Genomic DNA, 72,089 nt, shown 5'->3' on the forward strand with positions numbered 1-72,089 from the left:
TGTTATGTATAACTAATTAAAACAAATTTTAAAAATTGGGCTGGGGATGTGGCTCAAGTGGTAACGCGCTCGCCTGGCATGCGGGGGGCACTGGGTTCGATCCTCAGCACCACCACATTAAAAAAAAAATGTTGTGTCCACCAAAAACTGAAAAATAAATATTAAAAATTCTCTCTCTCTCTCTCTCTCTCTCTCTCTCTCTCTCTCTCTCTCTTAAAAAAAAAAAAGAAAAAGAAAAAAGAAAGATACTGCCCACCCCAAACAACAGCAAAAACAAACCCAAAAACCCTCCTTGGTGAACAAACAAGACAGACTGATCTGAAAATCAAGAGAGCCATGGTGAGATACAGAAAAACGTGCTATTTGCACGTTGAGTCTGGGGATGATGGGCATAGCTAGATCAAGCTCCAGAGGGGAGTGAAATATGGCCTGTGTGCTCAGAGGTCTCATTCTGTTCAATATGATCTTCCTGGAGTCCTCTGCCTGGTTACTGCCTCTCCCTCCTGCCCCGCCTCTACAACGTTGTCTGGCCCTCTGGTGGGCTAAGGCTGTGTGCTGGAAATGCTTCTGATGCTGCAGTCATTCCACTGTGTGACAACTTGTTAGCTGTGTGTTTCCCCTCTGCACCCAGAATCCCACTGGCTTGAGACCAGTATTGTGACAGCTCAGCCCCCACCCACTCAGCCCAAAGGCTGAAGCCTGCAAACTGAATGAAAGAGGAAATGCATGACACTGGAAGTGGGTCCCTAAACCCCCACAGAGGCCTCCCTCTCCCACCCTGCTGGCTTACATCTGCATGTGGGGGTGGACATGAGCAGCTCAGCAAGGCAGGCAGGACCAGGAGTCCTTCCTAAAGGGGGTCTTGGAGGAGAGGCTGAGCTCAGGTGCCTGATGGATTTTCAGAGGATTCACATGTCCTCCTCCCAGGCTGTGGAGGGTCAGCAGCTACATCCCCCACATGAAGGCTCAGCAGGTGGAATATCCTCTCCTGATTCTCCAAACCACAGAGCAGAGCAGTAGCAGAGGTTGGCTGTTGGAGGGGAAGCTCTGAGTGTGGCCAGGATTGATCTCCAGACCCAGGTCTTCTGAGTCCATCTTGTAAGAAGAGACAAGACCATCCAGGAGGCAGCCAAGCACACTGGTTCTGAGATTGTCCATGGCTGTGACCTGGCAAAGCTGTTGTCCAGTCTCACCTCACACATCTTAATGTGACATTTCCCATCATTAAGTCGGCCTCTTCATATGTAACACTTCCTTTATAGGTGGCCAGGCTGAAATGATGTACAAACATGGCCAGCACAGTGCCTGGCACACTGAAAGGTCCTCAGGTTTTATGGTCTTTGCTCTGTCACTGTTATCCCAGCTCCCTGATGGGACCAATGGCCCTCACATGCAGGAGAGCAGAGCAAGGCAGCATCCTTTTTTTTTTTTTTTTTTTTTTTAATTTTTTTTAGAGAGAGTGAGAGAGGAGAGAGAGAGAGAGAGAGAGAGAGAGAGAGAGAGAGAGAATTTTTTTTTAATATTTATTTTTTAGTTCTCGGCGGACACAACATCTTTGTTGGTATGTGGTGCTGAGGATCGAACCCGGGTCGCACGCATGCCAGGCAAGCGCGCTACCGCTTGAGCCACATCCCCTGCCCAAGGCAGCATCCTTAAGCCTAACGAGAGTTCTTACCATGACTTGCATTTTTTTTTTTATAATTCTGTTTTTCTCTTGACCCAATTAAAAAAAGAAAAAAGAAGGTTCCCATCCTTTTTCTCTCAGTGCAAAGGTTGTGCTAGTTTACCTGCCTGTGGGTATAGTATATTAACCAAAGTGTGCAGTGGGGACCCCCGTGCATCTGCAGAAAGCAGAACTATGCCAAGGTGGGGCAAAGTCAGCCCTCTTGGGCTTTGTTTGGCATTGGGGGGCTGGAGTGAAGGGGGAGGGAGAAGATCAACACAGACAAGTCCCTGACAGGTGGCTGGCTTGGAACCACCTAAGACATTTTTAGAAAATGTTCATGCCCAGACCCAGCTTCCAATAGTATTCTCACTCCCTTGGTCTGGGAGGAGGCTGAGTCGTAGGTCTTTTTATAAAGATCCCTTCAGGATCATTATGGATAGCCAGGTTGGGATGCTCTGGCCAAACATGACTGCCAAATTAACTAAAGTACTCTTTGGACAAAGCACTCTGCACATGAGAGGCTTGCATGCTCATGGGAACTCGGGTTGCTCCTGGCTTTGCCACTCCAAGCTGTGTGTGACCTCAGGCAGGCTGTCTCACATTTACAAAATGGAAACTATAAGGGCATTTCCTCTCTTATAGCATCATGAGGACTAGATGAAGTCAGGCAGAATGGATAGATGATAGATAGATAGATAGATAGATAGATAGATAGATAGATAGATAGATACATACATACATACATACATAGATAACAAACAGATCAACAGACACATAGACAGAAAGCTTTCAGGAATTGTCTCATATTATCATGGAAGCTGTTAAGACCCATGTGGCTGGCAGGCTGGAGACCCAGGACTGCTGAAGGGGTAATTCCAGTCTCAGTCTGAAGGCCCAAGACCCAGGAGTCTGGATGTTGAAGTTCTGGTCCAAAGGCTAGAAATGATGATGTCGCAGCTCAAAGTAGTGAAGCAGAAAGAGTTTCTGTTTTCTCGAAGCACAGTCTTCTTGGAGAAGGGTAAGGCTTTTGGTCTGTGTAAGACTCCGGTTAATGGATGAGGTCCCTCCCCCTCAGGGAGCACAATTTCCTGTGGTCCATCTACCAATTTGAATGTCAATCTCTTCCAGAAACATTCTTACCAACACACCTAGAATATTCCACCAAATGTCGAATGTTAAACATAAAATGAACTATTACAGGAATGTAAAGATGGTGAGCACAATACTTGACATGTAATTACCATTAATTGCAATTATTAGTTATTGTGATTATCAGTTGTTGAAAAATGTTCTTACTTCCTGTTTAACCTTCCAAGTAAAGAAAGCTTTGGAGTTTTTCCAGGCACTTGTCTAGAGGGTTCTGCAAATTACCACATGCACAGCGTCACTCTAGATGGTTCCTTTTCTTCATGGTCTACCCAGAAGTCTCAAGAAAATCCCCTGAGACAGGCTTTTTTTGTCCTGGTGGTGATAGAATTATCCCCTTAATACAGTTTCCCAAGCATTTTCAGGGGCTCTCTCATTTAACACTGGCTCCTGCCTTCACGAAAATTCCATGGCCCTTCTTGAGCTGAGTGACAAATTGAGCCCTGTCTCTGGGGCTTGGGCACCAGTTCCCACTTGCATGGTGCATATCTCAGACTCATGTGACATGCTGCCCATTCACTCATGGACACCTGCCTGTGTAGTCATTGGGCCTGAAAAAGACATGTCTCCGTTTCCTGTCTGGAGAAGGATGGAGTGCCTGCCTCCCCACTGATGGGCTAAAAACATCCTGTGTCTTAGGACTGATGCTTCTAGCTCTCTTTCTCCCAATGCTACTGCAAAAGCAGGGACAGGGCCAAGAAACCTGGACTCTAAGAGAGAATAGCAGCCTGGGGTGCACTGTACTTCCAGGCACAGGCAGGAAAGAGGAAGCCCTGGAGCAACAGGAGCACACAGAGCCCAGGCCTAATTCCTTGGCAAGGCCTCACTTCTTCCCCAGAAGTCTCTTGCTGTCTTTCTCTGATGAGCAGACAGATCCTAAGAGTTGGGTGCTGCCAGGATAGCTCTCCCACTCCCCTGGATTCTAGAAAGATAGAGTCAGGAGGAACATCTATGGATGTAGCACCAGAAAAGGTCAAATGTTACTTCCTGAGAAAGTGAACTATGACCTATTATGCAAAGACAAGCTAGGCATTGACTAGGTGAAAGGAAGTGGAGAAAGGGGAGCAGAACATGCAAAGGCCCTGAGACAGGAAGAGGCCCTGTTGAGGAAGGAAAGTAAGCTGTGTGACTTTCTCCAGAATGCTCAGCCTGCAGAGCAGGCAAGGAGACTCTTACAAAGGGACTGATGGGTGGGTCCACTGAGTTGGCACAATGAGAATTTGCTGAGAGAAATGGTAAGTGGCTCAGGTGATCAGCCCCGAGGCCTGGGTAATGGACAAGGCATTGACACTCTCAAGGCCTCAGTTTGATCATCTGTAAAATGAAGCTAACCATGCTGTCTTCTCTGTCTACCTCATGGGATGGGTGTGAGGTTCAGTGACAGAATTTATTAGAGGGGCTTTGTAAACTTGACTTACCAACCTGCCCCCTCCCGCCCTGATAAATGCTAGTTATTATTATTAGGTGTCTGTCACCTCCAATGTCCTTCTTCACTCATGTGGGCTTAGGATGGAGGATTTCTGTCCTGGTGTAACAGATGGGCAAGCAGAAGTACCCCAGGACACACAGCAAGCCCACAGATCCTCTGTGACATCAAGTCGCCTCTGCTAAGGAATTGTCCTGCTGTCACATCCTCACCCTGGCCAGGCCTCTTTCTGTCTATCCTGTTCTTTGAATCCGTCATATGACCTTTCAACAAGGCTTACAGGGGAGAGAATGTCTTCATTGCCACATGCTGCAAAATCCAATTACAGCCACTAATGCCAACCAGGACCATGGAAGGAGAGAGAGAAAAGAGTGAGAAAAAGGGGCGGAGAAGCAAAGAGAAGCCCAAGATCCAAGTTGGCAAAGAATTAGATGTAGAAAAAATGAGGGAATGGGTTGACCATAAGGACCCTCCATGTCTGACTTGACAGCCCTCATGAGAAATGGTAGAAACCCAGGCCAGTGCTGGAAACCAAAGCCCAACCAGTGTCACAATGGCAGAAAGGAGAGATGGGGACCACCAGGAGACCCTGGGAGAAGGGTGGGGCTAACCTTGGGGGATTATGAGCAGAGTGCCCAGGAGACCAGAAACGGTCACCAGGGCAGATCAGAGAAGCAATCATCACTGACTCATTTGTGGTTCTAATTTGTGTCATAACAACAACAGCCACTACTGGTTGGCCATTGCCTCAGTCAGACACATAACCTGCCATGTTCATTTCATCCTAAGCCATCAGGCGGGTATCTGCAACTTATTGCCAGATGAGGGACTCGCCCCAGGCCCCACAGCCAGTAAGAGATGCAGGTATCTTGAACCCAGCTCAGAAATGTCCATACCTGCACTCCAGTCCCCTCGCAGAACATGTGACTTCTTATTTTTCTCCCCTCATATACTGGTACCAGCTCTTCCAGGAGCCTAGGCCTCACCTAGAAATTCCAGTAGGCTACAGGACAGGGTCAATTATTGCCATCACTCCAATTTCTTAGGGACAATTTTCAAAGACAGTGATATATTAAAAACCCAAAGGATGTACTTCAATAGCACACTCAGTGCCTAGAAAACCAATAATGGAGGAAATAACTTTGAACAGAGGGCTTTCATGTCATGGCTGCCACAAAACTATTAACTGCTTCACTCATTCACTCACTTCGTTCATTCATCTATCCGTCCATTATTTATTTATTCACTATAGTGCAATGGTAAGAAACTGGATTCCAGAGCCTGACTGCCTGAATTCAAATTCTGATGTCTCCACTTAAGAGCTTTATGGACCTAATCTTTCTGTGAGTCAGTTTCCTCTTCTGAAAAATGGGCATAACACCCTTGGAGGTGGAGTGAGGACAAAGTGAAGACATTTCTTAAAACATCCAGAACTTTGCTTGGCACAGTAAAGGCCACCATGTGCCAGGAGATACCAAGTCCAGTGAGGCCTGGTTTCTACCCTTGAGATGCTTGCAGGCCCGTGAGAAGGTCAAAGCTATTCTGTCTATCTCACTGACCAGCCAGATTTATTTTGGCCTCTCCAAGGTGTTTTCTTTCAAAAGCAGATGCTACAACACAGGGCTGAGAGCCCAGAGGTGCCAAATGCTGCCGTTTGCTTTTGCACTGGGAAATTGGCTTCAACCCCAGGTGTGAAGGCCTCTTTGAGGCCAGGTAGCGGTATGCATTCCTCTGATTAGGTTTTTTTTCCTGATCCAAGAAACATCTGCCTGGTGGAGGCAGGAGAGGCTTTTCAGATGCCAGGGGCTGCCTCTAACAAGGGCTCATCTTCCCAGGAGGCTGGCTGACTGGTGAAGATCAAGTCCTAGTACCGGTAATGCTGACCCCAGGCACCTCACAGCAGAAAGCAGAGCCCAATAAGAAAAACCACAGCCCTAAGTAGGGCACTGGCTTGGGCTTTGTTACCTGCTAAAGACACATCCGCTGCCCCCGGCGCTTTGTGCTTTGGCTCCTGGCGGCTGCTCCAACAAGGCGACAGCCTGTGATCTCTGCTTTTTTGCAGAGCTTGGGCAGAACAAGACTGGAGTCTCATTTGTCTGTCTGAGAAGGAGACTTTCAGAGCTAGGCAGCTTGGAAAAATGAAGTGACAAAAGAAGCTGGCCATCAATTAGGTAATGCCAGCCTGCCTGCTGGGCAGCCCTGCTCAGCTTGTTCCAGAGTGCACCAGGGTGCCCAGGGGAGGAGGAAAACCTGGATTCCGGGGTTGGAGGTGCATTGCCATGTACTAGGAGAATAGTCGGGCTATGTGTGGGTGAAGAGACCCTGAGAAGTGGCCAGTGAGCCCCCCTCTCCCAGCCTCACCTGTACAATTCTTCCTGGAAGGTTTAAGATCCTTCTTAAACACAGGTAACAAGACAAGTTATCCGTGGTGCCAGGTTCCTTCTCTTATGTCCCTCTGGGGCAGCAGCCTGCACAAGGAAGAGCTAGCACCAGGCTAGTGGCCCCTGGGCCCAGAGCTTGGCTCTGTGAACCTCCTAATTCCTCTGCAGCATGTCCCCAGGCTGTGATCTGGGAAGCCAGGCACAGTTCTCTGATTAGCAGAAAGACACCCCCTCCGCCCCAGGTTGCAAGGTCCTCTAGAAATGATAAAGGCAACCCTCCTAGCTCTGCATCTTCAGAGGTCAGATTCCCTGTCATGGAAAAACAAAATGTCTCTGAATTTTTTCTCAGGCTTGCCTTTATCAAAAACATTTACCAAAGACCTAGCTCTCCCCAGCTGCAAAATCAGCTCAACAGAGGACCCCTAAGGTGGGTGCAAGGGAACTGACAAAGCCCCAAGGTCTGTTCTCCAGATGTCTGCATCCCCTCCTCTACAACCAGGCATTTATTTGAATTTTGTTTTGTTTGATTGTTGTTGTTGTTGTTGTTTAGAACGAGGACATATGCTTCTTTTAGGGAATCAGAAAGATCGGAAGTTCTCTGGTACTGAATTTAAGTTCTGGCTTAGTAAATGGTTCTGACTATTTACTCGTTGCGTTACTGTAAGCAAATCACTTAACCTCTCTGAATCTCCATTCCCTCATCAGATAATCGTTTCTTGAAATGTTTCCTCCATGATTTGTCTCAGCTGCTCTTCAGAATTACTTTACAACATAGGAACTGTTGAAAAATTCAGTTTTACAAATTGAGAAACAAAGGCTTTGAGAAGTTAAGTTCCTTCTCTGGGCCCTGCAGCCAAGGACAAAATCTTGGAATTCCAAATTCCAACTCTTTCTTTAGGATCAGGGGAGATGATAATCTTTTTGTTGTGAAGATCATAGGATATCACCCATTCATTTATTTGGCAAACAGCTGTTGGGGACCTCAGAGCACCAGCCTCAGTCTCATGGAGTGAGGGGGCCCATAGTGTCTCTGAGCAGCCAGGAGCTGGGCAGACATGAGCTGAGGTTAGGCACCATCCTCTGGCCTGTGTGTCATCCTTGCAGAGTGAGCCAGTCCCTAGCTGGTGGCTGGTATATGGCCATGGGCCATCTCTTCACTCTCTCCAGGCCCCTCTTCCTAAGCCTTTCATAGGTACCCTTTTGGGAAGCATCGCTGATCCCATTTCACAATAAAAGGGAACGTGGACCCCTATGGGCAGGAGAGCTCCGTGTTGGCTATGTGTTAGAATCAACTGGGAAACTTAAATAGCCAAACAAATGCCAGGTTGAGTCCCAGGCATGCATGAGGAACTCCAGGAGTTGGGGGGAAGGTGGTCAGGGAGGAGAGGGTGGTCTTAGTGCCTGGGTATCTGGCAGACAAGGCAGGGATGCTAGGTACATAAACAGATGTGTCAGTTTGGGAGCCAGACAAACTGCTTCCTCTTTCTTGAATAGAGAATGCTATATGGCAGGAATGTGCATTTGGGGCAACTTGCTTGGCTTCTCCCAGCCTGTTTGCACAGGGGTGTTTGGGTGGTTCCTTCTGGTATTTGGGTAACGTAATTAGTCCTTTTGGAGGCTTCAGAAATATAGGTTATCTCCCTTTCTCTTCCCACTTCTACTACCGAAGTTTGGGTCACTTTTCTGTTTATTCCCATCTTCCCAAAGGAAATAAAATTCAGACCAGTTCTCTCTCTCTGATAGTTCTGGCCAGGATCCAGATGGACATGAAAATGGGTAGGGAGAAGATTTGAGATGCAGGTGGAATCCTACTATTTATAGCCTATAGGCCTGTCAGGGTCTTGTCCATGCAGGGTCCAGGCCTGAGTATAGAAAGTTCTGTGAAGGGGACCCCATCTGCTGTGGGCTACATGCATATTCCCAGTTGTTGGTGCTGAGGTGGGGGCAGTGGTTGCGCTTCACCATCTTTGCAGGTAGGTTTGAGAAACGAGGTTTGAGGGCTGCCTGGAGGGCAAGTTGGCCAACAGTACCCAGAACTAGCTTCCACAGGTATTTGTGGGACCAGAGGCCTGGTTACCCCAGGGCAAAGCTTATTGCAGTGCCTGGAACACAGTGGAGATTCAGCCCATACCTGCCTTGAAACAGTGTTCTTTGCTTTCTTTCCTTCCTACCCCATCCCCCAGCTCTCTGGGTAGACTCCTCCCTAAGCTAGACACCTAGAGGTAACCTTATTGCCTCAGAAAGCTCAGCGTTTTAAAACATACAAAATAGGAGAATTATCTTAGTCTAAAACAAAATGCAATTGACTGGTGACTCAAACAACAGAACTTTATTTTTTCACAGATCTGGTGGCTGGAAAGTCTGAGATCAAGATTTTGACAAGACTCTCCCCTAGGGGTACAGATGCCTGCTCTCTCTCCATGTCCTCTCTCCACGGGGGAGACAGTGAGAGTGAGAGTACCAACACGCATGCGCTAGCTCTGATCTCTTCTTACCAGGGATCTGCTCCCATCATGGTGTTGCCACCCTCATAACCTCATCTAATCCCACCTCCCAAAGACCTCAGCTCCAAAGACCTGAATGCTATCACTTTAGGGGTCGGGTCTTTGTCTTAGTCTATTTGGGGTGGTTATAACAGTGTACTACAGATTGAGTAATTTATAAGGAACAGAGATTTCTTTCTTAGTGCTGGACATTGGGAAATCCAAGACCCAGCCGCTGCAAGTGGCAAGGGCCTTCTTGCTGCATTATACCATGATGTAAGGAGGAGGGGCAGACACAAGAGAGAGCAAAAGCTCAAATACACAGACTCAAGCCCTCCTGTGACCAGCATTAATTCACCCAGGAAGGCAGAGCCCTGGTGGCCTAATCACCCTCGGAGTCCTCACTACTTTAACACCATTGCTGTGAGGATTATGCTTTTGACACACGACAGACTTCAACATATGAAATTGGGGGGAGAGGAAGATACAATTCAGTCCATAGCAAGAATCCAAAGGGATGACTTGACAGATGTTACTGTGTAGAGTTTTAAAAATCACAACAATAAACTGGAAAGAGAAGAGACAAGAGCGAGACTTCTCCACTGCCTGCCGCCACAAATACAAGAATAGTGCCCTGGAGGATGGGGGTGCAGAGGACAGTCTGGGGTTTGACCCTGGATGAGGGTGAGGGACCGAAGACAAGAGACTCGAGTGGACGGTGTGGAGGAAGAAAGTGAGAAAGACAGTTGCCATGTGTGGCACTGGTGCCAGGCTGCCCTGCAGAGATGAGGTGGATGGCAGCTAAGTTGAATCCTGTGAGCTACTCCCCTGCACCCAGGAGATACTGCTCAGGCCCTGGGCAGTTCAGCCTTTGCTGAAGGCTCCCAGCATGCCTCCTGTAGATCAGATGTTTGCTGTATGCAAGGCTTTCCAAAGCCCCTCTAAATTGCCCCATATAACCACCAAGTTTTAAAGGCTAGAAGAGCCATAAATCTCCCCACACACACACAAAAGAGGGGGGGGGAGCTTTGTATACAGACAGGGAGGTAAGGTAAGCAAAAACCCCAGCCTCCCAGCCCTGCTGCTCTGATGGGCCAGGAGATTGGTGAGCCCGCTCCCTCCCTTATACAATCCACGTGATTATATCAAAGCAGCAACGCAGTGCATCAGTTGGGTACCCTTGGTCAGACTTTGCTCCTTCCTTACAGTATGGTCTTAGGTAAGTTTCTCAATACCTCTGTGCTTCTGTTTCCTCCCTTGAAAGATGAAGATGAAAACAATAATTCCTATTTCTTAGGGTGAGAGTAAGAATTAGATGAATTAATTCAAGTGAAGTGTTTACATAGTTCACGGCACTCAAAATCTGTTAGTCATTATGATCATTGATGAGAATACTCAGGGCTAGTGTCTGACAGCCAGTCAGGAGAGATGAGAAATGGTCAAAGACAGGGGCTGGGGACAACAGGCCTGGCCTGAGATATGGCAACCTTTGTACCTAGCCTCCAGTCTCCATTTCCTCCTTTGTAAAATGTGGATTACATAAATGAACACTTGCAATCTCTCCGTGTAGTCAGTGTTAGATATTTATGCCTACTTTTTTCAGATAGGGAAACTGAGGCACTCATGCTACAAACTTCCCTGAAACAGCTTGGAAGTAGAAATGCTAAGATGTGAGTCAAAGTCATCTGCCTCCAGACACATGTGTCCACACTTCAAATTGTTGAAAATGTAGTTTATTTTTACTCATTTTTTTTTTCATTATGGGTTGTTAACAGGATAAGATGACATTTGCCAAGCAAAGGGATAAATTTGTCTTAAGACTAATTTTTCAGTGAATTTTTGTCTCTATCCTCTTTTGGTAGATTAACAGCCCTTAAACTAGAGATTATATAAAAAATCCATTTTAGCTGACATCTACCTAGAAATAATAGACTCTTCTGGGTTTTCATGTCTATTAGCAACTGATAGGCTTAAGGGAGAATATCCCCAAATCCACATACCATATCAACATCCCCATAAAAACTGAACAGCATACAAGTGCCGGAGGAATGCTTATTTCAGGTGGCATCCAATACTATAAAAGTACAAGGGAAGTTTTAAAAAGCTTCCTGGGAATTGCTTAGAGATTTGGCCTGTGCTTATAAACATAAATGTGGGAGACTGATAACCTGCTTTGATTCCCATCTCTACCAATTGCTCCTTTTATCTCCTCAACTTATTATTATTATGGGGCATCCATATGTAGCTAAAGGTCTCTGTTCATGGGACCTTCTACAACATCAGTGATTCTCAAACTGCACAGTACCATTGACCTATTTAAAAAGCACCTGGGTGATTGCTAACATGGTTTTCACCCCAGTTTTATGGAATCTCATCCACTGGGAACAGAGCCAGGGAATCTGCATTTCTGACAAGTTCTCCAGATGGCCTCAGGACAGCCACTCCTGCCTGTACTCCACACTTCAAGCAGGTGCAGGGACCTGGAGCAGCCCAAGGACCTTCCTGTACCTCGCTGCTCCTGGTCTGTGGTGGGGCTTTGCCTCAAGCCCCTCACAGGTGTCTCAAAAGCATGCTTCCCTCAGCGTGGCATCTTTAGGGACTACGGTTTCCGCTTTACTTTCTAATTTGCTCAGGGCTGAGGGCTGGGGTGACCTTGATTATAGATTCACACCGTCTGACGATGGCCTGACTCCCTATCTCCCTAAAGAGTTTTGTAGAATAGAAGACACCTTTCCCTGGCTCTGTCCCTTCTAGCTCATCAGGCCAGCTTCAGGAAAGGAACGTATCCTTAAGGGTGGGGCCCTCTGGCCACTCGCCCAGTCGTGACTCAGCTTTGGCAGGCTGGCGCACAGGTCAGGGGCCCCGGGCTGTGCGGGACCGAAACAAAGCCGCGCTCGAACGCGCCCTCCCTGGGCCGCGCCGCACCTGCAGCGCCGCCTCGGCTCCCTCCCCTCCCGGGGGCGGCACTGGCTGTTGCCAGGCAGGCCCGGCCCGCGGCGGCTGCAGTTGGCTCCCGGCCTCCCGCCGCCCGTCGCCTCCGCGCCGCCTCCGCCCGGTGAGTCACCCCGCCCAGCAGCCGCCGCCGCCCTGCCGCTCTCACGCCTCTGCGCCTGCGCGCGCTGCACGCAGCGCCCTCTTGGCTCAGCACCCGGCCCTGGGCGCAGCAGGCACCCGGAGGTCGCCGGGATCCGCCTCCCTGGCGTCCCACCCTGCGTGTTCTTCCTCCGCTGCTGGTGTCTCTCCAACTGCGCACCGGAGGGAAGAACACCCTTTCGCCGTCCTGTCACTGTGTCTCCCCAGCCTCCTGATGCGGGTCACATATCTCTGCGCTGACTGGGCTTCTGGTGCCACCACCCAGCACTGCCTTCAGTCTTCCCCTTTGTCCTGCGGGTGGGTCTCAGGGCTGCCCGTGAGGTTCACCCGGGGAGATGTAAAAATCCGATGCCAGGCTGCACCCACACCCTGCACTCAAAAGCACTGGTAGGGGACCCGGGCAGTTTGTGAAATTCCCCAGGTAATTTCCACTGTTCAGTCAGGGTGGTGACACCACCAGCCCTGGGCTTCTCAAATATTAGTAGGCTTTGCAATCCCCTGGGACATGGATAAAATGCAGATTCCCCTTAGTTCAGCAGGGCCCAGGAGGGGCCTGTCAGTCTGCATTTCTGACAGGTTCTTCATGATTCCAAGGTTGCTGGCCTAAGAGTTACATTTGGAGCTGCAAGACACCCTCAGTGTCCCTTTGGCTTTCCTCTGGCGATGGAGAAGACTTGGGTTTGGGATCAGATGGACATGGGTTTGTATCCTACCTCTGCCACTTCCTATTTGGTGAAATTGGACTCTAGTCTGTGTGTGTGAATGGAGAGGGGAGAACAGTACTTAGCAGGGTGAGTGAGTGGTGAGGGTGATGATGAGCCTGGTGGCAGTGAGTGAGAGTCAACTGTATTGGGATGGTTTAATTCCCCTGTGGCCCCTTGGTGGAATAGGCCAGGGAATGGCAGAAGCCAAGGAAAGAACCTTCCAGGTCTCCTCTCTGCTGTCTCTTACCAGATGGGGCTGAAGTCATATACAGCACTGTCTCTCTAGGGAGCCAGACAGGCATTGGATTTGGCATGTTTGCCAGAGCTGAAGGGATAGAGGAGCAAGGAAGATCTGTGTCAGAGCCTGGAGCTGACTAGAGGGATCCTGAATTCCTGGGAGAGCAAGTCTCCTGAAGCAGTCTAGGGGCTTCAGGACGGGTGCCCTGAGCACATGGTGAGAACCACCAGAGGCCAAAAAGTAGGGTCAGGATCCCAGGAGACAGAGATACAAGGAAGGGGGATGGAGCCTGTCTCATTTCTCCTGGGGGGAAAAAAAGGTGTAGGCAGTGTTCACTGGGCTTTCCTGAGGCTACCTGGGGCTGCATCTTACCCCCCTCCCCCCTGCTAGTTGTGTGACCTTGTCAAGGTGACTTAAGTCCTCAAGGCTCTGTTCCTTCAAGTGTAAAATGGAGTCATTGTCATTGCAGACTCACAGAATTGTGTGCGGGACTGAAAGATAATTTGGTAAAGCCTCAGATCAGTTGCTGTTGCACTGAGGGCACCCCGTGGGTGTTTGCTATTATTATTTCTTCCCATTGGACAAGTGAGCAGCCTGTGAGCAGCCTGAGGCTCCAAGAGTTTAAGGGACTCTGCAGGCTTGTGCTGTCCTTCCTCTGGATTCCCTTCAGCTCTGAACAACCTTTGTGACACTCTTTATAGACTTGGTCAAGGGCTGTGATCAGCCATCCTGATGGTGGACTCCAATTTTGATCTGGCTCTCTTGAGACTCCAGCTAGAATACATCTCATTTTGTGGCTCAGAGAAAGGACTGGAAGCCAGAGGCTCTGATTTAAAACTTACCACCTCCCTCAGGACAGTTGGTAAGGCCACATTCTGTGAGACTGCATGTGACGCTCAGAATCTGCTTAATACACACGAATATGATTCCTTTTAAATCATAGCACTTCAATGTAGCTCTGGTGGATGACTCAGTAGACAAAATGTTTTTAAAACATGCTTTCTTCCACACAGAGCCCTGATCATCAAGCCAGGGACCTGGACCTGAGATGTAGAGCACTGGTCTTAAGGCCCAGGCACCTTCCCCACCACCTGGTTCCCACTGTATGCTCAGGACACTGCAGGGTTGTAGTTATAGCTTGCTTCTCATGTCCTTCCCCACACCCTGCCTCCACAATCAGCTCTGTCCTTCTCCACCTCAAATTTCCATCACCAGGCAAAATGCCTGACACCTAATCTAACCAGTGCTCCCGAAGCACTCATCAATTCAAAAAGAATAACCGAGAGCTTCAGAACCTCCACACAGGCTCACTTCTCTGGACCTCAGTCTTCTCATAGATAAAATGGAGTTTGGACTAGATTCGATCTCTTAGGCTGCCTCTGACTCTAGCAATCCCTAAGTTTGAAATATTCTTCATTTTATCACAATCCACTTTAGTTTTTCATCCCAGAAACACATTCTCGTATTTGACCTTGAATTTTGTTTGCTTTTTACTCAAACAATGTGTGAATGAGCTTTATTAAATAGCTGCAGTCAGGCGTGGTAGCACATGCCTGTAATCTCAGCAGCTCAGGAGGCTGGAGACAGAATTGTGAGTTCAAAGTCAGCCTCAGCAAAAGCAAGGCGCTAAGCAACTCAGTGAGACCCTGTCTCAAAATACAATACAAAATAGGGCTGGGGATGCTGCTCAGTGGGCAAGTGCCCCTCAGTTGTTCAATCCCTAGTACCAAAAAAGAGGCTGCAAACACCCAGCTAATTAAGGCTTATAATTTCTTTATTTTCTTACTTTTTCTGCACCAGGCCATTAGTCTGGTTTTTGTTAGAAGCACATGGAACTGATAATTTTCAGTGGATGGGGTTCATTCTCTCTACATCCCTTACCTTGGCAGCCTCTGCAACATCCTTGGGCACACTGCCTCTGTGTCCCTGGTGGAGTGGACAACCCCCCCCCCACCCTTCCCTTTGCACAGGACTCTGTCTTGGCAGAGAAAATGTGCAGACTGCTTGGGTCAAGGAAAGGTGACCCTCACCCCCACTGAACCTGACTGATCACATCGGCCCATGAGCCCACAGGAATAGATGAGTGATGCCAGCTCCCAGCCCCCACACTTATTTGTTAGGGCTGAAAGAATCAGAACAATATCGTTTCTAAGGGAATCTTTTTCCTTCCAGGGAAGCAGCCACAGTGGGATTTTCTGTAATACTAGCCAAATGCTTGAATATCTGCCTCTAACAAGTCACTATATGGTAGATTGTCTGCAAGGGTGGTCACAACTCAGTCTCCAAAAGTGAATCTGTTCCCTCTTCTTGAATCTAGGCTGGTCCTACGACCAGCTTCACCTGATAGAATGAGACAAAGGGGTGCTATTCCAGTCTGGGCCTAGGCAGAGCCAGCAGCCTACCCCAAGGACCCAAGTGTGTGAGAGAGGCCCTGCTCCAGCCAGGCTGGCTGACCCACATGGATTTATCCTTACAGAGCACTGCTAAGCTCTGCTAAAGTTCTGGCCCACAGAATTGGGAGCAATAAAAACAGTTTGTGATTTAAGCCACCACATTTTGGGTAATTTGCTTCATATCCATAAGTAACAAAAGCACCATAGTCTGTGGACTCTAGTCTCTTCACCTACAAACTTGCTTCATATCCATAAGTAACAAAAGCACCATAGTCTCTGGACTCTAGTCTCTTCACCTGCAAATGCTGGTTCTATCTTCCATCTTTGATATTGGGCCTCCATAACTCATGTCCATCTCTCTTTCCACAAGTGTGTCTCTCAACATCTGGCTGCCAAACAAGCAGTTGAAATCACGGGAATTACCCCCAAACTCCAGAGGTTACTATCATTCATTCACCTGGAATTTGTCAAGGAAAACAGAAGAATGTATTATCTTGAAGCATTGGCTTGGGAGTGGATAGCACTGGCTTTGAGTTCCAGTTCTGTCCCTTTCTGGCCGTTTGATTTTGGACTAATTTCTTTCTTCAGGTCTCCATCTCTTCATCTGTAAAATGGGATAATAATAATACCTACTTCAGTGTGAATGTGAGGGTTATATTAGGTGGTGGTGTGGAGATATTGCTTAGCATGGTACCTGCATATGGAAGGAAATAAAGTGTAGCTTTCTCTTTAAGGGCTCCTATGCATTTTTTTTTTTTTTGCTTTTACATCTGTCTACAGAGGGAGTAAAAATTACCAAAACATGATAACCTAGCCCTGCCCCAGCCAGTAAGAAAACAAAACACACATCTCCAGGGTCCTCACTGCATTGTGAATATCATCTCTGTAGATTTGGAAAAAAAGATGTAAATGATTTCTTTGGTATAAACAAAAAAAAATGTGAAAAGCATAGGGAGGGACAGAAGGAAGGAACTGGGTAATGATTTGCTTTGGTTTCTAAAAAGATATCGATCGTTCCTTACATTTATGATCCGAGGATGGTCAAATTAAAGGGGTTAAGTTAATTTAAAAATAAAAGTGGCTTTGTAGGAATCAAGCAGAAGAAAGCAGCATGTTGGTTAGCACTTTTTCTCTTTTTTTAAAAAAAGAAAAACAACAGTGGAACAAGAGAAATCAAAACCTAACCTTCTACCATCTGCCGCAGATGATTTTCTAGCTCTCTATAAGGATCTCATTAGCATCTTCCAAGAGGCTGATTGTAGCCACCAGCACAACCGTGGTGTAGAAAAGGGGCACCCACACTCGACTGCCATGGGCACCTGCAGAGGGGCCTGCTGGGCTCCTGCCAGGCTCTCCCAATTCCCTCCTTCAAATACAGTCCAACTAAACTCCATTGCAGCAAGGAGAGAGTGACCCCTGTTAAAGGACCTGCACCAGCCAGGAAGGACACTGAGGAGGGGAGATTGGCCTAGCCAGTCACCAAGCGCCTGAGAAGAACACTTTAGACCCACCTCGGCTACTGGTTCTGGGTCTCCTGGGTCTGCTCTTTCTGGCCTAATCAAGAGCTGCATATTCTTGGCCTGCCAGATGTAAGGTGCAGGGAGAATATGCCCTCCCCTCTCCAGACTCCTCACCCTCCCACCTCACCTGGCTTCCCAATAGAAAGCAAGGTCACAAAGGATGGTTCTGAACAGGCTCTCACCTGCTTAGTGGCTGTGCAAGGAACATGGAGCTACTAGATGAAAATGTCCCAGGAGGAAAGGAGGTGGCAGCCAGGAAGGAATTCCCAAGGAAGCTTTAAGGAACCATGGCTTTTCTCTCCCTTCCCCTCGCTCTCTCTCTCTCTCAGTTCTTTTCTGAAGAAGCATGCGAGGCTGGAATCTGAGTGTGTGTACACACATGTGTACACATAGCAGCTTTCCTTATCTGTGCTTTCGTCTCTCAAGGTTTCAGATACCTGCAGTCAACCACAGCACAAAAAATTTAAATGGAAAATTCAATATTTTGAGAGAGAGAGAGATCATATTAACACAATTTTATTATAGTGTATTGTTACAAGTGTCTTATTTGATTGCTAGTTATTATTGTTAATCTCTTTCTGTGTCTCATTTTATAAATTAAGCTTTATCATTGGTATGTATGGATAGGGGAAAACAGTATTTATAGGGTTCAGTGCTATCTGCAGTTTCAGGTGTCCATGGAGACGTTGAAACATCTACCCTGAAATCAAAGGGGACCACTATGTACACAGATACACATACAAACACACACATCGGTATACATATACACGTCCACATGAATGAAGTAGAGGCTACCCAGTGACAGTCTCTGTGGGAAGACTGGAGTCTCTGAGATTCTAGATGACTGCAGAATCTTAGGCATTTATGACTTAACTGGAGCCTATTACAGAGGCCACAATTAAACCTCAAGTCCGAATGGTACCTTTGATCTGGTCCAGTATGAAGTTAATTTAGTCTCCTTTAGGTTGGGCTCTCTCTCTTTCTAAGAAATATTCTAGCTCCTCAAGCTAAGTAGAAACCATTTTGGTGTTCCCTTATCCTCAAATACTCTGTCCATATGAGTTGGGGCTTCTTTTTTTTTTTTTTTTTTTTTTGATAAAGAGTCGGGGCAAGGACTTTAGAAGCCACATGAGCAGATAGGTGTGAAATAAACTAAAAATAGACCACAAAGTCTCTGTTGTTGGTTTGTTTAAATGCCATAGACCTTGGACTGGAACTTTAAACCTTCCAGGTTCATTATTCCTGAAACTCAATGACAGCCATGAATTACTTTCAGGACAGTTTCAGCTCAGGCTGTGGAGATGAGCACTTAACATTCTTACACATTCTAATGTGAATCAGCTAGTCTATGGCTATGAAGGATCCCAATACAATCTAGCTGAAGCAAAGGCCAAGAACATATTGACCCATCATGGAATAGAGACCATAGCCATGGCCCAGACAGCAAGAGCCAGGGGCTCAGATGAAGCCACTGAATTCTCCGTCTCCTGGTTTTGCTCTCTCATGGCTGATGGGCAAAGGAAGCTAAGTATAGAGATAGTCCCTCATGTGTCTTTGCAGTTCACCAATCCCTGGGGGGAAAAGGTGGTTCTCCCAATACTTATAAAATCAAGGGGGGAAACTTGGTTGGTGCATCTTGGGTCCTCATCCATCCTTTGGGCAAGCAGGGGCTGGGTTCTGAAGCATGCAGAGTGGGACAGGGCAGTAATGTAAGGAAGGCAGGGGATGCTGTTACCAAAAGTAGGGGCCAAGGAGAACTGTGCTCCTCGAAGTCAGGGGTTTGCCCAGGCACATCAAATACATTCACTATTCACTAGATCTTTTCTCTTGCCTCCAGATTCAGCTTTTATGGCATAGGTGCTACCCGGAGGAATCCTGAGTCACGACTAAACAGCAAATGTCACCCAGAGCAGAGCAGATCCATTAGCAGGGCTCCTGGGTATAATTCCGGGGGAAGGGCCATTGGTTGCTTGGTTCTGTCCCTGGCTTGAGCCACAATGTCTTCTGCCTACAGCCCTGCCCTGGCCCAGACAGTGCCATAGTCCACCTGTGAGGGGATGGGTCAAAAGCTTATCCACACTCAGTGTTGCCCTAACAGCAAGTATAAAGGGCTCCCATCTGGGCCAGACCTACCTCCTCTGACCTGACCTATGTCCTCATCACTCATCTAACAGTGCCATCCAGAGCTAGCTGACCTTGCTGTGCCAATGTGGAACTTCTTATCTCTTCTTACCTCTGAGGCCTGCATGCTCTAACCCTTTGGCTCACATAACATTAGCTAATACCATCTTGAGCCAAGCACTTGTCCTAAGCACTTCAATTATATTTTGTACTCACACTGTCCTATGTGGTATGTGTCATTATTGTTATCGTCACACCAGACAAGGAAGCTGAGACACTAAGGGGGTAAGCAATTTGTTTGAAATTACATGGCTTCTCAGTGGTAGAGCTGACAAACCTCAGGCATTATAGTGAAATGGATAAGTAGGTGAACCCTGGAACAAGACCAGCTTCATCATGCAGTGGGACCTTGGACAACTTGGCTTAGCTTCTCTGATCCTCAGACTCCTCATCTAGAGGATGGAACTTCAAAATCTCATATTCCAAGACTGCTCTGTCCCTTCCTTGGCCTACTTTCTCCTTCTAGATAATTCCAGCCAGTGATTCTCAAAGTTAGGTCTTCAAGTGGGCTCTCTCAAACTCTGGGCTCTCTGAGGCACTTGAAAATTCATTTGTACCACAAAGTTAGCAAAATGGACCTATTGATTTTCCTCCCCGACCCCAGTCATTCCAACCTCAGTGCATGGTACCACCCTCTCGACTACCCAGCTGCTAGGTTAAGCACCCAGAATTTGAATTGGATTCCTCCTATTGTTCATCACGATCAATCTTTCGTCAGTGTTCTGTTGGTTCAAACTGCAAAATATATCCTGAATGCAGAGCATCTTCACTGTTTCCATGGCCACAGCTGTCATCCCAGTTCCAGGTCTCTAGCCTGCATTACTACATGCCTTCTCACGGTCTCCCTACCTCCACCCTTGCTTCATCCCAGTCAATTTGATCATTTTTATCTCTCTGCTTAAAACCCTTCCGTGGTCTCACATTGCTCCAGGGATACTCCAAATTCCTTTTCACAGTTTAAATGGTCCGACCTTACATGGCCTCTGCTTACTCCTCCGCATCCTCCCACCTGCTCTTTCCTGCTAGTTCTGTGACAGCACAATGTCCATCTTGTTCACTGCTGGGGCCCCAGAGCCTAGAGCAGTGCCTGACACATAGCAGAAGTAGGAGCTCAATGTATGCTTATTTATTGAGTGAGTGAATGGATGACTGTGTGCCAGCCTCGGGGACCTTCTTTCTCTCCCCAAACCCACGATGCTCTCTGCTGTCCTAGTTATACCTACTGTTCCCTTTGCTGTTGGCACTCTTCCCCAAGCACTGTGCACTGCCGATCCTCATCCATTTTTCAGTCTGTGTCCAATAATCAGCTCCTCAAGCAGAACTTTTCTGGGTGCAGTAGCAGAAAGAGCATATGGCCATTGTGCTCCATTATGTGACTGTTTTTTTTTTTTTGTTTTGTTTTGTTTTGTTTTTTTTTGGTACCAGGATTGAACCCAGAGGTGCTCAACCCCTGAGCCACATTGCCAGCCCTTTTCATTTTTTAATTTTGAGATAGGGGCTTGCTAAGTTGCTTAGGGCTTCCCCTGATGACTTGCTGAGGCTGGCTTTGAACTTGCGATCCTCCTGCCTCAGTCTCCCAAACCACTGGGATTATAGGCGTTCACCTCCAAGCCCAGCAAAGTAACTGTGGTTCAGAGCATGGGTCAGCACCTAAAATTACCTTCTTTGTTCATTTGAGTTGTCTTACTCATCACCTTCATAAGGATGGGTCAAGGGCAGGGAACTCATCTTATTCAATGCTACATCCCACACCTAGAACAGTGGTTGGCACAGACTTGGTGCTCAACAGACCACTATGAGCTGACTGATCAACACTTAAGATTGCTAAGAGAATGAAACACAGATTAAAGCATATGTTAAAACCACCACTTTGGAAATTTGGCAGTTTCTAATAAATCTAAGCATATGGTGACAAGGAACAGCAATTTTCCTCCTGAATATACACACAAGAGAAATGACTGCTTATATCCAAAAGACTCCTTGTCCAAGAATGCATGCATCCTCATTCACAACTGCACGAACCTGGAACTAACCCAAATGTCCATCACTGAGGGAAGAGATGAACAAATTATAGTCTGTTCATACAATGAAATACTGCTCTGCAAAAAAGTTCTTTTTTTTTTTTTTTTTTTTTTTTTTTTTTTTTTTTGGTACCAGGGATTGAACCCAGGGATGTTTAACCATTGAGCCACATCCCCAGTCATTTTTATTTTTTTATTTAACTAAATAACCTCACTGAGTTGCTTAGCACCTTGCCATTGCTGAGGCTGGCTTGGAAGTCACAATCCTCCTGCCTCAGCCTACTTAGCCGCTGGGATTACAGGCATGCACCAGCGCGCCTGGCAGAAAAGTTCCAATCAATACAGCACGGGGTTAGCTTACAGACAATATGTTGATCCAAAGAAGCCACACGAGAAAAGGACACACTGTGTGGGTCTATTTATATTAAACTCCAGAACAGGGCAAACCCATCCCTGACCCCTTTCCAGTGCTACTCAGAGTCGAGAGTGACGCACACCGCTTTTTTTTTGACACATGGAAGTGAGAAAAACTGTAAGAAGGGGAGAAGATTTGCATTAAGGAATGGTTGGAGGGGCGGGGGTCAGTGCGGATGCTGTGGGTGGAGAGAATGCCTGTGTCCTGGATAATTTTGGAAAACTATGTGCAAGGCTGCCCCGGCCAGCAAAGGTTTGTGGAACAGCTGGAAAAACGGAAGTTTCAAAGAACACAGGGGGGAGTGCAGCGGCTTCACTCAAGAATCAGACCTCAAAATATAATGCACGTGGGTCTGTGACCCATCAGCCAGAGAGGGGAGGTGGTGGTGCCAGGGAGGGAAAGGGGGAACAGGGAGAGGGGTAACAAATCTGCTCTTGTGCTGTGGACCCTTATCCTCAGGGTGGTATGGGCCAGATGAGTTCCTCTATCTAGCAGGAGGCAAAGCCCCTCTGAGATCTCTTTTTACTTGATGTGAAACAAAACAGGAAGAGGCCTGGAAGGTATAGACTAACTAACCCAAAGATCAAGATTCCTTAACAACCAAAGACCCCAGAGGCAGCACACCAAATGGCGTGGCCCTTCCTACATCTCTCCCCAACAGCAGCCCTGGAGTATGTCCCTGTCACTCATCTGTCTATTGCTGCAATGGCTTTAGTTAATCAGGAAACAGAGATCAAATGAATGGCTCACTGCATAACCAGAATTCTGTGAAACCGCTAATCAGTCAGATCTAGAAACTTTGCAAGGATAGGACCATAGAAGTAGACCACAGAGAAGATGCTCCCTCGGGCTGCAGACCTGTGCCCAAGGGACTGTTTAAGGGTGCTGTTGACTGGGTTGATTCTGCACGGTATTTACAGGGGCCTGTCTCATTAAATGAACTTGCTTTGAACTAATGAAAACATTTCCCATTATCTGGAAAGTTGGGAATGTGTTTATTATTTTCAACTATGTCTAGTTTTTAAAAGAGAATTTGGTAAGTGCTTTTGGGCACAAGTGGGTAAGTACCATTGAGGATTCCATGTGGTGATTCTAATCTTGTTTTGGTTAAAATACATGCATTCTCTCAAGCACTACTCCAACCTGATAACCAAGGATTCTTATGTGCAGCAGAGAAAGTTCAAGAAAATGGAAACTTGGATGTCAGTTTGCATAGAAATGCAGAGCTTGCTCACTCATACCTAAAGTTGAGAGTGTTGTTGATTATCCTGGAGTGAAATTGGGGGAAATCAAGAGGGTACCTTACCAGATCAGTTATCTGTGAGAGTGACAAGGACTTCATGAATAAACTTCAGAAGATAAAAAGCCTGCAATTCCATCTTGGGGAAGGGATCACTGAGCCACTTGCAGTGGTTAAAGGACTAGAAGAAAAGACACTGTGGAGCCCAAATCTTAGTAGTTATAGAAAAATGGCTGAAGCAAATTATGTTGACAAGAAGTTACATCAACCAAGATGAAGTTTAACTAGCCTCACGTTGCTTAGGTGATATGAATGCATTTTTCCCATTCAGCCTTCTTAGAATTGCCAGTCTCCATTTGAAGTGCTTCTGGTCAGTTATCAGTCAAAGCTCTTGGCCACAGGGGTGGGTTTGTTTGAGCTTCCATCAGCAGTGATAGGAATAAAAAGGATATATACAGACTGGACAGGGTAGAGCTATTGGTAAACAGATGGTAGGAGAAAGCAGCTCTTTTTTTTTTTTCTGTTGAGATTCTTGTAGTAGGAAGGTAGATATCTGAGGCTGTGGAAGGAGGAAGTTTCTATAGGAAGGAAGCAGGGAGAAGCAGAGTAGCAGAGTGAGAGAACATGAAGAGAGACCTTACTTTTGTGAATATTGGAATCTCCTGGGGAGCCTGAGAAAATACTGGTACCTGGGTGCCAGCCCAAAAGTTTTAACAGGTCTCTCCTGCTGCACATCCTGGGTTTTGCTTGGGATGATTCTTATGTGCAGCAGAGGATCTGGACCCCTTGTCTACAACACCAGATCATGGCCAATCCTCAAGGCCTTGATTCCAACAGCAGTTCCTGGTTCTGTAACCCATCTCGTTGTCTCCAGCTGCTGACAACTTCCCTTTTCTGTTGTTCGTATAGTTTGTGTTGGATTTCTATTTGTGTCCAAAAGATACCTAACTAACACACAAAGATCCTTCATCACCAGCACCAACATCCATTACACAGCCCTGATTGAAGGGCTGTACTTCTGTGGGCTCTTTTAATGTAATCCTCACAGCATTCTTGGAGTTTGAAAGCCATTTTTGTCCCTGTTTTACAGATGAGGAAATGAGACATCAACCAATGAAGTGACTTGCCAAAATGAACACAGCCAATAAAATCAGAGCTGGAATGATCCCCAGAGATGGTCCTTACCTACCTCAGCTTACCACCTCCCAAGAAGGACCAAAAAGGAGGCAGTGTCTCTGTAGGAGTCCAGAAAGGGGATCTCTGAACAGCCTTTGCAGGAAGGAGTTTGGGGCTGCAATATGGGAAAGGCACTGCACCACTCCTTTGCACAATTATTTAACACATGGAAAGTCCAGGATTGGCTGATCCAAGGACTCATCTGAAGCCATCAGGTACCAGCTTCCTCACCTTTCTTTTCCACATAGTGGCCTCATCTGTAGCTTGCTCCCCCAAGCAGACATGACAGAGGCAGTCCCCAGATCTTCATAGAACAGCATAGAGGAAGGGACTGTCTATTCACCTGTGTCTCTTTATCAGTTAAAACAGCTGGTGCCAAAGGTCTGCCATAAAGTTCCCCTCACACTGCATCACAGGAAAGGGGAATGGGAGTTTTATAGATGAGGAAACGAGACACCAAACAATGGAGAGGGGATCTCTTGGTTCCATGGGGCACCGTGGAAATGCGGAGGGGGCATTTTTGGTTGTCACAATAACACAGGGAGGGCGATAATCATGCAGTGGGCAGAGGCTGGAACTAGACAACTTGCAATGCACAGATAGTCCCACTTTGTCACCCGCATGATATTTGAATGTCCTTTTGACCATTTTCACAGATGAAAAAAAAAAAAACTGTTCAAAATTATCTGAGTAAAACCGAACTCTCATTCATGTCTAAACCCAAAGCATCTTTACAGTGTACTGTATTTTCCAGGAAAGCTCCTGTTGTGTACCTCAAGAAAAGATCATGTTCTGTTTGGTTTAGAATTTTTCTAAGAGTTGTTCACCAGTTTGGAAAAATCACATTAGCAATGTCAACACCACTCAAGGAATTCAAGTCTCCAAAGCAGCAAGCTGTTTGGGCCTGCATTAGCACCTGCCAAGGTCACAGTGATTCTGGGTATGGATCTAGCACCTGTGACTACTAGCACCTCTTTCTACTCTGTGGTCCTTTCTCACTTCTTCCTTCCCAAACAAATGCTGGTTTTGTTTAAGGCCAGCCTGGGCAACATGAGACCCTATCTCATTTAACAAGAAAGAAAGAAAGAAATTATGTGTGCAAGTGAATTATATTACCTATACATTTCATTTGTAGTAGTAAAAGGAAAGTTATATATATATATATATATATATATATATATATATATTTCTTCTAAGGTAGCCCTGCTCAATATTGCACTTAATATATTCTATTTTATTTTAAATTATTTTCTTTTTATTCTACTCCATAATACAGTTATTGAATGTTTTGAAATTATATGGCTGGCAATGGTAGTGTGCCCCTATAGTTCCAGCACTCAGGGTGCTGAGGCGGGACAATCACTTAAGTCCAGGAGTTTAAGGCCAGCCTGGGCAACATGAGACCCTGTTTCATTTAATAAAAAAGAAAGAAATAAATTATGCATGCAAGTGAATTATATTACCTATACATTTCATTTGTAGTAGTAAAAGGAAAGTTACCGAAATATATACGTGTATATATATATATATATATATATATATATATATATATATATAGAGAGAGAGAGAGAGAGAGAGAGAGAGAGAGAGGGAGGAGACTGGGGTGGTAGCATATGCTACTTGGAAGGCTGAGACAGAAAGATCACTTGAATCCAGTAATTCAAAAACAGACTAAACAATATAGCAAGACCTGCCTCACATAAATATGTAGAAATAGATAATAAATAAGCTAGCAAAAACAGGGAGTTGAGTCTGACAGGGGTGAGAGTCATGGTTTTGACCAGTGAAGATTCACTTCCTGGGGTGGAGAATGGGACTCACCTCCCTGAAGCCTGCACCTAGGTGGAGGAGTTTGGGTACCAGGACAAAATCAGCATTTGTTTGGGAAGGAAGAAGTGAGAAAGGACCACAGAGTCTAAGAGCATTGTCTGATCCAAACAATGCCATCCAGGGAAGGAAGAGAGGCCCTGGAGCCAGAAGCAGCAAGCAGCTCTCTAGGAAGAGAGAAGGGGATATTATTGAGGAGGATGCATATCCTTAGCCACCAAAGCCTGGATGGAATCCATTGACCAAAGCCCCCTTCCTTCCTTTGCCTCCTATTGCACCAGGCAGTCTCCTGATTACTCTTCTGGCCTTCAGTTGTGGCTCTCAAGCCTGGCCACCAGGGTTCTGGTCCCTGCAAAGAAGAATCTTCTGTTGCAAGCAGGCACCCTTGTATTCTGATGAATGCAGCATTCCTTGTGAATTTGGTTAAGTCCACCCAGAGTTTCAGAACTGAGCTCCTGACAAAGTGGGGTTCTGGAAGTTAAGACATTGAGGGGAAAAAAAGACCACCTGTAGGTGTTGCTGTCCTGTGAGGCCCTGTCTGGGTAATCAATGGCTTCCCTAGATGGCAGGGTGTCCAAACCTCCTGGCCAAGCAGCCTCTGAGCTAATGACATGCCATAATACAGACACAGGCTTGCAAAGCTGACTAAAGGGATGCCGCTCTACCAGGGAGGCTGGCAATGGGAGGCCTGGGACAGCTACTGTGTTGTCCCGTAAGCCATTCTCAATGATGGAGGCTTTGTTGAATGTTTCCAGGCCCTGACAGCCTTTGTCCTCTCTCTGAGTCACAGTATGCAATCTTAGGGCCTCAGTTATCATCAGTTCCTTCTTGATGGTGGGAGAGAGAGCCACCCCACAGAAGCTTCTCCTCAGGGCTGGTTCCCTGAACCTACCCCTGGTGCCCTGGGGTTGAGCCAGCTCTGTTCTCTGCAGAGGCAGGAAGCCATGAGCAGGATTCTCTGTAGGCTCCTCCTTCATCACTCTTCTTTTGCATCTTAAATGTGTACAGGAGCAAAATTCCTAGGTTAGGCCTCTGTTGAATGGGCAGTTGGGAGAAAAGGTCCCAAAGGCCTCTACTGCTGTGACCAAAACAAACACCAAAATATTCAACACATACAAAACTTTCACTTAAAACCAAGGCACTGGCAGCCTGGACTACCAGTTTTCCTTTTTTATGACAAAAGGGAAGGAACAATTTTCTCTCTAGTCCTGATGGGTATATGGTGCAGCTTTGCTCCGTGGAGAATTAAAGAAAAACCAGGCCTCTTAAGCTATGGTACCATCAGTGGCCTTCTAGACCCCAAAGCCCAGGACCCCAAATGCAGAATTGCCTGGCAGCCACAGAGTCCAGAGGTGCTGCAGTCCTGGGAGCACCAACATAGAAGTAGCTTCTGGCATGGTGGCCATTGTGAGGGTACATCTAAGAGCTGTGGCTCAGGATTGCTCTGCAGACCAGGGAGGTGGCTTCCCTTAATGCAGTGAGCAGCTGATGGCTATTCATTCTGCAAATGTTTATTGTTAAGTATCTATATGCCCAGCTGTTCTGGGTGCTTGAGGTGGGTGCCTGACCACAATCACAGTGGAAAACCCTGCCCTGGTGTGGAGCAGAATGGCCTCAGAAAGCCCATTCTAAAAATATGACAGTGTTTTCTTTATACTTCTCTGTATACAAATGGGCTTACGTTGCTTTTCAAATTAGGGAAAAGCAATTCAAGTAAGTTATCAGAAATTGTTTTTGAACACATACTCATGAAGGAAATAAAATTGTGAAAAGGAAACACCAGGTAGTCCCATATCTGCAGGACAGTGCACTTTGGACTCTGAGGGGACCATAATGGGTGTGGGCAGAAAATCAACACCAGATGAGTCTAGGTGAATTGATTCTGAACTCTTATTGTCCAAGAAATCCTAGAAGAGGAACCTTTGTATCACTCAGTCTTGTAATGTTCTGTTCATTCATTTAATTATTTGCTCAGGAAATGGTTTCTGTTATAGATTCAGGGAATTACAGAGATAAGCAAGACACCGTCCTGCCCTCCAGGGTCCACACTCCTTTGAGGAGTCAATATGTTTAACAGTTGCAAACAATGAAGGGTGCAAGTGCCAGTGCAGAATTAAGGTGTGAAAGGGAGGATGGTGGGTGCAGTTTCTGTGTCCATTGGATCCCTATCTTATCTTGGCCTGTAACACAGAGCCTGTTACATGGGGGCTCTCACTACCTCCTGAACAAATAGTGTTCGGGCAAAGCTCTGTGGATATGGTTACCTGGTGAGATGGAGGATGATGTCTTTGGCTCTTGCCTCTGTTTCAGCTGCCCTTTTCCTTACTTAGAAATACCAAAAATGGGCTGGGGCTGGGGCTCAGTGGTAGAGCACTTGCCTAGCATGTGTGAGGCCCTGGGTTCAAGCCTCAGCACCACATGTAAATAAATAAAAATAAAGGTCCATCAACAACTAAAAAAAAAAAAAGGAATACCAATAATGTTGAGATGCTCTTTGCCCCAGTGATCACCATATATCCTGTGTTTTGATCCACCCCACCAGTAGCTTTTTATTTCATTCTTCTCTCATTTCATCTCACCCTGCTTTCTCATAATTTTCTGCTCCTACTTCATAAACGCCATGTTTCTCTTATGTGCTAACAAAGATGCAAAACAGTTTTCTAGAACTCTCTTCTGGTTCCTGGTATATCATCTTCAGAAATACACTCTTCCTCTAGGCTCCCAGATGACATTCCCTTTCCTCTCATCTGTGGGATTCCAGAACTTTAGAACTAGAATCTATGATTTACTTGTGTTTATTCACTTATTGATTCACCCAACTAATATTTATTGAATATAAATCATGTACCTGGCTCCATAGTAAGCACTGATATTAAAAACCCAGCCCCTATCTGCATAAAGCTTACAGTCTAAAGGGTATTGCAGGATCCCGAGAGTTATAATACTTTATAATTAAAGCTTCACGACTGAATAGAAGGAGCTTCTTGTCTACCCTTCTTGAGCCAAGAAGCAGACATCATGGGAGGAAACACTGGACTGATAGGTTAGGGCTCAGTGTTGAAGGTTCTTTTTTTTATTTTTATTTTTTTAGTTGTTGATGGACCTTTGTTTTATTCATTCATTTATATGCGGTGCTGAGAATCGAATCCAGTGCCTCATGCATGTGAGGCAAGCACTCTACCACTGAACCACAATCCCAGCCCCAGTATTGAAGGTTCTTTAATGATGTTCTAATAAGTTTAGACTTTGATGGGAGATGGGACATTGAGGAATTTAGTGCAAGGAAGCTAGTGCCTGTTTAAAGCTGTGATTAGGAAGTTACTCCAGTAGTCAGATAAGGGGTGGATTGAAGGGGAAGACGAAGGACAAAGAGGTGATCCCAGCAAATCAGCGGAGATACAGGGAGAACTGAGGTTAAGAGTAAGAGCATTGGAAACCAGAGGCAGAAAACAACATGTGGAAGGATCTGGCAGCCAAGTGCCTGTGGGTGGCAAGAAGCAGGGACACTGGAGATGACACCGAGTTCAAGGCTGGACTTACGGAGAGGAATAGCATACACTGCTCATTCCTTCATGCTTACTTTTATTCAGAGTGTTAACCCCAGTCCTAGGCTGTAATACATGGAGTGTTAAATGGTTCTACAAAGAAGAGCTCCAAAAAAACCACTTGACAAAGACAGCGAGGCTCAATCAACAGTAATTATACTAAATCATCACTTGATTCTGTGTGTCAGGGTGCAATGGATATAGCTGGTGCTTTTCATCATCAAAATACCCCCCCTTCCAACCAAGCAATTCACTTTTTCCCAAAGGGTAGGCATTGGTTGTAATTTTACATATGGAGCCCATAGGGCAGAAATACAGGAGACTTTGCCCAAACCCCAAAAGGTAACAACTGTCAGGACAAAAAAATGATATTCTGGAAATCCAATCACTCAGTCTCAAATATTCAAAACTGTCACTGATTTGAAGGGAAAGGGTAAGATCAAGCTTAGCTCCAGATGACTTTAGACTTTTCAAGATCTGTTTCTTCTCTTCAGTATATGGATTCCCAGTAAAATTCCACTCTGAGTTACCAGTCCCTGTGGGTATGATAGAAGTCACAGATTAGTTCTGATTAATTTCCATCATGAGAGAGAGTCAACTTTTGCTTTTCAGGGAGAGAGTAGAGAAAGAATGACAGGGATAATTAAAATCCACAGATAGCACAAACACCCAATTTAACTGGCAGTTTCAAATCCTCCTCCACTGATTTTTTTTTTTAAGAGGTGCCAAGTAACAGGGCTCAGCCCACCTTTTGGGTCTGAATCTAGCAAAATGTGAAGGCAATTTTCTTTCATCAGAAGGCAAGCAGGTGGGAACAAGGAGAAGAACAAGGAGAAGTCAGGATTGTCAGCCTTTCTGAGTTGGAAAGTTGGCCCCTCTTGCCCACTCTCTGTCGGTTTCATTTACAGGAATCACACCAGCACCGTGAGCTTACATTGCTGGCTGCCAGGCAAAATTTTTCAAAAGGCCAGTTTACTCTTGGTTCAGCATTGAGGAGCAGCCCCTGTTAGAGAATGCTACTCAAGTGGCTTTGCAGTGACTGCAGGCAGAGCAGAGTGACAGAGGACAAGCTGACTTCCACAGACACAGGGCTCCTCGTTGGCCTCAAACTTCAACTCTTCTAGTCAGAGCTACTCAGACCCAATCCAACTTGCAACTGCTACCATTTTAGATGCCCTAGACCTTTAACCCTCCCAGCGCTTCCCAGTGGCCTTCATAGATGGCCTCCAGTTTGTCTACCATTCAAAGCTACACATCACCTAACTTAAATCATTCTTATCCATTCTCCATTTCTTTCTTTTGCTGAAAATAAAGCTACTTTTCAATCTCCAGCTCTGTTTTTCCCATCTCAAAATGATCATTCCCTCCTATGATGATTATTTATATTGAATCTCTATGCTTTCTATTCTATCACAGTAGCTAACATCCCCTAAGACTTTAATGTTCTCCAAAATGTGGGCCATGACCCATTAGTGAGCTTTGGAATCACTTTAGTGGGTTATGACCTGAATTTTTTAAAAAATGAAATAGAATATAGTGCATTACATGTAAACATATTTCTTACTTTTGTTTATGGTCAAAAATGTGAAAAAGTCACGGCTTCATGTAATAATGATGTTTTCTGCTTTTATGGAACAGAGAGCCTTGATCTGACTAGCTTAAATAATACAGAATTTATTATCTCATATATAATGAGATGTCTGGAGGCAGGGCAGCTCTAGGTTTCGTTTAGCAACTTAACAACATCAGGGACCTGGATTTTCGCCATATCTGTAATTTTTCAGCTAATTTTTTCTGAGGTTTGCAAACCAGATTCATGAGTTCCTTGCATCATACCAATATTCAGGAGCAGGAAAAAAAAAAAGGGAACTATTTATTTTTTTATTTTCTTTTTACCTGCAAAGAATTTCCCCCAGAACCTTCCCAACTCCTCAGATCTCTTTCCTTTGCTCTTTGAAATAAAATGAATGATATGCCTAGCCAGGAATAGCAAGAAAAACCAAATTTAGTTTAGTTGAAGACAAGAGCACCTTCTCATGTGACCACATTTGGTTTTACCAGGTCAGGAAAAAAGAGAGAGAGTGATGGGTTGGGGGTAGGTCAGCCAAAGTGCTTGTCAGCCACACAGGAGGTACATCCCCGTAGGGACAGGGTCCTTTTCTCTTTATGTTCCCTGCAATGCTGGCCACATAGCAAGTCTAGACAGTCACTTCAAATTTCGACTGATAAATTAAATCAATCACTTTACCTCAAAGTATAAATATTCATGGGATGCAGAGATCAAATATCCAATTTGAGATACTGGAGGCATCCTGCAGACATCGCTCATGATTTGTTGCGACTTAACTCACCAGAGACCAGGATATTTTTTTCCAGTCTTCATTTCTCTATCAAATTATTAACCTGGCAATACCACTGAAATAATAAAATACATATTCATCACAACGCAGATGGCAACTGATGGCTCCACAGATGGAACGGTGGCTCTCGAGATGGCAAGCGTGGAGTGGTGGGGGTGGAGAGACGGCCGCGTCAGAGGAGGAGAGACATTACGTCATTCCAGATTTGGGCTTTCTTTGGGAACCCTGGCAGGATTACTGCTGAATCATTTTGCCAGGCAAATCACTGGCATGTTAGTCGGACAAAAGTCCCTGAATTCAACTCTTGTTCTGCTCCTTGCCTGGTCATCTTTCTGCTTATTTTGCCATTTAAGGCTAGACTCAAAAACACGATCACATGAAATAATCATGCTGTCAGAGGTAGTGACCCAGGGTCTGAAAATCTTGTGTGTACATATGTGTGCGCACACACACATCATTTATCAGAGGAAGCACAGAGGACTTTGAACTGCAGTAAAGCTCTCATCTCTGAGATAGTTAGGATCTTTCTATTTGTTCCTGTTACAAATGCAAGGTCCTCCCATGGGCCCAGCAGATAAAGCTGGACTTGAGGGTGCCGTGCATTTCCTTGAGTGGCAGCTTCTCACTCTGGAGACACACAACAAACCTCTTCTCATCTGCCAGACCACAGGTGCACCTGGAGGATGGGAAGGTAGCAGACTTGGATTTGACTCTGGTTTTCTTGGGCAGCTAACCTGTTGCCTAGTTGGCCTAGAGGCTGCCTTGGGTCCATGGGCTTCAGGCCAGTCCCAGCTCTGCCAGAGCCTCTCCAAGTTCCACCTTCAGTTGCACTAGCCTCATTTTAAGAAGGCCCTTAGCAAACCGGATGGTGTGCTTGCTAGCACAGCCAGCATGGAGGTGTCCAGAAACACAAAGAGCCCACCAGCAGCAATTCACTTGAGTGCTCACTGTCGATCTTATAAGGCATTTACCTCTACTTTCAAAAGAGTCTAGACCTGGGCTGGGGATGTGGCTCAAGCGGTAGCGCACTTTCCTGGCATGCGTGTGGCCCGGGTTCGATCCTCAGCACCACACACAAAGATGTTGAGTCCGCCGAAAACTAAAAAATAAATAAGTATTAAAAAAAAAAAAAAAAGCCTAGACCAGAAAGACGGAGGCAGGTGCTCAGGAACATTCTGTTTTTGTTTTGTTTTTTTACTTTTAGATAGATACAGCACATTTATTTTATTTATTTTTATGTGGTGTTGAGGATCAAATGCAGTGTCTCACATGTGCAAGGAGAGCACTCTATCACTGAGCCACAAGCCCAGCCCTCAGAAACATTCTTGAATGGATTATTGAACAGATGGCTTGGGATAACTCAGGGAAGGAAGTGGTAATTGCAGAGAGCCTGTGTGGCCTTACCTTCATTTCCTTTTTATAGCATAACCTCCTGATCGAAAACAAAAGCTAATATATCTTAAGTGCTTTCCATGCAGTCGGCACTATGCTAAGTGCCTCAATGCATTTAGATTCCACAACAAACTGTTGAGTTCGGTGTCTGGAATATCATGGGAACTCAACTCGAATATCTGAATCAAGGAATAAGTGCCTGCCTGCCTGCCTGCATGAACGAATGTAGTTAATTAGTGGGTTGTGCATATGAGTGTGTCTTGTGCCAGATTCCAAGTGTTCAGCCCCTCAGGTCTGCTCAAGTGGTACTCACTCTTCCACCTATCAAGCATTTAATAAATTATCAGCAAATGCCAGGCACTGAGATAGGTGCTGGACAATTGAACAAGTGAGACACGGTCTCTGCCTTTGAAAATCTCCGCTAGGAGAGGTAGGGGTGGTTTAGTGGGGAAGCACTAATTAAAGTCTAATGTTGGCATATTGAATAACCCAGAGTTAAGTATAAAATAACATGCCAACAAGAAGAGACTACTCACTGGCCCTGCAAACCAGAAAGACAGCAGGTACCCAGGGCTCTGCTAACCTGGCAGAGGCTGGCCCTCACACACTCCATGACCCTTGCTCTGTGGGGCTGCCATGGGGCTCCTTACATTTGGGAAGATGTTGGCTTCTTTCTCCCATAATATATATTTCACTTTTTAAGGCAGAGGCTCTGAAGAAAATTCTCTGGCCAAGCACAGTGGTACACGCCTGTAATCCCAGAGGTTTGGGAGGCTGAGGCAGGAAGGTCTCAAGTTCAAAGACAGCCTCTACAACTCAGTGAGGCACTAAGCAACTTAGCAAGACTCTGTGAAAAGTATAAAAAATAAATAAAATATAAAGGCTGGGGATGGGGCTCAGAGGTTAAGCCCCTTCCCAACCCTGAATTAAATCCAAAGTACCAAAAAAAAAAAAAGAAAAAAAGAAAAAAAAAAGTAAGTTTTCTGAACCATCTGGCATAGCCAGGGAAGAATCACTTGCAAGCCCCACCTTTTACTGACTCTCCTGGGTCTATTTCCATCACCTAGAATTTTGCCATGGAGAAAGAAGAGGAGAAACTGATGGAATTGGAAAGACGAGATATGATCTGAACCTAAAGAGGTGGGCAATCTGTAATTGACAGAGAACAGATGTGTTGTGGAGCCAGTGCTGCTGCTGCTGCTGAGGCGCACCCACTCACCAGCTCCTGGCACATGGCTGTGCTAACCAGGCCTGACACAGTTGGGGAGGAGGGGGAGGGGAGAGGCTGAGAGCTTCCTTTTCTGAAAGCTTTCTCCAGGCTTCTCCTTGGAAGGTGGTATCTGTGGGGTGAGGCCCACCACACTCCAGCAGGGATTGTGAGAATGGACCCAATTCCATGATTCTGAGGCTAAAGGTCTCTGCAGACCCCCACCAAGGCTGTGTCTGGGACAGCAGACCCTGCTGGGTCTCTTTAGGAGCTGGGCAAGTCCATACTCCCTCCCTCCACCTCCGGGAGGCATCCATGAACTGATTGTATCACTGCTTCAAAATTCCCTGACTCATGCCTTGTCCTCAGATTGTAGAGATGTGGTGTAGGCTGACAGCTCCTCCCCCTCCCACCTCTTTGGCTATTTAATGACAGTGTGTGTGTGTGTGTGTGTGTGTGTGTGTGTGTGGCCAGGAAGGAAGGGGCTGGGCAGGGAGAGAGGGGCTCCTGAAACCAAAAGGAGAGGCCCTTACTGAAAACTTGCCATGATCTCATTTTGAAAGCAATGTATGACTGGTCCTTAACCCTGAGTATGGGCGGGTCACATATAGGGAAGACTTTGAGGTCATCCAGGCCAGCTAAGGCAATGGGACTGAGCTGGGAGGAGAGACACCTTCTATCCCCCATCACAGTCTGATCTGTTCTCCTACACTTGTAAGTAGCCAGGCTGTCATGTGATTTGCTAGTAACCATGGCAACAAACCCTGTTTCATGAAATGTATGGTGAGAAATCCCACAGAAAGATCACAGCGCAGGGCATGGTGCTTTGCCCAAGGGCTGCTGACCTCCCACTCAGGCTGTCGTCCAGGACCATGGAGGCAATTGTTGCTGCTGTTACTGGTGGTGAAATGGCAGTGATTTGCTTTCTTCTGAGCTGGAGCCATTGGCTATTTTTTTTCTCCTCCTGATACTTGTCTCCCTATTTTGGAACACAGTCTCTGAAGATGAAAGACAAAAATAGCTCTCTCGAAAGGAGCTGATGCTTGTGTGCATTCTGTGCTCAGAGATGGGCTTCTTATTGTAAAACATCCACCCTTAGCAACTCAAATCTGGAGGCCAGTGCTGCTCTCCCTGACCACAAGAGAAAGCACTCAGGAAAGCCAGCAGGGTTAGCACACTGCTGTCTGCCATGAGAAGCTGCAGAGAGTCAGGCACAGTATTGCCTGCTTGTAATCCCAGGGGCTGGGGGGTTGGCGGGCGCTGAGGCAGGAGGTTGATGAGTTCAAAGCCAGCCTCAGCAACTTAGCAAGGCCCTGAGCAACTCAGCAAGACCCTGTCTCTAAATAAAATATTAAAAAGGGCTGGGAATGTGGCTTAGTGGTAAAGTGCCCCTGGGTCCAATCCTTGGTACCAAAAACAAAAATAACATTGCAGAGAAGTGGGTTGCAGGAGGGAAGACAGACACACCAACCCCCCTGATCGCAGATGTAGCTAGAGGAAGTGGCTCAGATATTCTTTGTTAGAAATGAAGGACGTAATTAAAATTTGGTGAAACTCAAATTGTTAAGTGATCCAGTACCCAGCATGCAAGTGACTGCCACAGAGCAACGTCTGGGCGCGCACTGGGGTCAACCGGCCCAGTACAGACAAGCAAGGCAGATGCTGCCTTTTTAGCGGGATGCCATTACTGACTCCGCCCTGTGCTGCATTTTCTGCCCTTGAATCAGTCACTTAGTCTCTCCCAGTAATCAAGTGACAGTTTCTTCACCTTTAAAATAGAATAACATTTGTGTAGCCTTTCTGACTGGGCTTTGGCAACAATCATATCTGATAATGTAGAAAAAGCACTTCAAAACTATAAATTGTTACAAGATATCATTATCCTTCTTAGTTGTGAAATCTCCTCCTAAAGGTTCAAGGAGTTAGGATGAGTAAATCAAGAAGTTGGGCCTGGGGTTACAGCTCAGCAGTAGAGTGCTTGCCTTGCGCGTGTGAGGCACTGAGTTCGATGTTCAGCACCACATAAAAATAAAAACAATAAATAAAGATATTGTGTCCATCTTTAAGAAAAAAAAAGTTATGTCAGGCCAGGCATGGTAGCTCATGCCTGTACTCCCAGAAGCTCAGGAGGCTGAGGCAAGAGGATCACGAGTTCAAAACCAACCTCAGCACTTTTGTGAGGCCCTAAGTAACTCAGTGAGATCCTGTCTCTAAATAAAATGTAAAGAAGGGCTGGGGGTGTGGCTTAGTGGTAGAGCACTTGCCTAGTAAATGTGAGGCACTGGGTTCGATCCTCAGCACTCCATAAAAATAAATAAATAAAAGGTATTGTGTCCATCTACAAATATATATATTTTAGAAAAAGAAAAAGTTATGTCAATGCAGAACTGCAGAAGCCACCACAGTACTCTTTGAGCTAACAGGTGAAGAGTGAGAAACAAATGTCATATTTCATTGAATCCTAACAACATCCTCATTGGTATTATAATTTCCATTTTGCAGATGAGGCCTAAGTTCATCTAGCCAGTGACAGAATTGGGATCTAGTCCTGTCCAGTCTGATTCCCAAGTCTAGGCTCCTAACCCATGGCTGGGACATTGTTTTGTGCCATTTGAAATAGGCTCTGTGCTGTCAGAAGAAAGTTGCCAGGTAGTTTCCCAGGAGCTAATAGAGCAGCATTGTGTGTGTGTGTGTGTGTGTGTGTGTGTGTGTGTGTGTGTGTGTGTTTATAAAGAGTGGCTGTTTTTCTGCTTTACTTTGAGGTCACTCATTTGTCCTGTGCTGACATGACCACCTACTAGAGTCCTCATGGAAAACTAGCTCATCCCAGATTGCTGTGTCTGGCCTGGTTTCAAGGGTGACAATAAAAGAACAGTTAGTGAGCAACCAAAGCCAGAGAAATGGAGTCATTTGACACTGTTGTGGAAGCCAAAGAGCAAAGCCACGGGGCAAAACCTAGGCCACCTGGATTGTACCAGCTCGCACTCTCTGGTCTGGCTGTACACATCCTTTTGATGCTTCCAAAGTTACTCTCTACTCATCCATCTGGACCCCATCAGTAGGCTTCTTTGCCTTCATCTTCTGGTTCATCTGGTCATTGGAGTACTCTGGCAGACAGAAGGGAGGTCAGGGTATTAGTCTCCTGGCTCCTTCCCTCCTGGATGGCTGAGGGTTGGCTCTTCCTCACCGCTGCAGGGATGAAGACCCCCAAATGTTGCTGGCCCTGGAGTATCATACCATTCTTTGTAGGACTCCTTTCCTTGTCCACCCTCAAAGTCCTCTGCTAAACTCTCCTCAGTTTCCCAGCTTGAGCATGCTGATCTGTGCCCTGCTCAATCCTGCCTGGTATAGTTGGACACAGCACCTACCTCCCTCTAGTGCAGTTGGGGATGAAATGTGCCATTACATGTAAATCATGGGCTTCTTATGCTTAGCAGGTAGAAGTGCATTTGCAGATGGCCTCTCTAGAGCTACAGTGTGGCCAGGAAACACCCTGACTACATAGTTTTTATGTCTTGTCCCATATCCCAGCCTCCATTTTTTCTCCAGCTTTGGTTGGTTGATAATAGGAAGCAGTACATGTCAATAAATTGAAGTTAGTAATTTATATAATGGGAAAAAGGAAAAAAAAGTAAAGAAATTGAAGATGCAAATTAATGATCAAATAAGCATATACAGAAGTTGTTCATTTATACCAAGAATATATAAAGCACCTGTCATGTGCAAAAAGTTGAGCTGGATATTATAGACATGGCCTTCTTTTCTCACTGAGCTGTGGTCAGATAGGAGAGATACACATTTAAACAAAGGGTAACTTCCCCTTTTAGTTAAAATTGTTCTAGGAGGATAAATGATCATTCGGAAAGTGACTTTTAATTGAGCCCTTACTATGAGCCAGACCCAGAACAAGGCATTAATTAATTAATTAATTAGGTACCAGGTATTGAACCAGGGTGCTTAACCACTAAGTACATCCTCAAAGCCCCCCCCCCCTTAATTTTAAGACAGACTCTCAGTAAGTTGCTTAGGGCTTTGCTAAGTTGCTGAGGCTGGCTTTGAACTTGTGATCCTCCTGCTTCAGCCTTCAGTCCCACTGGGATTACAGGTGTGCGACACCACTCCTGGTCAAAGCAAGGGATTTTGTTTGTAAATCTTATTTAATTTCACAGCACAAGGGAGGTAATTATCTCCTTTTTGCCATGAAGAAGCTAAAACTCAGAGTTAATATGATTTACCAAAATCAGTAATAATTCAAAAACATCCATTGAGCACCTACCATATACCTTCTCCTGTACCTGCTTTTCAAGAACTGACAAATAGTGGAAGAGACAGCATCAGACACTTACCAAAAATGGGCAGTAATGATAATGTGTCCACAGCATCATGGAAACATGCGGGGGGGGGGGGGTCTCAAGTAAACATGAGCTGTCAGGGAAGACTTAAGGGAAGACAGCCTGGGGAGGTGAGGTCTCAATGAGCTATAAAGAGGGTCTGATAATAGCCGGAGGTCAGGAGTAGGGTGGTAAGGGCAATACCCTGGCTGAATTTGTCTTTTATATCAAGAATCTGGGACTGTAAGCCCCATAGCTCACTCTCTAGTAAAGGGTTTAAACAGGAGAGTCACATGATCAGATTTGGGTTTAGATAGACCATCCTGCTCTCAAGTGGTGAATGATTTTGAAATAGACAAGGCTGGACACAGAGAATCTTTGTAGGAGGCTTGATAGTCATAAGGAGAAGGAACAATAAGACCCCAAACTAGGTCCAAATGATGGAGAAGGGACAACTGTTTTGAAGAATTACTTTAAGAGTAAAATCTTAGGATTACATGATGATTACCCTTGGAGAGAATGAGAGAGACCAGGGGAAGAGGTACTAGGGTAGATGGATGGATGGCAGAGCTACCAAGATGGAGATTGTAGAAGTAACAGCAGATTTGGAAAGCCTGGTAGCTCTTGTCTTGTCATCTGGGATGTTAAATACTTCACTATTCTGATAACAGATGCCAAGAAGTGGAGCATGATCCACACTGGGCATGTTAAATTTGCTCCTGGGAATCCCTAGAGTGACCTAGTTCTTGTCCCCCAGACACCAGGTTGTTCAGTGGCCCCCTTGATTCTAGAAACCACCTTGTAGTCATTCCAGTTTATGTCGTTGTGCATAAGCGATGCAGAAACAGTTCTTCTGCTTACTGTTTTAACTAAATAATGGAGAGATGAGGAGTCCTGCTTTGGATATGGTGGCCATGTGGTAGCCAGCATTTCCAGGAATTATGAATCAGAGGGGAAAGAAGATCTGGGCTGGGGTTATCAGCACATGGATTGCAGTTAAAACCAAGAAATAATCAGACCACAGAGAGAGCATGGGGTGAGAGTTACAATGGGCAGAGGATGGAACCCCACAGCACGTACTGGCTGAAGGGAGGAAAAAACAGAAGTAGGAATTAAAATGACCAGGGGGAGCCAAGGAGAACCAGGAGAACATGATTTCACAGAAGCCAAGGGAATAAGGGTTTGAAGAATGAATGAATAATTGAAGATCCCATGCAGAGCTGAGAGGGGCTACACTTGGACTTGGCAGGTAAGTGATTGATGACCACAGAGCGGTATCATTAAAGAAGTAAAACAGAGTGAGGCCTTGTGGGCGGGGGCAGAAAAGTGCATCCAAAAGGAGGAAGTGAAAATGGTAACTTGGGAAAGTTTTAAATGAGATGGAAGAAACTTGATGGCCGTGGGGAGGGAGAGAGGTCAGATCCAAAAAGAATCTATGCAAGTAACACCAATCATGACTAGCCTGACTCCAAAACTTTCCATGTAAAACAGACTCTTCTGAAGTCTGAGAGAGTCAGGATTGGGATGTTAAAAATAACCCTCGGTATGTGGAGGATCTTTCCAGGTTGGAACTTTGCCTGCCATCAGATACAAGATGGCGGTGCCATGACTCGCCATCAAAGGAACTGATGAGATTTTGAAAGTAAACCAACTGGAAGATCTCTTGTGCTGCTTCACGCCTGACTTAGCTCCTAGACAAGTTCAAACCAAGACAACTAAGTGAAGAAAAAGAGGAAAATGTCTATTTGCTTTATCCCCAGAGTAGTTCCTTGTCATATCCACTGAAGCTCCATTGAATTGTCTTCTGTATGTGTTTCCTTTTGTATTCATTCAAAAAGTCCCTTCCCCACACCTTTGAAATTAGTTTTAGTAGAACAATACCTGCCCCTGTGTCCCTTCAGGAAGTCATAGCCTGGCAGGTCTTCTAGGCTGACTAATGATTCCTAGATAGAATTTTTCTTCAAATATTTCCTGGCAAAAGATGGATGAGAATAGAATGAAGCCAATGACAGGATTTATTTATTTATTTTTAATCATAAAAAAAATACTTGAAATAGGGCTGGGGTTGTGGCTCAGTGGTAGAGCGCTTGCCTAGCATATGTGAGGCACTGGGTTTGATTCTCGGCACCGCATGCAAATAAATAAGTAAAATAAATGTCCATCAACAACTAATAAAAATATTTTAAAAATATTTGAAATAATAAAATTTATTTTCATATATTGTGGAAAGTTTGAAAAACTCAGAAAGACACAAAAATAGCCAGAAGTCCCATCCCTCAAAGTGACATTTTGGAATATTTCCTTCTAGCCTTTTCATTGATAGCATGTCCAATTTGGACAGCTGTTTTTATGGGAGATCCACTGGTTGTCATTTGCAAGGTGGTTTGGAGGAGCTACTATATAGCAGGATTCTAGTCACCAGGAAGAGAAAGTGAAAAGGGTAAGAAACCTAGAAGCAGGAAGAAGTTCCACTTGGTGGTCTTGATGCCACATCTTTGACAGAAAGATAGCAGCAAGAGAAAAGCTGAGGGTGGCCCAGACTTAGATCTGGAGCCCAGATGCCTGTCACATCACAGGTGCAGATGATTAGGAAACCCAGCATCTCACTCCACTCCACTCCTCATTTCCATGTCTAGGCCAGCACTCTTCAGTTGCTCAATTAATAGAATGGGTTAGTGTGCCATATTGTTACTCTTTCCATGATGTGACCTTGGGATGCCTCTTGGGAGAGTTGTCCAATACCTTTGGCCCCATTCAGTTTTGGACTTAACCATGTGACTTGCTTTGACTGATAGGAACCTTCTTGGAAGTGAGGTCAGCAGAGGTTTTCCATGTGCTTTTGTGGCTTGGTTTACACTCTTGCATTTCTGTTGTTTGCCTCAAGATGAATTTGCCTGGGTGGCCTCTGGCCCCAGAATGAAGAGATAATTGAAATAGACCTAAACACAATTAGCATCCTGGTCCACTACCCTTTAGAGTCACAGCTGAGGTACACACAATTAAGCAATCAGCAAGTGCTTATTGTTGTAATGTGCTGGATGCATGGGATTATTTGTTACACAGCACTCCAGTAGCCAACACCTGACTGATGAGATTGCTCAGATGTGATACCAGTCATCTTGGCATTATATTTCCTTTATCCCCAGAGTGGTTCCTTGTTATGTCCACTGAAGCTCCTTCAAATTGTCTTCTGTATGTGTTCCCTGATTTCTATTCCTTACTTGGCAGCTGGGATCCTACAATGGCTTCCTTAGCAAACTCCTATTTTTTTCCCACCCATCTGTATTAGGAAGTTCCAGACTCAACTGCTTTCCAAGACCTTGCATAACAGGAAACCTCTGCTCAAAAGCCTGGAAAGTCTTTATCTTTTCAGAACCCAAATAACCAGGCAATTCAGAGCTAAGTTGAATGCACAGTTTTAATAACCACCCTTAGCCAGGGTTCTGATAGAATTCTCTCTCCTGTTTCCACAGCTCTTGCCTTTTATCTTTAAAGGATTTTCCTGTTGATTGTGGGTCATTTAGGTTTAGTTATTCTCAAATTAAATTTTAGAAACAACAGATATAAACTTTGCCTTACATCAAGGTCAAAACTCTCCTCTTGATTTTGAAGCCCTTCCATAATTTGACTTCACTTCATCCATTATTTGCACAAAATAATAAAACAATTCAATTCTTATTGAATTGCCCACTGTGTGCCAGACATCACCTTATGTGTTTGGCATATTGTACAGGTAAGATTACATTTAACCACAAGTAACAAAGGCCCCCAAATAACATAGCTTGAATAGAGAGTTGTTTATTTCTCTTTCGTGTGAAAGTACAGGACTAGGGGGTCCCAGAGGCCTGGTATGATGACTTTGCTCATGAAGTTTTCAGGTACACAGGCTTCTTCCAGCCCACAGCTCCACCATCCATCCTTAGAGTGTCTACGACACTCATCTTCATGGTCCACAATGGCAGCTCGAATGCCAGATATTACATCCACATCCCAGGCAGCAGAAGGGGAAGAAGGAACAAAGAAGAAAAAGGAAGCAGTGTATATGCCAGCAACCCTTCCTCAGTAGCTGTACATAGCATCTGCTTATATTTCATTGGCAAGACACTTATATGTCTGCAATGAAGGGTGGGAAATAGAGTGTTTATTCTGAGTGGTCATGTGCATAGTTAAACAGAAGAGCTTATTACTAGAGAAAAAAGAAGATAGAAGGTAATGTAGGAAAATAGCCTCTGTCTCAGAGATACCCAACAATCCTCAAGACACTCCCCTGAGACAGACACTGTTATTATGTTTTGGTTGCATACAGGGAAACTGAGGCACAGAAGCACTAACTACCTTGGCCAAGGTCATGCAGCTAGGGTGAACTCAGGTGACCTGGCTCCAGAGCCTGTGCTGTTTATTCTTAGGCCACATGGGAGTGAGTCTGGCCCACTTGGGGTCCTGGAACTGCCAATGTTGCCTCAGCCATGCTTCACCCCATGTCTCCTTTCTCTTCCCCCCAAAAGCTTGATTCTGAATCTTCCACCAAACTTCAGGTCCAGGTTCATGCCCTGCCTGTTCCTGGTTCCTGTGACCTCCATAGAGTCCTCTGGTGGTGACCTCATTTCTTGGCTTTGGAGGCCTGAAGGGTAGAGACCAAGTCTTCCTGCACTATCAGCTCCTCTGAGGAAAACCAAGCTCTGGAATCCCACAGAGGGAGGTTCAGTCCTGGGCAACCCTGCCCAAGCCACTAAAACTCTCTGTGCTCAGTTGCCTCATCTATAAAATGGGAGAAAAGAGGGAACTAGCCCTAAAGAGATGCAAATGGAATCATGCATGTAAATCCTTAGGCCAGAGCCTGACATGAAGCAAGTATTAAATTGGAGGAGGAAGTAGGATGACTCTAACATCAGGGACACCCCTGCCTTCCAGACACATGCACACTTGAGGGCAACAGGATCATCACCAGGCTCCTTCCATTTACTTCTCCATCCCCCACAGCTCCATTATGCTTAGAGTGTCCACTCCACTCATCCTCCTGATCCAAAAAGGCAGCTAGAATGCCAGATATCACATCCACATTCCAGACAACAGAATGGGAAGAAGGGATCCACAGGGCCACTTGACGAGAATGTCCATTGACAGTTCATTCTTTAAATGTGACGGCTGGTAAGAGTTGCAGGCTTTGACTCTCTTGGTTTGGAATTTGCTTAGTGGGGAAAATGCTACTATTTAGCAGATGTGAAATATATTCTTGGATGAGACACAAAGCAACAACAGCATCCTCCAAAGGGAATAGTTTTCTATACACAAAGCATTTCCTATCAGAGCACATATAAATCCAGAGAAGAGTTGCACTTTAAGAACAAACAGATGAAATACCTTCGTTGAACTTAAGAGTGGGGGAGAATGAGCTGCATTATTTTAAAATTCCGTAATGCTTTTACTGAATTTTGAACAGAGACGAAAATCAGGACAGAGTGAGAAAAAAACACTTTTGCATGAACAAAACACCTTCTCATGAGCAGAACCGACTGTGATGCTCCTTGTTCTATAGAGAAAGAACCAGCTCTGTTTCCTGGGCTTGGGAAGATGCTGCACCACCCACTCCTGACCCCAGGGAAGGAGGCTCCCTGGATTGACCTTCATCATCTCTGCCCTGACCCATCAAATGCACTTCCCAGATCTGCCTTCCCCTGTGCCCTGCTGCCTTCTGACAGACACATCCAAGCCACACGTGCTGAGCCGCACTTCGGGCTTATTCTCTGATCCTGAGGTCTCTCCTCACCCATTCCTCCTGGTCGGTCCTCCCGGCTTCCATCAGAGCTGGGGCTGTGGTTCATTTCCAGGGCCTCTCTTCCCATCCCACCCTCAAGGCCGACCACCCAGGTACACTTCTCCAACATCCCTCCAAGCATCAGTTCTTCTGACCATTTTTTTCTAGATCGTTTTTTGGAAGCCAAGAAGGCTGACGCTCAAGATAGCCCATTCCTTCTTTCAGGATTCTAATTTTTTTCCTATGAAATCCAAATCTATGTTCCTGGTAACATCCACTCAGCTGAGATATAATTAATCAGCTCCCTCTCCTGCAGCTTTTCTCCTCACGTGGAGTTCTCCTTCTCCTCGTGGCAGGCTGCCAGTTGTCTTCCCAGTGGCCTGTTCTGTTTCCCTCTTCTTCCAATGCCATCGAGTTTTAGCTGGGCAGGGAGCTATCCAGGGTAAGACTACATTTCCCAGACTCCCTTTCGTCTGGGCTTAGTCACGTGACCACCCTCAGGCCAGTGTGATTAAGAAGGGAAGCCATGGATGCAGTTTCCTGAATATTCTTAAAATGACTGCCCTCTTGGTGTCTCCCTTCCTTCTGACTGGGAGATGGTGAAGCAATCACCTTGAACACCCACGTGTCAGCCTCCTATTGAGGAGGGCAGTGCCACTGGACTTGGACTACCTGCCTATCTTGACCGGGAGGAGAAAAAAAATGAACAGCCATCGTGGCAAAGCTGTGAATTTGGACTGTCTTTGTCACAGCAGCTTAGCACCTGAGCCTGTGCTTCATCCCACTTATGAAAAAAACATTCAGGGAGAATCCTAGCTAGGACCCAACCTCGCCTTCCTTGGAAACTCCCTCTGATCTACCTCTTATGATTTGCCTCCCGTTACCCAGGCACTCCATTTGTCTGTGAATTTGTCCTGTTTTCTCTTTAAAGTTCAAAGAGGAATGGGGACCAAATCTTAATCATTATTTGATATGATTATCATATCAAATGATTATGCTCTGTACATAATTGGTTCTCAGTAGAGGGACTGAATGAGTTAGTAAGATTAGTCTTTGTTCTCTGTGTGCACAATGAATTACCAGAAAAAGGGACTAGTCATAGATGGCTAAACAACTGTATCAGAAGACTAATAGGTAAGAGATCATTGTCAAAGATGAGATGCCAAGATGGCAAACATCTGTTTTTTCTCTTGCATCAATAATGTCAATGAAACCTGGTCAATATACACATTTCCTTGTGAATAACACAATGAGAAGTCAATAAACTAGATAAGAGACTTAGGAATCCAAAAAGACCTATACAGATAAGAAAAATGGGTAAAAATTAAACTCTAATAATAATGTTCTAAATATTGGTTCAAAAATAGGCAAAAGGCAAGAATGAAAGAGAACTTGCTTAGCTAAAGATTATATTAAAAAGGTGTAGGGATTTGGTTGGGAAGCCCAGTATGAATCAAGAATGGGATATGCTAGCTGAAAAATTCCAGTGGGATTCTGGGCTGAATACATGGATTCAAGAATTATTTACTGGGGACCTCCTGGGTGCTGGGTGTATGAAGAGGGTGTGTCCCCTGCTTGCAAGCAGCTCACACAGATGTAGCATATGCTCCACCTATAGCACAAGGTGGAAAGCATTTGGTGCTCTTAGAGCAAAACGATGTGAAACTTGGCATGTGTGTTTTGAGAAGAGAGTAGTCAGTGTTAGCTGGAGAGTGGGCTTGTGGAGAAGAGCAGGCAGGAGGAGCCAGAAAAAAGCATTTGGTGCCAATCTGTAGTGGGTCTCTAGTGCCAGGCTAAGGAGACTGGAATTCATGTGAAAGGAGCAGGAACTGAAGGATTTTGCAGTGGGGGAGATGAGAATGGTCAGTGATTTAGGAAGGTTTCTCTGGAAGCAATCTGTGGAACAGAGTGGAATGAGAGACAGAGAATGAGAATTGTTAACTTGGAAGCATCTTTTTAGAGATCCATGGTTCTTGTGCTCCACTTTATTTCATAAGTGGATAAGCTGCAGCTGAAGGTTTGTAATGCCAGATTCGTAGGATCCCAATAGACCTCCAGGAGACAAATCCGATGCAATCACACAAGAGTCTTTATTGCAGGTTCAAGCCTGGACTCACAACCGTTCCAGATGCAGCGGTCCCAGGGAGTGAGTCCTGGTCCTTTGTTCAGTGAGATTTTATAGGTTTTGGGGGGATACTCTATATGTCACAACATCACACAGCAAATCATTCCATACCACAGGAAAATCAAACAACAACTTTTAACATTGATTAGCACATTCACTGGTGGGAACAGTTGGGTAAGGGTGATTGGTTAGTACAAGAGGGGGATTTGTTTGAATTGATTGGTTTAAGCCATGAGGGGAGTACGTGATGAACTACATGGTTTCAACCACCATAAACTAATGGGGGGGTCATCTAGCATCCCAGGTATTTTCCCTGTCTCATGCTGATTGATGGTTGCTAGGGGGTTGCTATGGGTCCTCACCTAGCCTAACTGAGTCAGGGACACCTGGTACCTCAGATCTCTCTTGTTATTTGTGCACAAACAACTCAGCAGGGTGGGAATGTACTTAGGAGTGCTCTGTGGGTTTTTCCAAGGGCAAGGGTCACGCCCCTTTCCTTGGTCAGGCTTTGCTCTGAGGTAGAGGCCGGTTTCTCAAAAATGGAGTCACATCAGTTTCTCAGGTTTAAATGATGTAATAAAGCCACAGAGATGATGCGGTCCAGCCAACCCAGGAGCTAGTATGGTGCTTCTAGGTCCAGTTAGACTTTCTGTGACTATTAGGAAAGCATCTCAAGACAGACTTGATTCAAGGAATCCCATTAAGTGGCCCTTCCCACAGTTAAGAAAAAAATTACCCAACAGTGGAATTCAGAGAGGGTTGGTTATGGATAAGTACAGGGTTCAGGAAGGAGGAGACCAACAATGACCAGAATTTTAGGGCCAGGAGACAAGAAGGACAGCAGTGGGATTAATACATATGGGAATCTAAGGACGAAGGAGAAGCTGGTGGAGCGCCATCTTGGGTGGATTTTGTTGAAAATGAAATGTGTCCAGAAGGAAGAAACTAGAAAGTAAATCACAGGAAGAAATGAATGAACTGCTGAGTCTAGAGCAATCTGAACTGATTGCAGAGTGAAGATCAGATTTGGGGGAGACAGATGGCTGGCTTCACATGGATGGAGGGACAAAATTGCCTCCCAGTTAACTTTAGCATGATACCAATGGAAAGCACTGCTGAGTGACAGTGGTGTGGAGCTGTGGAAAGAGCAAGTGTGGAGTGATTCAGGGCAGATCATCTCCTCTCTATGAAACAATGGAGTGAAAGGAGCACAGACAGGGTCACACGGTCCTGGGTTCTAGTCTCAGCCTACTATTTTGTTTTACCAGCTGTGTGACCTGGCTGGGCAAGTTGCTGAACTTCTCTGTGCTTTAGTTTCTACATATACAAAATAAAGAGGCTGGACTGAAAAGCCTTCAAAGATCTCATCTAGATATAAAATCCTTCTGTTCTAACCAAGTAGCTTATGCACATAAAATAAGGGGATGGACATTTTAGGGTTTTCTTATTTGGACTTGGCTCCTATATTGTATTGGTGATCAAGTAGGAACAGCCAGCTTGCTTCTGCCTCACTCCATGATGGCATATAATGGAACAGAGTTGACATGTTCACAAAAGCACTTTTCTCTGTGGGTAGGAGTGGGAAATAGTCCCACTTAGCTGATATCACTAATTTTTAAAGAAAACCATCTGAGCTCGGGAGAGCTGACGATGGATGTGGGAACTATGAGTCAGCCACTGAATTTCAACTGCTTTAATTTTACATTATAAATGACACCATTTTAAAGTTTCTGAGATTTTCTAAAACTTGTATTTTTTCTTCAAAAAAGCTCATCCAGATACACACACGGATAGATGTTTAAAAGATTCAACATTTACTCTCATTCCAAAGCATCTTTGTAACCATGACTATGTGCTTAGCTATTTTTAATATAAAAATTTCTAGCACTTTTTGTGAAAACTGGCTACTTCTGATGAAAAACAGTTTTTGTTACCCCATGGGATTCCCCCCGCCTTTTCAAATTGTTTTATGATGGATAATGTTGCTTAAAACCACCCAGCACTTCCATTAGAAATGAAATATTCAGAAGGCTTCTGGAACACAATAATTTGTAGATAGTTCCTTTAATCTTAACCATCTATCTTAACTTAAATATAATGGAGGAGAATTGTTTTCCTTACTGGGCCACATTCCAATGACTCCACAAATCTTCAGGTAAAGAACTAAAATATCAGAACTGGAAATGAAGAAAGTAGAATCTTTGCCTGCCACACTGACCTCAAAGAAAGCAAGACCCAGGGATAGAAAAGAATGGCAGAGCCTGACTTAGAGGATTGTAGAAAATAATTCTATCAAATCAAAGTTTAGGACAATCTTGGACTATGGAAAGAAGAAAGGAACATTTTAGCACATTGTTAAAAATAGATATTCTCTTTAACCATAGACAGCTCTTGGACATCTTACATTAGCAACACAAAGACAGATTTGGCCCAGTTTTAGTTCATTCTCTATTATTTACTCATTCTGAGCCTCAATTTTTTCATCACCAAAATGGGGGTGACGTTACCTGTTTCCTAACAGGGTACGCGTGTGGCTGATATGAGACAGATACATGTGAAATGCTTTGTGGATCATACTGCACAGGAAACCTGGGGTTGCACAGGAAACCTGGGGTTGCACTGTACTGGCTGTCGGGAAGCTCAGGGCCAAGGCAACCTGAAAGCATCAGGAACCAGAGTCTAATGCACACGCTTTCTGTATCAGGGCTGCAAGCAGGATTCAGTTGGAAATGGCATTATTAAGGGAAGGAATATGCTCTGCAGTAGCAACTGTGATGTGGTGCCCCGTTTCTTGGCATGGACCTCTCACTTGCACTAATTAAAGTTCTACACAGGTGAAAAAAGAACATTCGACTCAAGATCCGCCATGTGGACCCAAAGAATGAATTGTCTCTGGTGCTTTCCCCTCCCCCCACCCCCAACAGAAAGCAGCATTCTCTTTGTTTAAAAAAGAAAAATAAGGGAAGGGGAATGTATGTGGGTTTGTTCCAATGCTGGAGAAAATTGTTTGAAGCAGCTGAAGGAATAAAGGGGAGGAGCATTAAGGAAAGAATGTGCTAAATCGAAAGGTATAAGAAAAAACCGCCAGAATTGATTGAAAATGCTTTGGTGACAAGTGAGGCATGTAATGACAAGAAAGCACTATGTGTGCATATTGAAGAGGCACATGTGGAAAACAGGTTTCTCCTTTTAATTAGCTCTGCTGCGGGTGGGCAGGACCCATTCTCTCCATTCTCTGACTAGCTCTTCGGCCCAGAATCCCGTGTACAGTGCGTGTGATGTGCTAATGAGGCTGGGGCCAGCTTTGGTGGGGGCGGGGAACTCCGGCTCAAGGCCACTTCCAGGATCCAGGTGCCTTCCCTCCAGCCTGACCCATGGCCCTCTAAAGCAATACCAAAGGAATACAAGCCTCTTTTGATGGTGCTTAGCTGCTAGAAGCCCGATGTCATTCTTTGGATGAAATAATACTCTTCCCTCCCTGGACCACCCACTGCTCCTTCTGAGATTTTATATTTTCCAGGAATATGCTGGAAAAACTACTCATTGTTCATAAATGTCTGTCCTCTTCTGTCTCCATAGAATCTGTTTTTATTAGTTGCCCAAAATAAAGGCATTTCCCAGACTTCTTTGTAGCTGGTGTGTGTGTGTGTGTGTGTGTGTGTGTGTGTGTGTAAGGGGTAAGTACTGGGTGCAGCCTCTGGGGAGGGGCATTGCCTTTCTCCTCTCTTCTAGCTGGACTGAGGATGTAGAGGCTGTGGGCCATCTGGACTCTGCAAAAGGGCCATCGATGAGAGTTGATAAAGCAATAAGACAAGAGCATTGGTCCCTGACACCATACAACCCTTGTACCAGGCCTGGGCTACAGACCCTCAAACTATTAAGCAAGAGAAACAAACGTCCATATTCATTAAGTCATTCATACTTTAGGTGTCTGTTGCACACAGATGAACCCGTGGACCTACAAATGCACCTTCTTATCTAAATTGTACCTTCTTACACTGATGATTTATATTCAAAGAATAAATTTAACTTTGTCTACATCTGCAGCAAAGACAGTTTAAAGGACTCAGCAGCATTTTAAAAAATCTGGTTCTCTCCAAAAATATTCCAGAAAATTCATGTGATTGGAAAACTGTACTAAAAGGATAAAAATGAGGCTCTTTGAAAAGCAAACACCTCCAAAACTTAGTCTTCAGCTATGTATGCAGAATGCACATAGTGCATGTCTTATTCATTTGGAGGTGATGGACTTGGCCAGCAAAGCTTGCCGATGCAGAGAATGTGGATGCGCATGGTGTGACAGTGGGTTGGGCTTGGGAGGCTACAGGGTAATAAAAAGTCAGTTTAGCTTTCTTGCTAAAATGGTTCTCTGTTGTCTGGATCAGAACTGAGCATCAGTGAGTCACCAAAGTGAAAGCTGGAAAACAAGCTGAGGGTGGACTGAGAGACCAATAGCCAAAGCCAAGGCTGTTGTGAATTTTTTCATGTACTATGGGGAGAGGGAGAGATTTTGGAGAGGAACAGTGTAGCAGGATCTGTGTTGGGCAGTTCCAAGCCTATACATAGATCAGCAGATCTGGGCTAGAATATAACCTCACTTTGGACAAGATCCTTCATATTAAAATTTGCTTCCATAAATAAAAGGTTCACAACTACAGCTTTCAAAGAGTCTCAGAACTAGACAGAAGTCTAGAGACTCCCCCTTCTTCTAGGTTAAACATTATTCCATTATCAGTGGGGTTTGGATATGGTTATTCAAATAGCTATAAATTCACCTAAACTGGGCAATAACTTGGCCTACATTTCCCCATCATATAATTTGAAGGTATTTTGAGTGATTTGGTACCTCTATGGCCAGCATTCCCTGATGGACCCAGACAGGGATGGGCTACTCTTTTTTGCTGATTCCTTTGTCAAGTCTTGTGAATTATCTTTTTAATTATTTTGTAATTTTTCCAGGAAACAGACTCAAAATTATTGGCTTGTTTTTGTCCATGAATTGCCTTTTGGATATGTCCTTGATTTCTGTCTTATGGCCATTGTCATTTACCATAAGCTTTAAGAATTTACTTATTCAGTTATATCTGCAAATATATGCTTTCAGTGTGCTCAAAGGAAGATTTTAGGGCCTAGAGACATAAATATATTTTGTACACCTACTCTATAGAATGTTTTCTTTTAACCATGTTTGTTTCATCCTTTTTAATTTTATAAGATAGCCTTTGATAGAGAAGAAAAGAAAAAAAGAGTCTTACATGGTATGAAAAGAAAATAGGTATCATATAGAATAAACAGAGCCTTTATAAAAGGTTCCAAAATTTCTTGACCCTAGTCACAAATCAAAGCCACCTGTAAATTTTAAAGCAACCAATCAACCATGCCTGGTCCCCACTCTAGAAATCCTGATTTCATTGGTCTGGGGTAGGCACAGGCATCTGTATTTTTAGACGTTTCTAGGTGAGTCTAACATGCAGAGCTATGAATCACTGCAAACCTAACCACTAGAAAAGTAGAGCATTTCTTTCTTCTTCTTCTTTTTTTTTTTTTAAAGGCTTGCTTCCATAGGAAATTTGTTTATTGTCCCGTAAGTCAGGCTGCAGTCAAGCCTTGATAAAATGTATTTTTGGGCTGTAGCCCATTTACCCATGGGGCCTGAGCAACCAGAGGCTCTGGCTGACCTAGGTAGGTGGTGCTGAAATGCTATTTTTGCATAGTCACCTGAGGAAAGTATTTAAAATGCAGATTCCTGGAGCCAACTCCTTAACCCTCCTTGAATTCCAAATTTTTGGGGAACATAAGGCAGAGGAGGGAGATGGGAACCTGCAGTCCTAACATGCAGGCCTGGTGATTCTGAGCTGCTGCCCCACTCCCAGACCACAGACTGAGACTACAGCATGTTGCCTTAAGGAACCCTGGACACAATACCTTGATCAAGGCTTGGTGTGTTCAAAGTAGAGCTTTTCAGTCTTATGTGTTAATGGGCAAGATCCTCACTGACCAGGCTGGCTAAGAGCTCAGCTCTACCTCTTGACTATCAGATCTAAAAGGAAACCCTTGATGAGCATGGTGGTACACACCTGTAATCCCATCAGCTTGGAGGCTGAGGCAAGAGGATCACAGGTTCAAAGCTAGCCTCAGCAACTTAGCAAGGCTGCAAACAACATAGAGACCCTGTCTCAGAATTAGAAAAGGGCTGGGGATGAGGCTCAGTGGATAAGCTCCCTGGGTTCAATCCCTGATATCAAATAAACAAACAAATAGAAAATCTTAGACCAGAGAATCAGATGCCGACAAAGCTGTTTTCTAGAAGGTTTTGCCATTTCTGGTTTTTTTTTTTTGTTTTGTTTTGTTTTTTAACCAATCTTTCTCCAACACAATGGAGTTCTGGTCTGATCTTCCTGGCTTGTGTTTTGCAATGCTCTGCTGACACGTCACTTCCATTAGAGCTGGGTATGGTAGCCCAGGGCCTCTTCGGGTATACCTGGGCAATCTTCTCCTGTCAATCATGTGATGGTGTGATAGAACTTTTTAGGGCTCTATTCCTCTTGTACCACAATCTCTTTTGTCTTCTGGTCACAGAATACCAAAAGTTGTCTACACTTTTTACAATCTATATCTCATTAACTAGGTCTCCTAGACCACAGAGTCTCCGTACCACCACATGGGCAAAGTTTTTGTTCTTTTTTGTTTAAATTTTCACACCACTTTTCTTCTGATAGTCTCAACACTTTTTCTACTTATAATTGAGAAATCTACAATGACACAATTTTCCTTCTTGGTAAAAATTAGATCCAGATTGTTGAGCTTCACATTTTCATTTGTCTTCTCAGCTATGACAATTCAGAAATTTACTGAATGCACTCATTGGGCAGATCAAACATTCTAGCAAAAGCTGGCAGGACCTAGGTTTGTACTACATTTGTCCTACTTGGTTTGGAAGTGGAATTAGGAGACCATGGGCTACAGCTGCTGGTAAATTTAAAAATGCCCCCATGGCAAAATCACTTGACTCTTTTGCCTTTCATTTCCACCCAAAATATTCTCCATCATGTTTCTTCACACAGATTTCTGGCTGTGTACTTGATAGCATTTGACACATACTGCTTCTCTGCTGCCCCTTTTGACAGGTCTTCTGAATTCTAGTCAGAAGCCTGTGTGTAAAGGAAATGTTATTTCTTCTAGATGCTAACATCTCAAGTTCCCTTGGTTTCATGTTCACTCTCCTAACTTGAAATTGGTCAGTTCATTCCTCACCTTTTCCTCCTGCTGTTCTTCCATGCAAATTCAGGGATTCTCCAATTGCTCTGTGTCCATATGACATGTTTTCTTATAAATAACCAATGTTGATGTTTTCACAGGAGCCATTTTTCCAATCTCTCAAATATGAGTCTTCTAGGTGAGGTTACTGAATCTCTACAAGCACATTCTTTCCAGACTTCATAGGGCAAACTTGGGCCCTTGTTAGGAGTCCATCATTCTTTCATACCATTCGTCTCCCAGGTCATCTGTTTGCAATCAAGAGTTTGGGAAACCCTTACAAAATGAATGCCAATCAATGCTTTTTGGGCCTTTTTGTGCTGCTGGTACACAGTGATGCTTTCTGTCCCACCTCCTGAATTGGGAATAAGTGGTGCTGCTGTACCTTAGAATCAGACCGTTACTTATTTCAGGGTTAGTCTTAATGTGCCTAAGGCCCAAAGGCTGTCCTTGTCCTTCCTGTGGCTGCTATCCTTGGCGGTGGGAGAAGCCTCTTCCTCCTATGGCTCTGTTACTGAGCCCTGGGGCCAGCCTGGTTTCTGTTGTCATTCAGTTTTCTTACAGGAGTTGCAGACTCATTACCAGAGAGCTATGTCAAAGACATAGGAGTGACTCCACCCAGGACCAACCTCCCACAATTCCCACCTGCCTGCAGGAAGCCTGTCTCTCAGTCACCAACCTTGCTGACCAGGGAGGTCCCTGCTCACCTGGGTGCTGTCCACCCTGACCACAGGGAAGCTTGTGCCTTCCCTTCTTGTTCTCCTAGCCAGTGGGATGAAAACTATTAGTCCCATTGTTCTTTTTACAACTTTTATTCTAAAACAAATGAATAAAAATATTCTACTCCTTTAAATCCACATCCTCTTCCTGTGATGAAACCACCTCTCAGTTCTCTTTCACAAAAGAACTCTTGAAAAGAGCCTACACATGCTGTTTCTGCTTTCCCACATCCCATGTCTTCAACCCACTAATTTGGCTTCCATCCTTCACATCTATTAAAAATGACCACCATGTCCTTAGGTTGCTGAGACTTCTCTCTCCTCCTTACTCCTCTCCAAGATGGCTGCCCTTCCCTGAGCTTCTGGGCCCTGTCTCTCCCTAGTTTTCTGTAAGAACCTATTCCTCTACTGCATCTCTGAATGTTGGAGTTCCTCAGGGTTTGATCCTCTCTTTGGTTTGATCTTCTCTTTTTCATCTACGATCCTGAGTAACTTCTGCTAATTCTATGGCTTTAAAAACATTCTACATGTGGAAAACTCTGGAATTTGTACCTCCAGGCAATATCTTTCCCAGAATCAAGTGTCTCTGACAAACATCCTGCAAGTACAGCATATTTGGCACTGCCACTTGGCTAAGGGGCATCCCTAATTCATGTCCAAAACTGTGCTCTTCTCATTTCCTCACACACTGCTCCCAATCTGTTCCTTCCTCATCTTCCCCATCATGTCAGCACAGGGCATCAACATCCACCCAGCTGATTAAGCCAGAAACCTGAATAGCTTGGTTCTTCCTCTTCCCTCCTTCTATACAGTAGAGCTGATGGCTCCACCTCTAGGTATTTCCAGCCAGATCCATGACTTTGCTTGGATTACTGTCATTATAGATTATTCCTGATCTGTCTCCTACAATTACACTCACTCCTTTTCAAATGATCCTGTACACAGCAGGTAGAGTGCTCTTTGCCAAACATACATCAGATCAGCCATCTCCCTCCTCCCCGCCTGAGCATTTCCAGTTTCTCCCATTGTGCTGAAACAAAGTCCAAAAGCCTGGCCATGGCTGACAAAGCCTTGCACCATCTGGTTCTCTGTTAATCTCTAGATTTCACCCTATCCCTTTTGTCCCCTGGAGTGTACCCTTTGCTCCAGCACATGGGTGCTCTTCCCACTGCTACAATGGATGAAGTGCTTTCCCACCTCTGGGCCTCAGTATTGCTGTTCCTACAGCCTGCAAGCCCAGGTACTCTGATGCCTAGAGGAGCATTTGATGAGCACCCTGTCTACTCTCACAGTACCCTCCAGTCTGCCTCCATAGAGAAGGAATGACATGAAGGGTTCTTTTTAAATCATGCTTAGGGTTGAAGCCAGGTGCCACTCACCTAGATCAATACAGAAAGGTGAGCTAGAAGGTATGCAAATTAGGGTCCCTGTGCCCTCCCAGGGTGCTTCCAGTCAGTGACCTAGCATAGCAGGTCCAGTGCTGGCCTGTCCCTGACCTCCCTGGAAATTTTTCTCCTGGGCAACTTCTGCTTGTGTGGGATCCCTGATCTGTCAGCAGCTCTCTCAGAACTGTGCCACAATCTTAGGCCTTTACTACCCAACGCTTCCTTGTCACCCTTGTCTCTTCACAGGTGACAGAACTGCATGGTGGTATGGAGGTTGCCCTAGCCTACTCTTGCTTTGTCCCTCTCCCTTTTTATAGGCATCTCACCTGTTACGCTTCTAATCCAGTTGTGTGTGGCATCAGTTCCTCAGGGTCCTCTTTGGAACCTTGAAATATTCATACTATAACTCTCATCAGATACAATGGATAAAACCATCTCTTTAGTTCCCATACCTCTTCCAGACTTGGTCGTTAAGTGGAAGAGATTAAAAACAAACAAAAAACCCACCTGTGTCCAGAGCCTTTGGTTTGCCACCTATGACCCAGACTTCATTAAACATTTGTCCTCACAGTAGTTAACAGAATGGGCAGCCACTGGCAAACACAGATTTTAGCATATTTCAGGGTTTCACAAAAATACAACCTTAAATTCATACTTGGGGTCCTTTAGTAACCAGCCAGCAACTGCTACTATTCCTCTTGGTACTAGTGAGATAATCTTTGAAGCTTCTGGTAGCTAAAAGTCTTCATTAATTTTGTGGACAACACCTGTTCTGTGCAGAGGGAGGTCTGCATTCTGATTTTAATTGTGCAGTGTAGCATTTCCTTCTCCCATCGAAATCAATATGTATTTATTCCTACTCCACGAATACCAAAATCATCTATTTTGTCCACTGTTATACCCCACAGAAGGTATCAAATACTTTTGTGTTGAGCAAATTGTGCTATACACAGGTGCTGTCAAATGATTTCATTTAAGCTTCAAAACAACCATGGGAGGTAGGTATTTTCATTATCCTGGAATTCAGAACAAGTGACGTTTCCAAGGTCACTTCGTGCTCTCCAATAATTCAGCCATCAAATATTAAAGAAGCATATCTACTAGGGTCAAGACAAATAGGTTGCCTCATTTAAAATGAAACAAGCATGCCCTTAAACCACCAGAACTTTTTTACAGAATGTTGTTATACCTTCAAGAGCCTAGTAAAAGCTCAATAAAACAAATCTGATAGTAGTAGTAAGCCACAGGCAGAATTCCATTGTTTTAAAAGAAAAAAGAACAAGGACCTTGGTGTTAAGACAGTACTGCAGAAAGGAGAACAACATTGACAATGTTCTGTTAAAGACATAAGGAACTTACTAAAGACGTAAGGAACACATTTTAATTAGACAAAAGGACAAAATAAATGGGGCTGTGTCTTCTCAGAATGCAATAAAAGAAAATTTGTGTGTACAAGAAAGAGCGATGGGGGATCATAGTGTTAGGAGAGTTAGGCAAGCAGGGGATGCTTTTCCCAGGTTTGGTGCTCTCAACAGTTTTACATTTGGCCATTTAATTCATCTATCACATTCCTAAATTTGGTATTAAGTAAAAGAAAAAATAGCCAATGTGGATTTTAGATGATCTATTACTGTGCCATTTGGCCACTTTAGCTGCAGATAAGGATGAACGCTCAAATTAAGAAATTTAACAACTAGCAGGGCTCTACCTAATCAGACTAGACCTTGGGCTACCCTGCTTGGCAGAGTCCAGCAAGACCCTACTCTGTGGGGTTGCCTCTTTAGTTGTTGGGTGGGGAATGGGTGGCTGAAGGGTGTGCATGCTGGTGATATTCCTGGCAGGCTACAAGTATTTCGACATGGTCACTAGCAGAGGCCATGTAGGCTGTTACAACTTTAAATCAGCTCTAGATACAGGTCAGCTGGGTACTAATTTCAACCCTTTATGTGAAAATGTTTGACACTCAGCTTTTTCTTTATTTTAATTAAGATGAAACTAAATAACCATCTTAGCATAAGAGACTAACCTCTATATTTTGACATAAAGTTCACTTCACTATCCTGGAGCATTAAAGTAATTTTATTTGAAACTCATTTTTTTTTCCTTTTAATCTCTCTTTGCCATGGACTCTGAGGGTCATCGAAACAATCACAAAAAACATTTATTTTTAGGCCTACGGACTTTCAAGAACTAAACAAGAAAAGCGCTAGCAAACCTCATTACATAATCATGCCATCAAATATGCCTTACGTAAATGAAGTGTTGAGCTGTGACATCAAGCTGCAGGCCTCCCTCACACAGGGAGCTTCTGCAGTACCAGTGGGCTGTGGCATCTCCTTCAAGTGGCATGCTCTATTATTAGAGCCTTTCATAACACAGCTCAATTAAATTCTGGTTTTATAGAGTTGGTGAGCTCTGTAGTTGGAGCTGCTGAGGTGTTCTAAATCACAGAGGCCCAGCTTGGTTCAAGAGCAGTGTTTGTCACTAGGATGACCACTGATCACAGGGTTGTTTTTTCCCTTTAGACAATACAGGCACTGGGTACCCAAGGTGCATACCTGTAATCCGAGCAACTTGGAAGGCTGAGACAGGAGGATCGAGAGTTCAAAGCCAGCCTCAGCAACTGCAAGGTGCTAAGCAACTCAGTGAGACACTGTCTCCAAATAAAGTATAAAATATGGTTGGGGGGCTGGGGATGTGGCTCAAGTGGTAGCACGCTCGCCTGGCATGCGTGTGGCCCGGGTTTGATCCTCAGCACCACATACAAAGATGTTGTGCCCGCCGAAAACTAAAAAATAAAGATTAAAAAATTCTCTCTCTTTAAAAATAAAAAATAAAAAAAATAAATAAAATAAAATATGGTTGGGGATGCCATATGGCTCAGTGGTTGAGTGCCCCAGAGTTCAATCCCTGATACCAAAAAAAAAAAAAAAAAGAATACAGGCAATAACTGGAAAAAAGGGGGAAGGAAAATAAGGGAAGCATTATTTTAAATCTGAAAAACAAATCCCAAATTAATCAACATATTAGCCAACAAACCAATCAAAACTAAAACAAAAGGAGATCCAGTTTTATGGTACGGATATAGAAAAGTAAGGAACTTAAACTAAAATATCTTGAACACTTTTATCTACCCAGACTAGATACCCAGTAATATATTTCTACCACCATTGTATCCAGGGAGGGCTGCCCTTGAGATGGCTAACAAGGACCTGCTTCATCTTCTGTCATGCAGCTACAGAGCTAAATTCTCATGATTCAATAAAGCAAGCAACTGTCCTCACTTTAGAGCTGAGGACAGTAAGGTTCAGGGACTTGAAGTTGCTATTACTCAAGGTCAGATTCTAAGTGGCAGTGATTATTTGAACTTAGGTTTACCTGACTAGGAAAGTCTTTGCTATTTCCTCTACTGCAATGATTCTAAAATATTTTCTTCCTTCTATGACACATGTGCCATTTTACATGTTTGACACACAAATAGGAATATCTAGAGTCAGACATGACTCTTGACCAGCTGGCTGCAACTTGAGCTCTTGTCCTTTTTCTCAAAAAGTACCCTGAATTGCTATGGAATAATTTTCTTATGGGGAAAACCCTGAATCCATTCTCATTGCTAGCTGACACCTTGCTTTCCATAGCTGGAACCCACATACCAACACACTGCCTTGGAGAACCACCATACCTCATTTAATATAAAGGACTTCCACATCCTTAGGAAGAATACTCGTCACAGTGCTGTGAGGTGTAAGAAAAGATGGATTTAGAGGTGAGGAAGCTAGGCCTCAGACACAACTGCAGTTTCTTGCTGCCTATGAAACAGGCTTTTTGAATGGCCCTCCACCACTTTCCATGCCAAACCTGGCTTTCTAACCTAGGTCAAAGGACGGCCAGTATGAAAGCTCTATGCATACTTCTCATCCAGAAATTTTACTTGCAGGAATCTTTTCAAAAAATAACCACTATTACTTTTTTTTTTTTTTTACTTAAGAGAATAAGATGAACCTCAGGGCTTAAACTGTTGGTGGAAAAGGATAGCATGAGGTCAATGGTATTTATTTCTCCATTCAAACCACAGTGAATAGCTCTGAGAAGTTCTGGTTTCAAGCTACTATTAAAGACCAGTATATCATATGTACATAGAAAAAAATAATCATTTAGGGAAAAAAACACCAAAGAACACAAGTTAAGATGTTATATTTAAATATGCATAGTTATGGCTAAATATTTTGCCAACATTTTGAATATTAATTAAGCTTACTGTGCTTAAAGAAGTGGGCAGGTCACACTATATTTTGAGTTCTGAGTCCTTCTGCCAGATGGCAGGCAGGTGTGGTTGGTTATCAGTGCTGCAGCCCCCAGTTCAGAAGCCCTGATCCCACATATGTGGCCCTTTTTGTGTGGAGCTACCTGCATTTGGAGGCATGGCTGGACATCCACTCCTCCTTCCTTGAAGCCATGCTCTCTCCACCTCAGCAAAGTGCTGGGATTGCTGAGCACTGTGGCTGAGAGTGCATTTCACCCATGCACAGCCACTATTCTGGCCCTTGGTTCCTACCCTGTTTTTGCCCAAACTCATCTCAAATTTTCTCTTTGAACCTGTATTATTCTAGTCCTCTTCACTCCCGAATGCTCTTTCAGTTACTTCCTCACTCCTTTTCAACCCATCCCCTAAAAGTGAGAGCTTTCCAAAGTTTTAATCTTGGCTTTGTTTGTTCTTTTGACTACATTTTGCCTTAAAGATGTCATCTGTTTCTAAAGTCTTCATCTTTATGCATATTTATGCAAACCTCTCTTCAGTCCTAAATTAAGTCCCAGTATCATGTTCAAACTACACATGTTAAATGCTCAAAAAATAATGCCATGGGCTGACAATGTGGCTCAGTGGTACAGTGCTTGCCTAGCGTGCACAAGGCCCTAGGTTTGAGTCCCAGTACACGGCCCCCCCAAATATTGCCATGTACCCTTTACAAATGTACTTTTTCAAGAGCTTACTGTGCCCTGCATTTTTTAAAATGATTTGCAGAATATTTTATATACAGTATGAAGCCTTATTATATTTTATTTTATTGATTTATAAAGATCTCTCTCTGTGAGCTGCTAAAAACTCTTTAAAAACAAATGGGAAAAAAGGTTCCCAGTTCTATGACCAAAAAAAAACAATGGTTTTCGGGCTGGGGATGTGGCTCAAGCGGTAGCGCACTCGCCTGGCATGCGTGCGGCCTGGGTTTGATCCTCAGCACCACATACCAACAAAGATGTTGTGTCCGCCGAGAACTAAAAAATAAATATTAAAAATTCTCTCTCTCTCTTAAAAAAAACAAAAACAAAAACAAAACAAAACAACAACAAAAAAAAACAATGGTTTTCAAAACGATACATGTGTATCCCAGGAGGCAACAGAAGATGATCTACTGGGATATAGAAATTATTACAATATTATTTCATACCATCCAATGAATGCTCTATAACTACAACAGAAGCACACACACACAATTTAATTGGTAGTCTACAGTAAAAAAAAAAAAAATTAATTGATGGAATTTTGTGGTTTAATTATGGAGTTTATTGACACGAAGAATGATCTTGATCTACACTATATTATTACAATACCACTTGCTGTTATAAACTAAGTGTAACATCAATGAGCTTTAAAAAAATGTAGAACACAAATATCTAGTCAGAAGTATACCTCAAGTCCAAGAATGATAAAGATATCCTGACTCCTATTCTGATACAATATTCTTCCCATTTAAAATTTATAAGCATCAGAAAGATGAGAACAAAAAAAGATCAAACAGTTTGTATGTTAAAATAAGTCCATATAAGAGTAATTCTTCTTAGTTGACAAAACTTGTTTAAAGTACAGAACTAACTATGGATGAATGAATAGTGACTTGATGTCAAAGGATTCCTTAAGGATCTCAAAGGAGAAGGGATCTCAGTGCCTATCTAGCTGACTTCCCAATGATTTTTAGAACTTAGGGAAGGGACACTCATTCCCTAAGGCAAGCCATTCCGATACTGGACAGATCTAGGCACTGTAACAGTATTTCTTACATTAAAGTGCCCCAGGAACAATAAAACAGCAATTTTCCAAGTGTCTCTCTTATAAGCATAGTTTACTGTATTCACCATTCTTGACCTCTGCATGGAATCCTGCCAAACAATGTTTCACTGAAAAAAAAAAAAAAAAAAAGAAAGAAAAAGAAATCCAAAATCAAGACCCCCAGCATTAAACAATTTCAGGAGAAAGCTATTTATCAAATAATAAAGATGACTTTGTGTGATTAAGATATATGTTCTTCTAAACTAAGGTTACATTCCCATCTTTTAAAGCAAGAGAAGTTATGCTTGGCTCATATAGTAAGCCTGCAATAAACACATTGGTTCTTATGTGGAAAAAATGCCAAGACAGATTGCTGTCCATATTTTGGACTCATCCAATGCAATTTTCATAAACTTTAAATGGGTTTACATTTATTCCACTTCAACTACTTCTTGTTGGTTTTACTATGGCATTCCTGAAATCTTTGAGCTGTAATTCTTTATTAGTTTTCTCTTCAAACTTTGTGTCATCTACAAACTGATAACACACACACACACACCCCCCACACATACACACACAGTTAAGCAGATAGGACAGACCTAAGTGGAACTCATCAAGTTAATACAAATCTATTAAACATCTCAGTACAGAAGTTTAAAAACGGTTTACAATAAAATATGTATTTACCTAGAGACCAAGAGCAGATTTATTCTGTACCTTTTTCAGTATTTTCTCTTGTGCTTTTAATAAACATGACACAAATTACTTATCTATTCTTCTGGATACCTTCCTGTCTTTGGTGCAGACTTAATGTCAAATTCTCCAACTTGTATGGTGGTTTGAGTTGTAATTAATTTAAGGCCAAGTTAAAAACCTAATGAAATCACATCCTCTTAGTATTTCATCAAACTGGGTTTGTTTCATTTTTATGATAAGAGTTTTATAAAATACAAGGCAAATAAAAAGGCGTTATAGCCGGGCACTGAGACAAGAGGGTCACGAGTAAAGTAAGGCACTAAGCAACTCAGTGAGACCCTGTCTCTAAATAAAATACAAAATAAGGCTGGGGGATGTGGCCTCAATGGTTGACATCCCTGAGTTCAATCCTACGGTTAACACCAAAAGGAGTTACTATGTCAGTGCTACCTAACATTCATTATTTGTTAGGAACCTTCTAAAATTTAGTCTCTGAATACTATGAGGGTAGAGTTTGCTGTCTTGTTTCATCCTTACTTATATTCCCCACATTTAGAAGAACTTTTTAAGGTGCTGAGCTTCATGAAAAACATCACTATTTGAGTTAAGCCCTAAAGAATGGGCAGCATTTCTATAGGAAGAAGTTGGACTGGGTGGTGAGAAAAGAATACACTTTAATCCTAAGGAAAAGCTTAAACAAAAATTAGAAAGATATGCATGAAGACACATACTAAATTTCAGTAGGAGAAGAAGGAAAATGAAGACAAGGGGAACAAAGCTAACAGTTACTGAGCACCAATGACTGCATAGGTGCTTCTGCTCATTTCACTTATTTATTAAGTTATTAGAAGACTTGGAGGCAGGTATTTGTTTCTACATTTTAAAAGGTGAATAAAGAAACTGCAGAAAGATGAGGTAAACTGTTCAAGCTCACCTAGGAAGACACAGAATCAGATATGAACTTGGATGTTTTCTAGTGTTCTCAATGGATCACTCAATCACAGCTTTAAATTCTCTTGTTTTACAATCTTCCACCCTACTTCAGTGAGGAACACTGTTCCTACCAGAAATATTTATGCCTCTTCAAAACAAAGCTTAAATACATCTATTTTGTTACTATGGAAACTCATATACATAAATATGAAATAACAGAACCTAACAGATTAGAAATAAGATCTAGAAACCCCAAAGTTATTTTCTTATTGTAACTTGCTAAATTAACAATGTAATTCAAATTACTTTTCCTGTTTCTTCACAGTAGGCAGGTATCAATGAAAATTTTATTAGTCTTAAATAAAAATTATGCCTTAAATGTGAATGGCAGTTTTATACTTCAGTCACCTGGCAGTTAAGATTTCCAGCAAGCAGAGCAGACAGAACCTACAATTCTGTACTTTGTGTAAAATGGGTTATGGGATTTCACAACCCTGGATATTTAATGTTCCCTAGCAACATTCAGTTCTTGTTAGTTTGTTGTGAATAACAGATTGGGTAGTTAGAAGACCCCAACGAATAAGTGAGCAATTTAAATTGGACAATTCACAAAATAGGAACTATATCTGGCTAACAAGTATAATAAAAGTGGTTGGAAAAAAGTCTATTGCCTCATAACCTATGGTTCATAAGGTAGCCACAAATATTCTACTTACACAAAGTTTATAGCATAAAGAAAACTCCATTTGCTATAATGTTAAACTAGAGTAAAGCACAAAGACAAAATATACAAAAATGATTACAACATTTGTAAGTATGCCTTAACTTTAAAAGTATGTATGCACACATGTGTGGACCCATGTGAGACAGAGATAATCTACTATTCCAAAAGGCTTTATACTTAAGAATTTAAAAAATTCTACCTTACTACATTCTCCAAATTTCTTAAAAAAATGAAATGTATTTCATAATGTATTACTTTTATAATGAAGTAGACAATTCTTGCCTGTTAATCTATATTCATAATTACATTAAAAATAAAAATTAAATTTTGGACACTATATTCTGTTAATAAACAAGGAAAGGTATAGAAGAATGTAAAAAGATCCCTATTAAAGCAGTACCAACCGTTTTCCACTGATAAATCTAACATACTTGCATCAAACCATTCTCCTATACCCACAACCTGAATGGGTTCCCAGTGTCAAGAGTAATTTGAACAATTTACTGTAGTGTGCACACATTGCACAATCTGGTCCCATTCTCATAATTTCTCCCCACTCTCATCCATGGGCTCAAAGGATTTCATACACAAGACTTAAGCTCTGACTGGCCCACTCACATTCTCTCAAAGAAACATTATGTATTTGCCCAAGCTTTTGCTCACTCAGCCACCCACACCCTGCTTTCCCTACCATCCCCCCGCCCCACCCTCTGTCCATCTTCTCAGGCAGACACTGACTTCTTTAACTCACAAGCCATCTCCCCCAGTATCTATTGTCCCTCCTCCATATTCCTAAAGATGCTATCAGTTACCGAAGACACCAAGCACCTAACCATCTAGCCTAAAATTATACAAAAATATATGCATTACCTCCAAAAGGTATTTTAATTTCTAAAGATTAAGAACTTTTACTCTATTTCTTTATACATTTGCTTCTATAAAGCTTTATAACTCAGAAAGCAACTTCACATATATTATTTATAACTATATTTGGTGACTCAGTAATGTGTATAGAAAACTCAAAGAACTTATCGCTCAAAAAATCTGTGATAAGGATATTCTTCCAATCATCTTCAAATATTACCTAATGATAGAAAAAAGATCAACATTTCATAATTAAAACAAACAAAACACCAAAAGATCAATTCACACTTAGCACCCAGATCTGGGTTTCTAAATATTATTCTCCAATCAAAAACTCAAGTTTTCTTAGAGAAATGGCTCATTCTAAGGTTGGGAAAGTACTAGATGAGCCTGAAGCATCTTATACTTTAATAGTTAAGGATATTCTTGAAACCAAAAAACAAAACTACCACCACCACACCACAAAGATGAAGCATATCAAAAGAAACAGAAGCCAACTGAAAAAGCTCCCCAAACCCAAAGCTTAAAAAATGTGATTAACAAAACAAATAATACATTGGATTATGAGTCCATATTTATGGACATAAATATAAATAAGTGACTGAACAAGTAAATGGGGAAAAGAAACAAATATAGAATTCTATAAGACCTTTAGGATTGGGAATGTAGTTCAGTGGTAGAGTACTTACCTAACAAGAACATGGCCCTGGGTTTGATTCCCATCTTTCTCTCCCACATACAGAAATGTCAGATCAGGACTCCAAATACACACACACACACACACACACACACACACACACACACACACACATTATCCCTCCAACAGGTGAGAACTAAATCCCCATTCCCTTTCAGGAAGGGCTGGACTTCCCAAAAGTTGTCCATGGAAAGGAAAATGTAATAAGTTCCCAATAGAGAAACCTGGCGGACACTACTTTAATCAAGTAATGAAGGGTAACATCACCTTTGCTAACATTGTATACCTAAGATGATGTGATGAGAAGGGCACTGTACCTCTGTGCTTTCTTTCCAATAATCTGTTATCCCAGGGAAACCAAGAGGCAAATGTCAGGCAAATCCAAAATGAGGAACCTTCTACATCATAATTAACTCATGTAGAAAACTGTCAATGTCATGAAACCCCAGGGGAGACAGAAACTGTCACAGATCAGAGACTAAGGAGAAAAGAGTGCCCTGAATTGAATCCTGGAACAGAAAAAGGTCAATAACACAAGAACTGGTTAAAAGAAACATACCAATGCTGTTTTCTTAGTTTTGACAAACATACCACAGTAATGTTATTATATTAGGGGAAACTAAAATTGGGTGAGCAGTGTACGAGAATGCTCTCGTACTACAATTTTTCTGTAAGTCTAAATTATCCCCAAACTAGGTTATTTTTCCCAAAAAAAAAAAAGTTGAAGAGATCCAGATTTAAAAAATACATGTCTTCTATGTCAAAAATAAAAGACTTGACATAATTTTCAAAACCATTAGTTCAAAGGTCATCTAAATTACAGCTGATTTCTCTGCAAAAGTGTCCTGCATCAATAAGCAGTATTCTCAACCCAAAAGGCCACTGTCTGTAACTCTTCCTGGCAAAAGGATTATGAGGGAACAATAGTCTGAACTTGGTACAAACTATAATATAAAGTTTATATGAATGCCTCTGAACAAAGGTATTTCAAATTTTCATAATCTAATTCATTTCATGATATTAAAGTCTCAATATGATTATTTATTTATTTTTAAAGTAGCGTATTAATAAACAAAGCTTGCCATGTTTCCATTTAATGAGTAAAAAAATTCTGGAAAAGAGTTTAAAAAAGATTCTATATCTGAAAAAAATACCTCAGTTGTTTGACACATGTGACCCAGAAACTGGATGACACTGGAAATATGATGGTGTCCTTCCCGGTAATTAGGATTTTAATAAGTAGAATCCAAAATGCAAGTCCCATTTGAAATTTATAATACAGAAGGTAGTGATAAAGTGCAATACTTATTTGGTCTACAAAAACTAAGCCATTAGAGATAATGACGCTATGTACATAAAAATGACTAAAAAGTAGTATGATTTTAATATAATTCATACTGAAAACATACCCATATGAATACAAATAATAAATGACTGAAATCTGTCTCTGTAGATACAAAATTTTAAATTTGGAACCATACTATTACACTCTATGCAAAGAATTGAAACTAAAGACTGGTGGTTTAAAAAAAAAAAAAAAAAAAAGAGTAATTCAGTAAACAACTTACCAAAAGAACATTTACAATGAAAAAGATATTTTTAGTTTAACATGGTAATCCACAATTAATGACGGGATGAACTTTTCTTAATAAAACATCTATTCTTTCAAATAGATGTTTTATCAAATCTGCACAATGAATGGTCTTATATTTTTAAAATTTCTATGAAAATTAAGCTACTTTGAACAATTTCAGAGTGTAAAGTCACAGTAAACACAACCCCCTAGTGTTGATCTTTACTACCATACACTCTTAAACAAACCCCCAAACTAGAAATCTAGTACAAATCATTTCAGACTGAGTAGTTTAAATATAACATTTCAATTATAGTTTGGAGTGTGGTTGATCACGTATTAGGGAAAAGTCCTTTACACCACCCACATTATTATTTGGTACCAGGAATTGAACCCAGCGGCACTTAACCACTGAGCCACATACCCACATCCCTTTTTTGAGACATGGTCTCACTAAGCTGCTTAGGGCCTAAGTTGTTTTGAACTTGCAATCTCTTGCCTCAGCCTCCAAAGTCCCTGGAATTATAGGCCAAGTATGTTCCAAGTATTACAAGAATGAAAAATAAGGAATTGGGGGGGGGGCAGTAATGTTTGTAAATTCTACCTTATTCATGCTACATCTCAGGTTTGAATTATGATGTGATTATTATCTATGTAGTGTCTTTAATACAAAACCAAAAGTATTATCTTAAAATGGAAATCAAGGTCATCAAGGATTTATCCATCTAGTTCAATTAATTGATCTAAGTATTTTTTGTTTTGTATTTATGTTAACAGTAATTACGTCCCCCTTCCAACAACTCACTTATTCTAACTTGCAAGGTTTCAGAATGATAAACTCTTTCTGTTCATTCTTAAGAAGTATTCTACAGACCCCAAATACACAAAAGAATGTAAGAAAAACAATGAAAAATGAAAGAAATCTCTTGTCGTTCTTAGAACTCATGCTACACTCAAGAGACAATTCTTCTAAGTTTAGAAAGGAAGAAAAAAAGAGGCAATATCAAAACCTCTTAAAATGTAAAAGAAATTAGACTAGTTTAGTTTTCTTTAATATCTTCTTTAATAAGACATTACAGCACACAACTGAGGCCCCAGTGTGTCAATTAAACATGGGGATATCCATTTGAAGAGAATGGAAACAAGTTTAATCTTAACCCCGTTTCTTTTGGCAACTAATGTAAATACAGAATGGCAATTCTCTCAGTGTATTTTATCAAGTCTTTGAAGACACCATAACAGTTTTTAAATAAACTTTGCTGTTATCTGTTAAAGAATCTTCAAATTAAATAAACAAAGATATTTAAGACTTGGAATTTTTTTTTCTTATAGCAGATTTAACTCAAAACACAAAAAGGGGATTGTACTAATAATCCCCATATTGAGAATTAATGTCTTATAAGATCAATCAGACTATTTCCCTATCACTGAGATACAGAGTTAAATATGGTGTCTTCAGCTGCTTATAAAAAAAAGGGTTAAATACAAGAACAAAAAATTTTATTCTGAATTACAGTCAGTAAAACAAATGAAAAAAAATTTAAACCAAAATTTGTGAATGGGTTTTAAATGATTTGTTACTAAAAATAAACACACATATGCTCAAAGCACTTTCAAAAACTTATAAACTGAAATTTAACCAGAACTTCTACAATAACCACCACAAGAAATTAGGTAGAACTAATGTTCTGGCAATTGACATATTAGGAAACAACATTAAGTCTGAAACTTAGGGAATTAAATACATGAAACAAAAGAACTGATTTAAAAAATAAGGGTCTAAGAATAGGAGTTGCTAAGAAACTATCAGCACTGAAGCTTTTCCTTGCAAACATCTTATTTTAAACTTACAGTGAAGACAAACAAGGTGGGCAGAGTATGTGGAGCTACAAAACAAATGCAGCAATGAGTTACAGCAGAAGGAGGGAATGCATTTTGTAATCCACAGGATCAGATATGTGGCTCTAAGCAGTTAGCAGTAAATATTTTAGTGTTCTTCCTATTATGTTAATTTTAAAATTTAAACTGAATTACAGCAGTTTCATTTGTACAAGTTAATAGTTGACAAAAGCAAATTAAAAGAACACTAAAGTTGAGTTTTCCTTAACTGGGTAGCATTTATTTGATCCAACTGAACAAAAGCACCTCCCATCCTTAGTCCCCAAAGATTGAGCATACTGGTTGATTTTAATACTTTTCTAGTTTGAATGGAAGTCATACTATAATATATGGTCTGATTTTAGGAACCACCAGAATGCCAATTCCTAAATTCAACGTTTCAATAGAGAGGATTCTGGGAATTAACCAATCACAAATAATTCCAATTCCTGTTAATGCAAAAATTCATTCATAAAATTGGCCAAATAACTAATAACTTCCTAAAACTCCTTAAAAAATTATGCTTCAATTTAAAATTAAAGAGCTAGAACAATCTGCAAATAAATCCACTATAATTTATAAAAAATCTTTTTACCAGTTCACATTTGTTCCATCATATTTTCTATTAAACAATAGGACTAATGATTATTTTTGTTTTGACATATACTTCAGAAACTTATTTTTTAGAAGGGCTCACTGATAATCCAATTGTTTTTACAAATGTATTAGTTTTCTACAGGGTACCCCTGACTGGTAGCTACACCCAATCAATTCATACAGGAAATTTAAATTTGTCAATTCTAAACATGTGAAATGATCATTGGGGGCATGATACTTAACTGCAATATTCTAAGGCAGCAGATAAAGTCATTCTTCACCTAAATCATCAGCTGCCAATAAAATTACATGCACAATTTAAATGAATGAGCCTGCTTTAGTTTAAGGAACCTGCACTGAGCTGAGAAAGGGAGATAAAAGTTGCGTTTGTAATTCTAGCTGCTGAATTCATTAGATTTTTATAAGGCAAATAAGGAAAGTTAGAACAGAATCTGTAGAACCATTTATCCTGTGATGTTGTAAAATCAAAGTACTACTTTATTAAATGAGTTATTTTACACAATATGAACATCAATATAATTACAATTGTAAAAAAATTTTTATAACAAGGATGGACTGATTTTCAGATTTCCAAATCAGAGTCAACTGTACATTTACACAGAATTGTCTTTGCATGAAGCCCAAAAGGGAACAGCATAAAAATGAGTGTTTCTGTAGCCCCTTTATTTTTGCTGATCAACAGTTTGTTAGAAAAGCAGCTGCAGGTTTGTTACCTAAGGTCTGAGACAGTAGAAGAGTCAAAGGTGTCATAAATTCACCTATAAAACATAAGGAAAATTTCAGTGAACATACCCATTGTACAAATCCAAGTTAACAATGCATTTCAAATGTCTAAAATGAAAGACCACACATACCATTTAGGGGTAAAAAATCCAAGCACATAAAAAGTGTAAACTGATTATTTTCAAAAAAGTTTTTAGTGTATGCCTACATTTTATACTATATTTAATATTTAGAAGCTCTGCTAAGCACTATTAAATAAAATAACTGTAAAAATGTGCTCAGGAAATTTGTTTGCATCATTTTTGGGAGGAAGGCCCTTAAAAACCTTAGAAATAACTATTTTCTTGCAGCTGATAAGTCTTTCATTCTTGAGCTAGAGATGGCCAATATTCACTCATCCCCCCACCCCCAACCCCATTTTGGTACAGTAGTAAAAACTTGGGATGTTTCAAAGGAAGTGATCTGAGGAAAAAAACTTTTGATAATTATAAAGCATTCTAGTAAACTATAAGTAACAATTGTTAGGTTCTAGTAACGAAGTTACATTAAAAAGTACTAATAAAGACTCAGAAATCAGAAATTAACTTCACAGTTAAAGAAGTTAGTTTTGCTCTTGTATTTAAGTCTGACATTAACAGACAAAAAAAAAAAAAAAAAAAAAAAAAAAAGGTCAATTACCTGTAAACAACTTTATGCCTGAACATCAGCTAATTCTGGAGGAAGTGGAGTCTTAGGATGCTTGCTTTCAAAGTGCTGCTTGAAGGTCTTAGGGTCTGGCATTTGTGTCTAATTTAGAAATTATACAAAAAAGAAGAAATGGACTTCATGTATGAAATAAAAAACATGTTACCTTTTAAAACCCTGAACTTGTTTATAATAAACAGTTATCATAAATTGCCTTTAAGCTCCAACAACTTAGCAGCTAGCATATGAAGAGGAACCTTGCAAAAAAAAAAAAAAAATCCTCATTCTTACATTTAACAAAAAAGGGGAAAGTCACATAGAAAAGTATTTGTTTATCTCATTAATAGCAAACAACAGGTAATGTTTATTGACATCTTATTGTGCCAAATATATTACCTTAATTTTCACAAACTTCCACAGTAATCTCTAGCTTCTAGTATTATCATTCTTGTTCTACATGCTAAGGAAACTAAACCCCAGAATTTACTTTGCCTAAGACCTATGTTTTTAACCCAATGCTAGGCATTTCAGCTCTCAAATAACACACTACATAACAATGAATTCCTTTGGCAAAGACCTTAATTCATTTACTCTTTAACATGCTCAAATATATAAAACATAAAATAAAGGTTTTGAGTTTTTAAATATGTGAACTAATTCTTGTACT

The 72,089-nt window shown here is 42.8% G+C and overlaps 2 protein-coding genes across 3 annotated transcripts in view; one reads left to right on the forward strand and one right to left on the reverse strand.

Annotated features, from left to right (window-relative positions):
* Nucleotides 1-2,614: 2,614 nt before the first annotated feature.
* Nucleotides 2,615-58,748, forward strand: LOC308633506 (uncharacterized protein; the record flags this gene model as incomplete). Its single annotated transcript, XM_081266364.1, has 7 exons — nt 2,615-2,684; nt 8,473-8,592; nt 9,306-9,378; nt 11,857-12,157; nt 12,790-12,895; nt 23,998-24,298; nt 58,512-58,748. 6 exons carry the CDS (start codon nt 2,615-2,617, stop codon nt 24,027-24,029), a joined length of 702 nt encoding a protein of 233 aa, XP_081122490.1. The 3' UTR covers nt 24,030-24,298; nt 58,512-58,748.
* A 10,204-nt stretch (nt 58,749-68,952) lies between these two features.
* ZNF706 (zinc finger protein 706) overlaps nt 68,953-72,089 on the reverse strand; it is a 7,881-nt gene continuing 4,744 nt past the window's right edge. For both annotated transcript variants that reach the window (XM_081265962.1, XM_081265961.1), the window contains exons 3-4: nt 71,417-71,524; nt 68,953-70,773 (exon numbers count right to left, since the gene is read on the reverse strand). In XM_081265962.1, coding sequence (XP_081122088.1) covers nt 71,429-71,524 — 96 coding nt within the window. In that variant the 3' untranslated portion in view covers nt 68,953-70,773; nt 71,417-71,428. The remainder of the gene's footprint in view (nt 70,774-71,416; nt 71,525-72,089) is intronic.

Source organism: Spermophilus citellus, assembly GCF_964194105.1.
Source record: "Spermophilus citellus genome assembly, chromosome: 14".
Lineage (NCBI taxonomy): Eukaryota > Metazoa > Chordata > Mammalia > Rodentia > Sciuridae > Spermophilus > Spermophilus citellus.